The sequence below is a fragment of the Cajanus cajan genome, chromosome 5 (genome assembly GCF_000230855.2).
Source record: "Cajanus cajan strain Asha chromosome 5, NIPB_CcT2T_4, whole genome shotgun sequence".
Taxonomy (NCBI): Eukaryota; Viridiplantae; Streptophyta; class Magnoliopsida; order Fabales; family Fabaceae; genus Cajanus; species Cajanus cajan.
In genome coordinates, this window is record NC_138521.1 from 16,162,841 (window position 1) to 16,234,929 (window position 72,089).

General features: G+C 33.8%; 4 protein-coding genes across 6 annotated transcripts; 3 read left to right on the forward strand and 1 right to left on the reverse strand.

Moving 5' to 3' along the window:
• Nucleotides 1-6,754: 6,754 nt before the first annotated feature.
• LOC109805868 (E3 ubiquitin-protein ligase WAVH1) lies at nucleotides 6,755-8,929 on the forward strand. The gene is made up of 2 exons (XM_020368128.3): nucleotides 6,755-7,145; nucleotides 7,214-8,929. The coding sequence occupies exons 1-2, from the start codon at nucleotides 6,903-6,905 to the stop codon at nucleotides 8,834-8,836; spliced, it is 1,866 nt and encodes a 621-aa protein (XP_020223717.1). The 5' UTR covers nucleotides 6,755-6,902; the 3' UTR covers nucleotides 8,837-8,929.
• Nucleotides 8,930-17,350: 8,421 nt separating this feature from the next.
• LOC109806597 (LisH/CRA/RING-U-box domains-containing protein) lies at nucleotides 17,351-20,837 on the reverse strand. The gene is made up of 2 exons (XM_020369051.2): nucleotides 20,671-20,837; nucleotides 17,351-18,755 (listed from the first exon to the last, which is right to left on the reverse strand). The coding sequence occupies exon 2, from the start codon at nucleotides 18,688-18,690 to the stop codon at nucleotides 17,530-17,532; it is 1,161 nt and encodes a 386-aa protein (XP_020224640.1). The 5' UTR covers nucleotides 18,691-18,755; nucleotides 20,671-20,837; the 3' UTR covers nucleotides 17,351-17,529.
• A 19,995-nt stretch (nucleotides 20,838-40,832) lies between these two features.
• Nucleotides 40,833-48,960, forward strand: LOC109806435 (Aldolase-type TIM barrel family protein). Of its 3 annotated transcripts, none has more exons than XM_083075003.1 (10): nucleotides 40,833-41,052; nucleotides 41,163-41,268; nucleotides 41,371-41,509; nucleotides 42,341-42,449; nucleotides 42,530-42,666; nucleotides 44,460-44,596; nucleotides 46,067-46,161; nucleotides 47,019-47,146; nucleotides 48,276-48,338; nucleotides 48,520-48,960. In XM_083075003.1, the coding sequence occupies exons 1-10, from the start codon at nucleotides 41,008-41,010 to the stop codon at nucleotides 48,584-48,586; spliced, it is 1,026 nt and encodes a 341-aa protein (XP_082931129.1). In that variant the 5' UTR covers nucleotides 40,833-41,007; the 3' UTR covers nucleotides 48,587-48,960. The 3 variants fall into 3 exon arrangements, with proteins under 3 accessions (XP_082931129.1, XP_082931128.1, XP_020224424.1); XM_083075002.1 differs by having other exon boundaries at nucleotides 40,849-41,052; nucleotides 46,055-46,161; XM_020368835.3 differs by lacking the exon at nucleotides 48,276-48,338 and having other exon boundaries at nucleotides 40,890-41,052; nucleotides 46,055-46,161.
• A 4,617-nt stretch (nucleotides 48,961-53,577) lies between these two features.
• Nucleotides 53,578-59,639, forward strand: LOC109806401 (phosphoenolpyruvate carboxykinase (ATP) 1). Its single transcript, XM_020368792.3, has 13 exons — nucleotides 53,578-53,709; nucleotides 53,912-54,129; nucleotides 55,033-55,211; nucleotides 55,710-55,863; nucleotides 55,966-56,050; nucleotides 56,444-56,544; nucleotides 56,813-57,111; nucleotides 57,228-57,401; nucleotides 57,498-57,563; nucleotides 58,016-58,194; nucleotides 58,292-58,461; nucleotides 58,835-59,003; nucleotides 59,099-59,639. Exons 2-13 carry the CDS (start codon nucleotides 53,918-53,920, stop codon nucleotides 59,249-59,251), a joined length of 1,941 nt encoding a protein of 646 aa, XP_020224381.1. The 5' UTR covers nucleotides 53,578-53,709; nucleotides 53,912-53,917; the 3' UTR covers nucleotides 59,252-59,639.
• Nucleotides 59,640-72,089: the final 12,450 nt, after the last annotated feature.

Sequence of the window (72,089 nt, forward strand, 5' to 3'; positions counted from 1 at the left end):
AATAATTTTTATAATAATAATTAAATATGTAAATTAGGAGATATATTGTTAAAGTATAATATGTTTAAATTTTTTTAATGGAGAAAATATTTATAAGAAGGAAGGGTGGTGTAATAATTAATGAAACTTTAACAAAAAATTTAAAAAATAAGTAAAGTTTTATAAATTAGAATCCGTTGAGGGAGAGGATTGTAATTTTAACATAAGAGGGAGGGTAGTGTAATATTTGTATCACTTAAGAGAGGATAATAATGTAATTTATTCATTATTTTTACTATATATATATATATAAAGCAAATTTTAGTAAGATATTTTATTGATATATATAATAATCTAAGTAACATTAATTAACCGGCTTAATGCTGCTATTCCTAAAATATGAATACTTAATTATATAAGAATTAAACAGAAAATTACATATTTTTGTACCAAAACAATGAATAGTACTCATTTGAACATAACTGGTGTTGTTCCCCTGTTGCAAATATGCTTCCTAGTACAGGTGGTTCACCTTTAAACAAACTAGTATCTGATTTGCTCATCATAGGATTTCCTCGAGCATGTTTTGATGCATTGTATTGTACCTTATTCATAATTAAGTTGTTCAAAATGTGCTACTTTTTTCTACTCAGTATAAAATATTGAGCTTTAAGGTTGTCAATGTGGTATCAGAACTTTCGATGACTATTATTTGTTTAAAGCATTGTTAGTGATGCACGGTGGAGTTGAATTATTCCTAGACTAGTGCAGGTTTGATTATTAACCAAAAGCATTTAGTAATTATAATAAAGATAAACTCTGGTGGTTTGCTGTTTCTTCTAGATTCCATGGACTATAATGTTATTTGAATTTAATTAAGCAGAGCTAAAGAACATATGATGGTGTTGTGCCTGAAGGAAACACAACCTTTACATAAGCATAGCTTTTGATGTTAGTGGGATTATCTTTCAAGATTAAAATAAGATGGCTAATAAAATTTTGAAGGAGCAATAGATTAGAAGATTTGAGGTTAATGAATTCATCTATTATTAAAAATTGAGAGAAAGATACTTTTGATTTTTCCCATTATACTAAAAGATTGGCAATATAATTGTCATGGTGCTTATGTGGGAAAAATAGCATACACATTTACCAAATATGAAATTCTTAAATTGCTCTTAGAACCATAAAAAGTGGATGACTCGGTGGGAATCAATGTTTTGAAATAGTTAATAGGGTAGACTTACTAAAAGAAGATTTGGTTGGTCCTTTCATTTTTTCAGAAGCACCATAATTTAACAACAGCACCAACTGTAGTAAAATGATAGTGCTATGTGAATATTTGAAGGGACCTGTTTTTAACAACAAAGTCCTGCATGCAAGTACATTATTACTAGTAACTTATTGCAAGTGCCACAGTAATAAAAACTGAAAATTGCATGCATCAAAGTGCATACTTCCCCCTTTCCTCACAAACATCTCTTTCATTACCAAAGATTTTTTCCTATATTATCTTTCACTTTCTTTCTTTTCAGTAGAGAAATTCTCAAAATTACTTTTAATTTATATATAAAAAAATTCTAAAAATTTAGAGTAAGCTTTTATCTTTTAAATAAATATACTTTTTTTTTTTTGTAAATTACTAAAATCTCATTTAGTAGACAATCTTATATTGATAACCCGTGTCATAATTGACAAATAACAATATTTTTTAAATATGTAGTTAGGAATTTAACATCTAACTTGTGCAAATAGATAAGTATTTATTAAAAAAAATCAACTCAAACAAATCTTAGTTTCTTATTAATCTTTTAAGTTTTGGCCTAGAGATATCCTAATTCACCAACATAAAAAAAAAAAAAAAAAAAAAGGTAGGTTACCTTGTCATAGAAATATGGTAATATTCACCAAAATAAAAAAAGTAGGTGACTTTATCTTAAAGAATATAATAATGTTTAGAAACTAGTTGAGCAGTTGATCCAGGATAAAGGGTTGCCTCCCGTTTTACCAATTTACCCACTCTATACACTAAAAAGAATCAGTTTCATATATTTGCTGGGGACAAAATATAAATGTGCTTTGCCACAAATCTTCGTTAAATGTTTAGCATGTTTGGTCTCATTGCTTGTCATATAGCAAGATTTAAATTTGTTTGGTTGCATCATCAACTCTTTCCACTCTAGAGTCTTCTAATTTTTATCACAATTGAAGGAAGAATTAAATTTGTTTGGTTGCATCATCAACTCTCTCAACCTCGTTTGTTGAAAAATATTTTCTCAAAACAATATTTTTTGGACAACCAATTGACAACGTTAATCAAAAGGACAAAAGACCCTTGAAATTTTCTTCCCAAGATTTTCATCAAAATATTTAGATGAGATCATAATCAAAGCGAGTGAGATCAAAACTGAAGCCACACGTAGCCCATCCACACACAATGGGTGTTTTCTTCATTTATGTGCCCTAAGTTGCCACATTTCCCATTGCAAAGCCATAAACACCAACCGTGAATTAAGCTAAGGTTACAAATCTACATCTCTCAACTATCTTTCGTGTTGTCAAACAATGATTCCACGCGTTTCTTCCCAAACCACGCCATTAAGGAATGTCATGTTTTGCTGGTTCATCTCACTTTTTTGTTATTAGTTTTTTTATTATTTTTTTTATCTCGGGTATTTCTTATCCATTATGTCATACATTAATCAGTTAGTGATATTGTGATTGTAGCTTACTTGACAAGTTTTGATGATTTTATTTTTGATTATCATTTATTAAAGTATGTGTGTATTTTATAAATTATTATTTATTATTTTATTTTATTGATGTGAAACTTGTTTATATCTTAACAATTTTTTTCTTAAATAAGAAACCTAACTTTTTATATAGCGAAATCTTATTATTATATATCATATTATCATTTAATAAGAGTTATAATTTATTGGTTGTTACCTGATCTAACTTGTAGCTCTGATATCACTCATAAATTATTTTATATTTATATTTTTATAAAGATATAATTTTTATCAAAAAAACATGATCTAATTTATTTATGAGATCTCTATTTATATAAAAAAAATTATCATATAAAATCAAATATTAATATTATCTTATTTTAAAAATAAAAAACAAATTTTAAAATAATCAAAATAAATTAAATTTAAATAATTAAAACTTAAATAAAAAATTCTTATAAAAAATAAATTTACTCTACTAAAAATATTTAAACATATTTTTAATATACTTTTTTCAGTTACAACGAAATTTTCTATTAAATAATTATTTTTATAACAAGTATAAAATGTCTAAACACTTGGTAAAATAAATGTGGGTTGCTGGTCCATGTCAGTTGTGCAGCATTGTGGTACTAGCTGTCATTATCCAAAATTGAAGTCCCTTACTATCCTTAATTGTCTTGCTTTATGCAAATGCATGTCACCAGAACATTCTGTGTGCTTACATCGTTTTGCTGTGGCAGAATTTATTAGGATTGGAACCAATTGTGGTACAGTCTGATGGCGAAAACTGTCCCTTCCTTGCATCTTGTTCTAGAATATACTCCTACCAGAATGAATACGACAGTCGTTTTGAAAAGGATTGCTATAGAAATTCTCTAATAGTGATCAATACTAAAAAGCTACTTCTTTGGACCTGATTTGGACTTTTGCTGCTACCTAAACGGCTCAATTTTTATCTCCAGATTAATGATAATGGAAATGGGTAAAAGAAAAAATCCACACATCCTATACACATTATTGATGAGCAAATTTTTCCTACAATTATGATTTTTATTTCATTTTTATAATTTTTTCTTTAGTGTAAAGTATCTATCAATTTTATGCATAATTAATTCATGCTAGAGAAACTAGCAGGCCACTTTTAGTGAATTATCCTTTTCAAAAAAAAATTTTCATTTACAATACTCAGATTTAAGATCTTAATTAAGATAACTGAGTCATATTTAGATCAATGAATTAGAATTATGATATTCGAATCTCATAATTTTATAATTTTTAATAAAAAATCTTATTAGCAATGATCTAAAATAAGTGTAATTAATAGACTTCATATGTCTTGTTTTACATCAAGAAATATTAACAAGATACTTTCTAACACATTCTTACTAATGTATTTCCTAAATTATAAGACTGTGCCAGCCTCATGTCATATTAAATGATTTTATAATTTTTAATAAATTTTAAAAGAAAATAAGTTGGAAATAGGGTATTGTTGGCCTTTCTCCTTTTGCATCTTATCCATGTAAATACTTAAAATATAATGTATGCTGCCGCGTACAATAATACAATGAAATGCTAAAAAATACGTATGCTAGTGAGAAGCAAGTACTCGACATACAATGAATACAGCTGTGTACAGTACACTGAAGTGCTTCATTATACAAAAGAAACCACTACATCAATGTAGTAGTAAAAGATTGGGATAATAAGCAAAATTTTAGACTTTAACATTATTATTGTGTTCATAATTTTTATAAATAAGAAAAAGTCTTGCGAACCAATATTCTTAGAAAACTGGTTAAAGAAAAAGAATTACCAAAATTTTCATTGAAAATTATAATAAAATTATATGAGTGAATTTGTAAATACAATTTTTAATAAAAAACTTTTCATTCTTAATTCTTGAGAGGCATTGGTTAGTATTTTTCTCAAAAAAAAAAAAATGCTTCATTATACGCAACTATGTATGTGAGATTAATTCATATTTGGTTGGTAGTAATCGTAGCATTTATTGGGCATGGCATGTGTCCCAATTATTGTAGATCCACGATCACCATTCACCAACCTTTAAAAATGCCTCATTCTATATAAAATAGAATAGAATGATTGGCCCTTAGTAGTCAGTACCCTAGATTTGTGGAATAAATCATCCCTGTGGCTCTCTTTCTTGTTCATAGGTTATATAATTATTGGCGGTTTGTGGGAATCTCTCTATTTCTAACCGTATGTCAATCTATAGGCTCCAATAGAAACAAAATAAATGGCTAAGGGAAAAAGATATTTTTCATCAGAATTTTCTTGTTATTATTAGAAATTATTATTCAGATAATGGTTTTTTCGTGTTCACAAATTCTAGGTGTAGCAATTGGTCGCTCCAAGGTTCAAGTCTATATTATTTATTCTTTTGAAAATTCAATATGATTTTTTAAGCATTAATTTAAGTGGGTGAATTCAAAATATAATGGGTCACCAACAGTCTCTGTATCACAAACAGAATAAATATTTGATCAATGAGTTAAGGTCCATGGAAGAAAAAAGAATTCAAATTCTAATAAGTAATTAATTAGTGTTTATTCAAGAAATCTTTAATAATTTTTTTTATAAAGGTAGGGTGCAAAAACATCACTATAAGACCAAGATGTTTTAACAATGTTTGCACTGGTAAGCCTACCAATCATGTGCAACACACTCAATATATAATACAAGGAAAAATAGAATAACAAAAATTATAGGGGGACTAGACCAAAATCCATGAAATACTAACAAAAATGAAAAGCAGGCAACCCACATGCACGCTCCGATCGGACGCAACATTCTCCAACACCACAACACTCAACTTCATGAATAATATTTTCGCTAAATCATGGAAATATATCTCCAAAATATTATACAACATCATATTTAAATCTAGAGATAGGATCAATCACCTATATATGAGAGACTATATGTATCATTCTACCCTAATCTCATTTTTAACCTAAACTTTCTTCTAATTTGGGTGTCAAAGTTTCTTTGTAAGTGTCCCACTGTTGTGAGTATTGAAACAGTCATGACGTTATTCTTGTTATATGAGCGCTTGCAAATTTCGATAATAATACAAATGCCGTTTCTTGAATGAACTTTATTTGTATTGATGTAAGAAAAGACACTTTGTACCTTTATCTATTTTGTTTAAAAAATAAAAAATAAATAAAAATAATTGAAATTAAATATGTGTTAGTGTTTAACTATTAAAGGTTGTGAAATTTTTTTAGTAGTTATTTAAAGGATGTAAGAAGTTTGAAAAATAAAATTTTTAAAAAATGAAAAAAAAAGAAGAATAAAAAATAAATATAAATAAGTATGAAATAGAAAGAGCTTTTTTAAGTTAAGGGATAAAACAATCAATAAAATCTGTATAAAAAAATATATTATTTGTATTAATATATATATATATATATATATATATGAGTTAATCACTTATATATTGTCAGTGTAAAATTTTTTACACTGACAACCAATCATATATCTTAATAGTGTTGTCATTTGTTCATTTAATCAAATAAAAGTAAAATAAAATAATTTAAAAGATATGATTGGTTGTCAGTATAAAAAACTTTATATACAAATGACCTAATTTAATAGTTTTGTGGCATATGTGTAGGTAAATAAGTTTGGAAATAATTTTATATTAGCAATTTTATTATATTTAATTAATATATTATCTAAAAGTATTAATTTTGCATTACATTTATTAAATATAATATTTAATAATATTATTTTAAACATTGAATTTACAAAAGCATTCAATTTAAACTTTAAACAATAAACGATATTTGATTAATAATCAATAAATGTTGTATAATTTATATTTTAATTATTATTTTTAAGAGCAGAAAAGTAAAATAAAATGAATATTTTAATAAACTGAAGTATATCACTAAAAGATATAAAAAAAAATAAAATAGAACAGAAGGTGGGATGATATTTTGAATTTGAAAGGTAACATGAAAGCATTTTGGGGCTCTCGAAAATAGAAATATTTATTTATAAATAGAGTAGAGGAGGAAAGGAAGAAGATATAGGAAGGGAAGGGAAAAGCGTAGCTGATTCTATTTCTAGTCGACTGTCATTTCCTTTTCTGTTGCCTTTCCAAGGTTTGGAACCGGCAAAACAAAACCATCAAAATCCTCAGGTTGGGTTCTGAGGATGGTTTCTGGATGGAGAAAGACGTTTCGCACATCCAACAATATGCCTCAAAACACATCGTTACCAGATAGCGATTATTACGATAACACGGATCCATGTCCCAGAATCACTTCCGATTTCTCACTCTTCTCCACCCCACCATCCATTCCGCACACCCTCCGTTGCCCAACCAATACCAAACGCACCACTCCCTCTCCCTCCTCCACCCTCTCTTTTCTCAAAGCCACCTTACACTTATCCAAAGTAAGCCACACTAGACTCTATCCTTTTAATTTAACACTTGATAATTAACTTTTTTATTTTGTGTGCAGCGCTCCTGTGGAATCTGCACGCACACTGTCAAATTCGGCCAAGGAAAAGCAATCTTCACAGCGGAGTGCTCTCACGTATTTCACTTCCCATGCATAGCAGCTCACGTGAGAAACCACCCAATCCTCACGTGCCCCGTCTGCAACGCCAACTGGAAACAACTGCAAAACGCACACCAAAACCCTGCGCACCACCTCAAAACGACCAAGTCGTTTAACTACAACGACGACGAGCCACTCATGTCGCCCACTTCAGTTTCGCGTTTCAACCCCATACCCGAATCCAACGAGAACGAAGAAGAAGAAGACGACGACGAAGAACAACCAAACGACCAACCAATAAGCTTCCGTGTCTCACCATCGCTCAAAACCAGAAACATCGAAGCCTGCTTCTCGCCGGAAGCTGCAATTGTCGCCTCCAACCGAAGCTCCGAGACCTACGTTGCGCTCTTCAAGGTCAAGGCGCCGCCGCGTTCCGCGCCGCCGAATCGTCCTCCGGTGGACCTCGTCACGGTGCTCGACCTCAGCGGGAACGCCTCCAGCGAAGAGCTTCGTATGCTGAAACGCTCCATGCAAGTCGTGATCTCGTCGCTCGGCTCCGCCGACCGTCTCTCCGTCGTCGCATTCTCCGGCGGCTCTAAGCGGCTGTTTCCGCTCAGGAGAATGACCGGCCGCGGACAAACCGCGGCGCGGCGCGTCGTCGACGCGCTGACGGAGCTCCGTCACGACGGAGCTCCGGCGAGGAACGACGCGCTGAAGAAAGCGGCGAAGGTTCTGGAAGACCGACGGCAGAATAACACCATCGCCAAAATCATCCTCCTCACGAACAACCACGAGGATCAGCGGTTATCCTCCACGCGCTTCCCCGTTCATTCTCTGAGAATCTCCCTCGATGGCGCGTGTGACCACGCGCACCGCGAAAGCGAGTTGGCGAAGCGCGTGGGGAATTTGTTGAGCGTGGTGGCGCAAGACTTCAGGGTAGAACTAAAACTCGCGTCGCGCTCGGCCCCGGCGGAGATCGCCGCCGTGTATTCTTTATCCAAGAGTTTCACCGCCGCTCTCTCGCCAGATTCCGCCGCTTTGGGCGATCTCCACGCGGCAGAGGAGAGAGAATTGCTGTTGGAATTTAAAGTGCCAGGTGGCACAGCGTCGCGTGGGTCCCAATCCCAGTCCCAGTCCCACCATCATTTTATATCCGTACGTTGTTCCCACCGCGACCCCTTCACTCAAGAGCTTGTGAATTCGAAGGAGCGTGAACTAATCGTTCCGCGACCCCACACGGTGCGATCGTGTGACCGGTTGAGGCGGTGCCACGTCAGCGCTCGAGCCGTGGCCGAGTCGAGACGGCTCGTGGCTCGCAACAATGTGTGTGGCGCGGTTCAGTTGCTGTCATCGGCTCGAGCCTTGGTGAGCCGCGAACAGGGTGATGAGTGTTTGCAATGGCTGGAAGCCGAGCTGAGGAGCCAAAAGCTAAGAAGTGGCAGTAATTGGATGGAGGATAAGGGCGAGCCGCTTACGCCCATGTCGGCTTGGAGAGTAGCTGAGAGATTGGCTAAAGTGGCTATCATGAGAAAGTCCATGAATAGAGTGAGCGACTTACATGGCTTCGAAGACGCCAGATTTTAAATGTATTCCCCCCCCTTTTCAATTTATCTCTTATTTTTCTAGTTTGTAAAGGGAGAAAATAAAGTATTAATAAAAATCTTGTTTTCCTATTTATGATTTAATTGCAAAAGTAATAAATGTATTTGAATGAAGAAAATATATGAGAAATTAAACTGATGATAAATGGTAAAAAAATTTGACAGCATATGATATATGGTAAATAGAAGGAGGGATATGGCCACACTAGATGCATGATGCCTTTAAAATAACGACGCATAATAGGGACAAGCAGTACTTGACGGCTAGGCTCTTTCTTGCGTGCAAAATGAAGAGACTGTGATAGTGGAGTGAGATTGGGTGTGCAGAGAATTTAAATAATAAATCAAATCAAATCAACTTATTGGAATTATATATTTGTTTTCAAATGTAACTATTATTATATATTTTATATATTATATTAAGGGTATTTAAGAATTGAATTTTAAAATAATTTAAATTAAACTGATCTATTTTATAAGATAGATTAGTTTAATTTGTTAAAGTATGAATCAATTTTTTTAAATTAGAACGATGCATTGTGTTTATTCATTTTATATGAATCAGTTTTTAAAAAAAAATCGAGACTTTTTTGTAAAAATGAATCAATTTCATAAAGTAGATTGATTTAATTTTTTCAAAATAAATCAAATTTTTTTAATATAGATGGAATGGATTAATTTAAAATTGATTTGGATTTTTTTCACAAAAAATGTTAAAGAAACTAGAGTTAAGCAGGCACTAGTGTTTTTTTTTTGTATGAATGCATGAGCTGTTAGGAAAGCCAGATGGTAGGTCTTGTTTCAGACTTAAGACAAAGGACGATGTGAAGTACTAAGGAATTTTTTTGGCATTTCATGGCATTGGTGTTTGAGCTTTGAAATTGTTTTTAAGAAGGGATTTTTGTTGACACCTCATCAAGAATTTTACACCCGTTTGAAGATCTTATCTTCAAAACTTTGGTGGGTGGTATATTCATGTGTAGCGCACTAGGCAGTGGGGTTTTGTTTCCATGGTGCCAAACAAGAGCTTCAAAAATGCGAAGTGATGGGAAGCAACTAAAATTATGATGAGAGAGACTATCCCACCAATTACAAGTATTTATTCATTTTTCCATCGTCCTTACAAATTAAAAGTACAAGGCAATATGGGTGCATGTTCTCTCCCCCCCTTCTTTTCATTATGCACATTTTTTTATGATAAAGTTTTATTTCAAAGTGTGCGTACTTGTATGATGAGATTCATGTAATTGTACCCTATCTTTTATTGGAACTGCTTATCTGGTTATCGTATTTCATAGTGTCACGTGTCGGCTCTTTATGAAGAAAAGGGTGTGTATGTAATACAAACAAATCTTAAGACGGTGCGTCAAATCATCAATTGCAATGTGCCTTTCACTTTGCTTTCTGTCAGCAACCAAATTATGTGCAGTTTTTGGGATCCCAGCTAATTAACTTATCAGCCAGATCCAAACCAAGCACTCAATGATGAAAATACCAGCAAGTTTTCTAAAAAAATATATACATACATAAGGAAGATAATTTTTTTATTATTTTTTATTTAGTAAATATTCTCACTTGAGATTGGATCGGTGACGAACTCTCTTATGAGATTGGTGAGCCTCCATTAGTTCACAGGTTGTCCGCTCCAAGATGGGAGTAGTACTTGCAAAAGAGACTCTGATGCTAAAGTTAGTACTTGATAGTGTAGATGTCTCGTATATATAGCAGACATACTTTGGTGATATTAGGATTTTTACTGTGTACCGGCACATTGGCATTTTTAGGGTTTTACCTTGTGATTGCGGTGCGGTGACAAGATTGTATTTTTATCTATTTGATGACGTGACCTCTTTGGACCGATGTGGTGTTCCGATGTCCATGTTTCACGGCCGAACTGAGGAACTCGGTAATAATGAATTTACTACTTGGTCAGACTGGTAAACCTTTGACCGAGTAGGCAACTTGGTGAGGGACAAGTCAGCAACTCGGCTGGCCAGTACACTTGCCCCCAAGCACCAAGTGATGTAAGAGCGAAGGGACTTCTGAGTAACTCCCAAATTTACTGTTTAGTCAGATTGGTAGGCCTTTGACTGAGTCTTAATCAGGCTGGTATATCTTTAACCGAGTAAGCAGCTTGGTGAGGGTCAAGTCCGCAACTCCGTAAGCCAATACAGTAAAGAAGTATAAATTTTTCTTTATCGGATAGATGTCATATTTTTCACATTCAAATGTTTAATTTTTATTAGATGGGTTTTGTTCTCAACAAGAATAGTCTTGGTGTTAACGTGTTCGGACAAGATCTCCTTTTCAATTAATCCTATTAATCCTATTGTCTGGTGATATAATATCTTCTCTTCTTCAATTGGGTACCTACAAAAAATAATTTTGATGTTTAAGTTGGTTCATGTTTTTTCTAGTACTTTTTAATGTTTATATTACATACTTTTTTTAGATTGGACTATTTTACCTGTAGATAAAGTATTTTTCGCAATTTATGTACTGTAGATATTGTAATTGAATTTATCTTTTGTACTACTAAATTTTTTAGCCAATATGGTATGTCAATATCATTATTATCAAGCATGTCATATAAATGTTGTACGGGACAATGCCCTTGGCCCATAAGTTTGGACTCGGCACCTTTGACACTCGAGTGTGCTAGACAAAGCTCTCGGCCAATCGATTCGGGGGCCTCGGTACCTGAGGAACGTTTAACGTCACTACATGACACCAACGCATTCGACACCTTTGACACCCGAGTGTGCTAGACAAAGCTCTCGGCCAATCGGTTCGGCGGCCTCGGTACCTGAGGAACGTTTAACGTCACTACATGACACCAACGCACCTTAAATTGAAAAGGGAGTACTAGTAATAAGCACATTAACCAGCTTCAACCATAAATTAACAGTTAATTGCGAATATAAAGTAAGTTACAGACGTATTACCTAATTTGGTAACCCTAATGCGGGCCCATCAGGCACAAGGCCCATTAATGTCGGTATAAATAGTCCACATTTCGAGGTAATGTCACTGTTCATTTTAATTACTATCGATATCTGCGTCTGTTCTGACTTGAGCGTCGGAGTACCTTTTGCAGGTACCCTCCCTCTCACCGGAATATTCGATTGGAGCTCTCGTTCGGCCCTTAGAGTACGAGAAGTTTACTAGTATGCCTTTCAGACAGGTACAAATGTCATTAGGATATTTCACATCTTCGATCAAACTTGTTGGCTATCGGCTAGATTAATACAGGTCTCATTAAAAATAAAATAATATTTTTAGTTGAGTATATATTTAAAAGATTAATTTTTATCAATAACATATAATAAAAATTAACAAGCGATTCATATTAGTGATATTAAGAATCTTCTTAAATTTCACTTCTAGTCACCTTACAATTTTATTTTAAATTTTGTATTAGTGAATCTAAATTCTCACATTCATTAATAAGAGACCTCAACGTTCAACCTCGTATGATTTGGCAAAACTTGACTAAAAGCTATCTTAATGCGCTCCATAATTGGTCCCTTGGATTCTTAATATGAATCATTATATTAAAAAATATGTTACTTTTACGCCTTATCTTGAAGTATGACCAATGTAGAAAAATTGCATCTCAACATCAACATCCTTGTCTCTCTCTCAACCCAAAATCTTATCTTTTGATACTATAATGTAAGCACCTTAATGTCAAGGACCTGCTTAACATCTTCATCATTGCTCTAGTTTCGTAGTATTCGATCATACGCTACTATTATAGTCCTTAAATATCTTATTAGAAATTTGAAAAACGAAACAGAAAAGAGTAAATGAGTAAGACCATAACTTGTTTCGTCAATGATGAGGTGAGACTAGGGATAACAATGAACGCTTGGGCGGTGGTAGATATTTGTTCTCGTTTTACTGGATAAAAAATTTGTTTCATATTCACTTTATATTTATGCGGATATTTATTAAGTGATTATTCCTTAATTTATAAGTATATGTGAATATTTATGAATATTAGATAATATTTGTGAATTTTTAAAAAATTATAAGTGAATTTAAACTTATATTAATATTAATTATATTAAAATATTAAAGATAAATAATTGATATTATTTTTAATTTATATTTAATGTTAATTTTATTAAAATAATATAAAAAAATACAAGATAAGCAAAAGGTTATTTAAGTATATGTAATTGAAGTTCATTTTTATGATATTGTCATAGTTGCTAATATCCCATTAATGAACGTTAGAAAAATATCTGCATCTATCATTTGTGAAAATTTATTTATTATTTGTAACAAATTTATCTATAGAAACTAATGAATTCAGATTTTCTTTTACATCTTAGGTGAAACCCATTTCAAATGCACTAGAATTTCAAGTTATGACTTCAGTCATGTTTGTAGAAAGATGTGAGAGGAAAAAAGAAAAGAAAAAAAAAAGAACAAAAGTGTTTTAGGAAGATATGAAGGCTTAAATCCATGTGAAAGAGAGAAAGGGAATGATAATTAACGTTGAGCCTAAAAATTTATTATCTTTTGGGACCCGTTTTCTTCACTTTTGGGGCTACACTTAGGAATTCCTTAATTTACTCAACTAAAGTGGCGTTTATAAATGGTTGCCTTTACTTGCTACTTTTCAATTGTGCATCTCAAAAGAGGAATTATAATATGAAAATCCCGATAAAGGTACATCATTTGCTTGCATCTAAGCATAAATGTTTCACAAGGAGGATGGTCCAAATAAATGGTTTTGGGAGCATAAATGTATACAAGATGAATGTTTCCACATCGCCCCAACTAACGATAAGTTCGAATGAAATTTTTACCATAATTGGTTAGACATTTGTCATGGTGTAATTGTGCAATGGACTCACCTCATGAAAGGGGTGAATTTACATAGAAACACAACTCTTATATATGCTGATTTTTGAAATATTCTAAATAAATGCGTGTTTGGTTAGAATTTTCGGACACATTAGACCCATGTTAATTTGGAAGTAGCTCTCACTAGTTTCACGTTTTAGTGAAGTTGTTGTGTTAAAAATTGGAATGTACATTCATTATTTACATGGATCCAATCACACAATGTGTGTATGTTTACTTTAACATCATGTTTGTCTCTATCCACATTATGCAAAAGCAAACTACTGTAATTTCTGCATATTCTGAGTTGTTTGACTTGATTTTTCTAGTGGATGTGGTTTATGTAATATACTCTTAATGTATGTCTGTTTGTAACAGATTCAGAAATTTTAATGTGTCAAGTCAATACTTATATAATATAAATTAATATTTTAATACGTGATAAAATTTATTCTTATACAATCAAAATTTTAAAATATTTTTAATATTTAAATTATATAATAATTAAAATTCATAATAAATAAATATATTTAAATATATAAAATAAAATTTGAATTTACAATCAATGGTTTAAGTTTTGATATAAAATTACTTTTATTTATTGATATTTGAAAAAAAAATATTAAAATTTCAATTAAAAAATGGAGATAATATATAGTAGAGTAAAAGGTTAGATAATTAAAAAGTTTATTTATATACATGAAGATAAAATGAATATAGTTTGACATAATTTAGATAGAATTTGTTTAGTTAGTTGCAAAAAATTTATATTCAAAGAAAATAAGAGAAATAACTCACTTTTATATATTAAACATGAATCACTATCTCGCATAATAGTATTTTATTGAAAGTTTTTTCAATGAAATTTTTTTAAAGAATTATTTTAACTACATATCTAATAGGATTTTTATTTATTATAATTATTTATGAATTAAATTTAAGTGAGAGAATGAAAATAATCAAACTAAAATAAATTAGTAGGAAAAATATTTATATTATAGTTTATAAATTAATTTTTTTTACCACATTTCAAATTATAAAGAAAGTTTACAATTATAAATGTGTATAATTATAAATGTGTATAATGTAGATAAATTTAGGCTAAGTTGTACTTTTAGTTTCTCTATTTTCATCAATCTACAATTTTAGTCCTATTATTTTTAAAATAGAGATATTTAGTCTTTCTAATTAAAAAAATATAGAACTTTGGTCCTTCATCAAATTGACATCTACTAATTGAGTTTCAATATTTTTTTATACTTAAGTGATGAGATATTTAGTATCATAACATTTAGAAATAATTTCTTTTAAAAAACATGCGAATAAAATTTTATTAATAAAATAAATGTCAATTACTAGTAAAAATAGGTACATACAAAAATATTTTGTATGTTATTTTTCAATTTGTATCTTTATATGTCATCACCAAATACCACATCACTTAAGTGATAATAGGTAATCAAACAACGCCAAAAATTTAATGATTAGGGAACACCAAATTTACAGTAAAATTGAAATTTTGTATTTTTAAAATTAGAAGACTAAATATCTCTATTGACATCGCCATGGTCCTTATGTGTCTTCATGGTTGATTTGATTCCACTAGAATAAATCCTCACAATACTTGAATCTCATATTTCCCTCAAATCTTATTCCTCTAGTGTAGGTCTTCTCAATTCACAAATCTTAAGTCTCATTTTGTCTTAAGAATCGCATATCCTCAACTTCAATTCTTAATGTCTTAAGTATACAAATATAGATTTGTTCTTACCATAAGTTCGCTGTCATCGTTAGGGTCACCGCATCCGAGGTATTGTCCGCTTTGCCTCGTTAGGCCGTCACAGTTTTGTTCTTTAAAAGGCACCTCGGTAGGTTAAAGAGGGAGGATGTTTATAAATTACCCTTAGTCTCGACTCTTAAGCGATGTGAGACTTTTAAGCATAACGAAACAAGCCCCCTAGTCGATGCTAAGGGGCAAGAGTGGCCTAGGCCCTCTTTTTAGCACCAAATGTTCTTACCATAAGTCTGCTATCATCGTTAGGGTCACCGTATCCAACGTATTGTCCGCTTTGGCTCGTTGGGTCGTCACGGTTTTGTCCTTTAAAAGGCGTCTCGGTAGGTTAAGGAGGGAGGGTGTTTATAAACTACCCTTAGCCTCGATTCTAAGCGATGTGAGACTTTTAAGCATAACGGAACAAGATCAATTTTGCAAATATGTTTCATAAGCATTTCTCATGCTTAGCGCACAAAGCCTCTCACATAGCGAGGAGAGGTTAGAGAGCAAGGATTGATCTTTAGCACTCACGCATCAAACTAATGTCACTCACTGTGGTTTTCTCACTTAACATTCAAATATGTTATACTCTTTATGGGTCATGCACTTAATGAGAATTGAGTTTCATTTAGCCCCAAAATAAGTTAGGTCTATGTAGTTTTTAGGCTAAAAAAGAATGGGACCTTTCTTAATACATAATAAGGGGTCAATCTCTACGCCTTCTACACTTAGCATGATGACTCTCACACTAGCTATCAAACTATAGGTGCTCTCCATGACTATTGTACTTAGCAATCGGTTGGTCTCACTTAGCGCCAAAAGCTCAAAGAACAACCTAACCCCTCTAAGAGTGTCACACTTAGCAAGAATAGGATATTGCTTAACTCCTAAAAAGAATCACTCTCTATGGCTCACATGCATAGTGTGAGAATATTTAACATGAAGACTCTCACACATAGTATCAAATTATAGGGTAACTTTTATAGTTATTGCATTTAACAAGAGGTTGGTGTCATTTATCGAAGAGGTTAGAGAACAATCCTACCCTCTAAGAATCTCACGCTTAGCGAGGAGTCTCTTCACTTAATACATACTTTAGATTTGCAATTGTTTAAGTTTTATGAAAGAAAAAAAAAACATTTAACAATTGTCTAATTGTTTGTATTCAATACAAAACTCCAATTACGTTTTTAACCCAACTAAGTACAGGTATAAAACATATAAACAATCCAATTAAATATCAACAATCTCAAGCACCAAAATATTTTTTTTAGTCTATGGATCGATCATGGCTCAAAATTTGTGTCGTAACAATGACGCTACGTGGTTTACTTGCTACTCTTTTGGAGAGCATGACGATAAAACTATATTAACAATACTACAATCTTAAGTAGACCTGTAAACATGCCCATAAGATCTTAATTATGCTCTTACTAAATACAAATCCAGCTAAAATAACAAGAATGAAAGTCTCTGTTTGATACTCCGTGTTAGAACTTTGCAATGCTCACAATAATGTATGTTATAATCCTTATGCATTTACCCAACTCCTAGGCCCATCCTAGTAAAGTGTTAAAACAGCGAGAAACTTTCGCAGTAACGTGAAAGAAGTTAATCATTTCTTCTTAAATGACTGCAAAATTGAACACACTGATAGTTGGAATAAAAGTGATTATTAGAAGTACTTCTTAGGGGGACAGAAAAGAAAATTCTACCCTTGTTTTCACATGTTTTGAATCTTGACAGTGATAACTTCGCATGTAAAAAGTAAAATGGAAGCGTGTAGGCGTGTAAAAAGTAGGAATCGTTGTAGTTCAAGCCATCGACCCATTGGGAAAGGCAATTCCACTTATGGCGTATCAAAGCTTATTCAAATGATCTCTGGTCATATCCAAATTAAAAAGAATTTCTATTTACAACAAATTTATGAAACAGACAAGACATCACAACTAGGCATGGGCTTTCGCAAACGCCATACACGGTTTACACCTATTGCTACCACATGATTCAAGTTTATACATGAGTTTCATACAAATTCATCAACATCAAAAGTATAGCTGCCTGCATTGTGCTGCATCAATATCATAGGGACAATAAGGACACTTAAACACTTTGGTGCTATTCTTGGACATCTTCAAGATAGATTGCTTACAGAGGACATGACCACAGGTCATCAACATCGGGGGGTTATCCTCAGTTGCTTGTTCCTTTGAGACGGGACAAACAAAAACAGAATGGAACTGGAACTCACGGTCCAACTCAACCGGCACAGGCAACTGGTTCATAGACTGCCATTCATGCTTCCTCCCAGCCATTACATTCATAAATTTGAGAAGAGGTGGCAAAACCTGAACCCCTGCTGCAACGGTCACGCTCAATGGACTATTGTAAGACTGACCCAAAAGATTGCAGAACTGCTTTTTAAGTTCCTCAGCCAGCTTGTCCCAGTTAGATGGGGATAGTAATGCATGGTAGGGACACCGATCAAGCTTTCCAGTCCATAGAAGACATCCCATAAGCTTCTGAATATCAGCCATGTGACTGGAAGCAAAAGGAGAAAGGTGCGTTCGAGCATAATGAAGAGCATCATCTCTACTTCCAATTTGAAGAATTTTCACAAATTGCATGGAGTGAAGTTTCAACACAATATCAGATCCACTTTGAGCAAGTTTGTCGCAATTAGCCGCAGCCCAGATGAGTGCCGGCTCAAGGTTCTGATTCTGAATTGCTTCAAGTATTTGATACATTTCCAGGAATGGAGATTTCATGATGGCAGCAGATTCAGACTCTCCAACCACACTCATAAAATGGTCCCCTATCTCAAAAAGGCCCTGGCGATAAAAATGGTTGGCAATTATTTGGTTTAATGTATGTATATCAATGTCAATATTTCTGTAAGCCTTGGATATATCAGGGTTGAAATATTTCTCAAGAAATTTCCCATACTTGCTGAGTGCTACATTTAGCTCCTTCTGTGTACCTTCCATTTGACTAACCGGAGCAATTTTAAGTAAACTGGCCTTAAGCTCATTCAGAACAGTTTTATAATCAAGTCCATGGTCAGCGTTCTTCACTGACTGCATTGTGTCTAAAACACACTCAATTTCCTGTCTGATCTGATCAATTGCTTCTTGGGTCTTGGAACAAGATAATTTCTGCTTCTTAGTAACACGATCAAAAGCATCTTTAATAGTACTCAGCTCCATAGCGAGTATTAACTGTATCTACAACTTGTAATGCCTTAAAGCTAAGACGTAATGCACCTGGCCACCTGCAAAGGTTCATAGTGTTAATACAATAATCTTTTAAGAACAACCATGCAAACTAATGGTACCACAATTTGTTATTCTTTTATTCTTAAAAAAAAAAAACACAAAAGAAAACTGCATTGAGAGAGAGAGAGAGACAGGGAATAAAATGCAGAAGAAATAAGAATCCTCCAAAAACATAAAGTATACTACAATAAAGGAAAACTGCACATGTTTCCAATAAAAGAAAACAGGGTAGGGAACTCACATCTTTGTTAACTTATTATGATTTTTTTAAAATAATATACAGTCAGATACAAATTATGGAACAATTGTTAAAGATAATGTCATACAAGTACAGGTGTGTTTGCTTTGGTATGAAAAGAATGAATACTTTATTGCACCAGAATCCATAATCATAATACATATCCCCCCCCCCCCTCTCTCTCTTCCATGGCATCCCCCCAATACATCCATACGAACAATGCCTTGAAAACAAAGCCATTAACTAATTGAGAATTTTATTAATGGCATCTATAATTATTATTATAAGATAGAAGGCATAAACCTCAAGAACAATGACTAGCAAAGGACTTGAAGCAGCAAATAAAAGTCATTCATATTTATCATATTTACACCTTACTAACTGAGGTTGATCTTTTCAAATATATGAACAATAAAAAATGCCAAATTGCCATTAAAGAGACTCCACTCACATAGGGAAACAAAAGTTCAGGTGTAGACAACAATAATTCAAGTACAAATTAAATTAGAATTAAGGTCTATTTGAATAAACTTCTTTATAAGAACTAGTAGAAGAAAACAAGAAAAAATGAAATAAGTTTCTGCACAAACTAAAACTAACTTATGCATAAGTTTAAAATAAGATTTTTGGAGAAGCTAATATAAGAGAAATTCTACAAGTTATCTAATGCATAAGTTAATTTTAACTTATGGAAAAACTTATTTTATTTTTCCTTCCTATTTTTTTTTTTCTCCTAGAAATGTTTGTGGAGAAGTTTATTGAAACAGACCCTTGGGATATGATAAGCAAATTCTTTCACTTTGGTTAGATGATAGATACCTAAGCCCTTTTAACAAGACTTTACAAAGAATATGCGCTCAAAGATTAGCCAAACAACCAATTAGAATTTGGGGGCAAGGGAGAGGTTGTAATTTATCAGTTTAGGCAAGCATATGCCTCTATCTAGAAGCAAAAAAAAAATTCCAAAGTCTGCATCACGTTTCACAAAAACATTCTCAGAATTATTCGTGACATCAACCAAAGTGTCTAGAAACCAACAGAGCCTATGGGGCCTTAAAGTTAGTTCCATCAATATCTAACATAAGAATGTATATCCATTATAAATTGAAGAGAACATATTGAAGATCCACAAGAAGCTGAATCAAGAAACAACCACTATGTAAATCAAATCCATAACAAATTAGAGTTAGATTGGTTCCTTTCCCATCACAGGACCATCCTTTTAGAGAGAAAGACAAATACCAAGCTCTCCACATTCCTTCTCAGTTCCCTAATTTGAAATCAAAGTTCAACACAGCATAAATACCAATATTTTCAACTTAAGCTCCCAATTTCAAACATGTAACAGCAACCCAAGAACACTCGAAAAAACAGAAATAAAGAAAAAATCCAAACCACAAGATTCACAGAAAAAAAAAAAAAAAAAAAAAAGATCGTGCTAACAGACACATAATAAGAAAAGATAGCGTTTAAAATAACAAATTCCACAAAGCTAATAAAACCATTTCTTATCAATCGAGTTAATCATGCGACACCAAGCCAACATTGATAAACAGTAGTTAATTATGATGAAGAAATAAAAATAAATAAATAAATCTGGGAAAACAGAAGGGTAAGGTTTTGCATAATCCAATTGCTGGAAAATAGAAAAAAAAAAAAAAAGAGAAGCTTACTGAAAATGGAGGGAACAGATCTGCGGAGTGGATTAGGGCAAAGAGAAAAGAAGGGAGAGAAAGGGATGATTGGTTTGTGTGTGAAGATGGGAAGTGGTACGATGGAAAAGGTTACGTGTCCTTCATCCAGGGACTCACTCTCTAGCCCACTTTACCTACCCAAGCCCAATTTCTTCTTCAACCAAACGTTACCACAACTCCACAACATTCATAAGAGACAATGTATTGTGGATCTCACTAGGCAAGTTTTTTTTCACACCCCCAATTTATTATTTAAAACCTTCATCTTTGACTGAAAAAAAAACATTCATCTTTTAAATATTTTTTTATTTTTTTATTTCAAGAAAATTATTGTGAAGTTTAATACTCTCCACGACATTATAGAATTTTATTTTAGTTGTGTTTCTAGGTTTTAGTACATAACAAAAATTGTTTTTATTTTTTACAAATGAAGTGTTAATTAGGAGAAATGTTATTGATATTCTCTTTGATAGATTGTTTGACTTAAGGAGGGGGATAAATTTTTTCATATTTGATTGACAGAAAGAATAAATGAATTTTAAAATCTAATTTATCTTGGAGAAAATATCATTTTGACCCTTGAAAGTTTATAATGATGGCATTTTTAAAAGAATAAAATATTTCAAAAAATATCCCTCAAAGTGATAATTGTCGATTTCTTTTTAACGAGGTTCGTTAAATGTAACATTCGTGCTTACATGACATGTTAAGAGCCTAATTGGCAGATTCATGACACATATGGTTGCCAACTATGATGACTAATGAGAAGGGGCTAAAATGGAAATATTATACTATATAGAACTAAAACGAAAGCTAAAACTTCAACTTCCTATCTCTATTTTTCAAAGCTTTTGTTTGCATATTTGACAACAACCTCATCCACTATTTGTCACGTTGAAGACGAACTCGTTGGAAAATGTACCGAAGCCAACTTCAACTTCTCCATGAGCAATGACGATACATTACATCCATGGACAATGTTGAAAAGTATTGTAGCAACAAACATTTCATTCACATCTCTTTCGAGTAGTGGGCACATAAATTTAAGTTATCATGAAGCTTCAACACAATGTTCATTTTCTCAATATATCTTCATAGTTCTTTTTTAAAACTCCCATTATCTAAGGTTGTTGTGATGACATGGAACTAAATTCATTAAAGCTAGGGTCATTGTTTACCCGATCAAACATTCCTTTCACTCATTATTATCTTTCTTATGAAATGTAGAAGCACCTTATTTCCATTGTTTGCACAAGCAAGCCCATCAATAGGTTAATCTAAAGGAGTTAAGAGGAAGGGACTAGGTTTGAAGGAAGTCTAAATTCATGTTGAGCTTTGGATCACTTTTAGTAGTCTACTTTCTATTATTTGCATATATTTTTCTTGTAAATATTTTCTTAATTTTGATCTTATATATTTGGGTCAAATAGTATAGGAATTAATTTTCTTATAATTTTCTTTAGTATTTAGTATTTGAAAAATGTGTTTATTGGACTTGTTTAGACCAAGAGAGGGTGGAGAGCATTTCTCCTTAAGTGGGACGCCCAAATTGGCTCCCCACTCTTTCATTGGTTCACACATCACCAACAAGTTACATGTTCCGCACACTAGTCACATTTTTTGCATGTTTGCTTCTACACTCTCTTTTATACTAATATATGAAAATTGAGTTTCTAAAATTCTCTCTTTAAAGTCTTGTCCTCACCTTGGAGAATTTTCTCCGTAAGAACTTTTATCAAGGAATTTCTCCTTATGGCAAGTTCATCCTTTCTTGTTTATCTTTCACTTGAAAGTGGCACACCATTCATTACTTTTCATCTTCCTTATTTGTTTCATTTCTGTGACATTTAAAGTCATGGATAGAGATTGAAGGAGTTAGGAAAAAAACTATGGAGAATTCGACTATCTTCTTCAAAGGTTTTTCCATTAAACCACACACCAATCAAAGAGTCATAAAGAAAATTTTGGTTTACAATAAGTTTGACATCAACATTATACACATAAGGTTAGAGAATAATGTTATTCTTTCCCTACATTACTTGCAACTATTCAATAAGATTTTCTTTTGATTTATTCTCCCTTACTCTCTTAGGTCTATGCATCCTAGGTTCCCTATGCTAGTAGTCATCCTTTTTTTCATTTTTTTTTTCTTTCACTCTTATGAGAGCTTAAAAACCCATCTCTTCCATGAGCTTATTTCTTTCTTCTTATCATTTCTCTTTCAAGCCCAAAAATATCTCTTTTTCTTCCTTTTATATCTTTTTCTCTTTTTTCCTCTTCCCCCGAAAGTTTTAATACCTCTAATTCTACCATTAAACTTGATAATTGAGGATTTGGCATTGAACTATAACTACTATTACTCTTATATAAGTGCTTACTTGATGAAACTATTAAGGAGATGCATAGTGAATCTTCTCAACTAGCTCCATTAAGGCTCCATGGATGAAGATAATATGATGAAACTATCAAGGACATGCATGGTGAATTTTCTCAAGTAACTCCATTGAGGCTCCAATCTTTATCCATGGAACTTCAAGCTTCACAAATGAATAAAAAATGGTGGAAAGGAAGAGAGTATGGTGTGCTACTCCTCTAAGAAGATAAGTAAGAGATGAAAAACTTTCCATGATGAGAAATTCTTTAATAAAAGTTCATAAGGAAAAAATCCTCTAAGAGATTTAAGAGCTTTTGAGTGAGAATTTTGGAAATCAAATTCTTATTCAACTCAAAAGTCACATCTAAAATGAGGGGAAAATAAATTTATAGAGTTTGATAGCTTGTGGTGCAAATTAAACTAATCATGGTTAAGTATAACCAATGTTAGGTTAACTTGTACTCAAGACTATCAACTCTAGTTACATTTTCAATTTTTAATTTCCTTCCTAAAAATATCGCTATCCTAGATTCTAAGAGTCAATGGTAACTGTAACGACCCACCCTAGGCCGTCACATCAATAACCAACCAAAATAAAATATATAAAATAAAGAAAATAGAGCAAAAGCCAGCTACGCTAGAGTGTAATTATACAATAACATATAAATTGTTTCCAAAATATATAATATAATCTGCTATAGCAGAGTCATCATCCTTAGTAAAGTTATACAGTAATCTAAAAGATAATATAATATAGACACCCTAGGTGCTGGTCAAGCTCTAAACCTTGCTACTACTCAAAGCAGCTATCAGAAGACTTCTTGTTATCCCAAGCCTCACACCTGATCTGCTCCCCCACAAAGTGAGATCATCACAGTCCAAACCACATGGAAAACATGCAAGGGTTAGCACATATAAAACCAACCATAGTACATGATAAAATATCATTAAACAGATATTTATCCATAATATATATATATATCCGTACCAAGGAAATAAACCTTATAAATAGTTATTTCCATGCCAAATATAAATCAAATCTAAAATCCAATGCATACAATCCACACCATTTGTATACATATTCCACATCCAGAAACAAAGTCACACCACTGTATAATTATTCCATGATCTCACACCAACATATCCTCACAATGTTGGCCTCAACACCATCCACCAAGTGTTGACACGCACGCTGAAACATATCAGCAATCCAGGAATCACACCTGACCTCTCATGGAATTATACAGCTGGAATTACGTCGTCACGTAACCCTGGTGATCATGGCCACTTCATCCATCGGTATGACTCGGCCTGGCCCCCATACCGGTAGCAAATAGAATACTTAAAGGAGTACTTCAGAATCCACCTAACATCTGAAGTGGTTTATCATATAACCTTTGGAAAAATTCCACATTGGAATCCTCACCATGGGATTCCCAATTTCATATTTTTCCAAAGATTATATCCTGATCTCACCAAGAGATCTAATCCATACCATAACCTTACTCCTTTAAGTCCTATTTACTTTTCCAAACCACATACACAGCATATTCCATAATTAAACATAACCATAACCATGCCAATTTGTCAATATAATAATAATATAAATATCCAAAACAACCATCAATTGATCCAAATTATACTATATGAAATGAAAATCTCCACATAAAATAGCATATTAAAATTATACTATTCCTATCATGGTCATACGCACTAGATTAATTTTATAAGCACTACCCTTACTTAGCATACTAGATTAATTTTATAAATGCCACCCTTACTTAACATACTAGATTAATTTTATAAATGCCACCCTTACTTGTATAAACCTGAACTGAAACTCGGGCAGAATCTCCTCTTCTCCCTCCTCTTTTCTCTCCCTTGGCAGAACCCCCTCTACTGGATTCTTCTTTCTCTCTCTCCTCTTTCCTCTCTCTTTCTCCCTTTCTCTCTCTTCTTTCTCTCTAAAACTTCACTCTTCAAGTTATGAATTTCCTTCAACCCCTAGCCCCTATTTATAGCAAATTTTCGCCACCTAACCAGAACGGCCCGTTCCGAAAACGGAACGCCCGTTCTGAACCCTTCAGAACAACGTAAAATTTTCGACTGGAACGGCCCCGGAACGGCCCGTTTCGAAATCCAGCAGAACGGCCCGTTCTCCTTTCGGAACGGCCCGTTCTGCAAGGAGAACGCCCCGTTCTCCAAGCAGAACGGCCCGTTCTGCAAGGGGAACGCCCCGTTCTCCAAGCAGAACGGCCCGTTCTCCAAAGGAGAACGGCCCGTTCCGGTCCTGTTCTGCACAAACACAGAACACACATTTTTATCTTTTGGAACGGCCCGTTCCGCTTTTGGAACAGCCCGTTCCAAAATCCGAAAATGCCCCAAAAATTTTAATAAAATTACGAAAATGCCACCGATAATTACTAAAATGCCATCCAATAATAAGATTACAAAAATACCCCTATACCTTTGAAAATTTACGAAAATGCCATAATAATAAAATGGGTATTACAATTCTCTCCAACAACAAAAATTTTCGTCCTCGAAAATTCACTTACTCTAAAAGAGATATGGGTATTGATCCTTCATCCTTTCCTCCAACTCCCAAGTAGCTTCATTAGTAATCTCATCCCAAATAACTTTCACCAAATTGATAGATTTACCTCGCAACTGTTTAACTTTCTTATCTGTCACTGAAACTGGCTGTTTCTCAAAAGTTAAATTTTCCTTAACTTGTACTGCCTCTGATTCCAAGACATGACTTGGATCGTGAATATATTTCCTCAGTTGTGAAACATGGAACACATCATGCAGATTAGAAAGGAATGGAGGTAATGCAATCTGATATGCCACTGGTCCAATCCTCTTGAGAATTTGATACGGTCCAATAAACTTAGGATTCAACTTCTTAGCTTTGATAGCTCTCCCCACACCTGTGGTAGGAGTTACTTTCAAAAACACATGTTCTCCTTCTGAAAATTCCAAAGGTTTCCTCCTTTTGTCTGCATAAGACTTTTGCCGACTCTGAGCAGCTCTCATTCTTTCCTGAATTTGTTTCACCTTTTCAGTAGTCTGTAAGATAATCTCTGGCCCCACCATCACTGATTCTCCCTCTTTAAACCAACACAAAGGTGTTCGACATTTCCTCCCATACAGAGCCTCAAACGGTGCCATTCCTATACTTGCATGAAAACTGTTATTATAAGTGAACTCGACCAAAGGCAACATCTCTTCCCAATTCCCTAGATGATCCAAAATACAAGCCCTCAACAAGTCCTCCAAAGATTGGATAGTCCTCTCAGACTGCCCATCAGTTTGTGGGTGATAAGCAGAACTGAGCCTCAACTTAGTCCCTAACGCTTGATGCAAACTTTGCCAAAATCGGGATGTAAAACGAGGATCCCTATCAGAGATGATACTAGAGGGCACACCATGTAATCTAACAATCTCCTTAATATACAATTGAGTTAACCTTTCTAAGGACCACTTTATATTCACCGGAAGAAAATGAGCACACTTAGTTAATCTATCCACGATCACCCAAATAGAATTACAATTCTTAGCAGACCTTGGTAATCCAACAACAAAATCCATGGTTATACTATCCCATTTCCATTCTGGCACTTCCATCATTTGCAACAAACCTCCTGGTTTTTGATGTTCTACTTTAGCTTTTTGACACACCATGCAAGATGCAACATACTCAGCTATCTCCCTCTTCATACCATTCCACCAGAACATTTTCTTCAAATCTTGATACATTTTTGTCATACCTGGATGTACACTCAACTTACTTTTATGACCTTCCTCCAGTATCAACTTCTTCAACTCTTCATCTTGTGGAATACAAATTCTACCCTTATACCTCAAGATTCCATCCATATCTTGTTCAAATCCTTCAGCTTTCCCAGAACTCATCAACTCCTTAACCTTGTTCAAACTCGCATCCTGAACTTGTTTTTGTTTCACCATCTCTAAGAAATCACTAGTAATGGTAGTCATACCACAACTAATAAAATCTGGGGCAACCAAAACATTAAGATTCATATCCCTGAATTTCTCTACTAACTCCATCTCTTTAACCATCATGTAAGACATATGAAGAGATTTTCTACTCAAAGCATCTGCCACCACATTTGCTTTACCTGGATGGTACATTAATTGAAAGTCATAATCTTTCAAAAACTCAATCCACCTCCTTTGCCTCATATTTAACTCTTTCTGATCAAACAAATATTTCAAACTCTTATGATCACTGAACACATCAAACTTTGCTCCATAGAGATAATGTCTCCAAATCTTCAAAGCAAAAACCACCGCAGCCAACTCTAGATCATGCGTAGGATAATTTCGTTCATGAGTCTTTAACTGCCTAGATGCATAGGCCACAACCTGTCTATCTTGCATAAGAACACATCCTAAACCTTGATGAGATGCATCACAATAAACCTCAAAAGATTTATTAGGATCTGGCAGAATCAACACTGGAGACGAAGTCAACTTTTCCTTTAACTCTTGAAAACTCCTTTCACACTCCTCCGTCCATATAAAAGGATGATCCTTCCTGGTCAGCTGTGTCAAAGGCATAACTATTTTAGAAAATCCTTCTATAAATCTTCTATAATAGCCAGCCAATCCCACAAAACCTCTAATTTCAGTAACTGATTTTGGACGCTCCCACCTCAAAATTGCTTCCACCTTAGTAGGATCAACTGCAATTCCTTGTGCAGAAATCACATGACCCAAGAACTTAACTTCAGATAACCAAAACTCACATTTTGACAACTTTGCAAATAATTGTTTCTCCTTCAATACCTGCAAAACTATCCTCAGATGTTCTCTATGTTCTTCCATAGATTTAGAATAAACCAGAATATCATCAATGAACACCACCACAAACTTATCCAGAAAGGGTCTGAAAATCCTGTTCATATAATCCATGAAAATAGCTGGAGCATTCGTCACTCCAAAAGGCATGACAACATACTCATAATGGCCATATCGAGTCCTGAAAGCAGTCTTTGGTATGTCCTCTTCCTTTACCCGAATCTGGTGATACCCAGATCTCAAATCAATCTTGGAGAAAACAGAAGCTCCCCTCAATTGGTCCATCAAATCATCTATCCTTGGCAAAGGATACTTATTCTTGATTGTCAATTTATTTAACTGCCTGTAATCCACACATAACCTCACACCACCATCCTTCTTCTTTACCAATAACACTGGTGCTCCCCACGGAGAGACACTTGGTCTGATCATCTGCTTCTCCAAAAGCTCCTCAACCTGCTTTTTCAATTCAAACAACTCCGCTGGTGCCATTCTATAAGGAGAAATGGACACTGGTCCCGCCCCTGGTATAAGATCAATACTAAACTCTAACTCTCGCTTTGGTGGTAATCCCGGAACATCATCCGGAAAAACCTCTGGAAATTCTCTAACAACATCAATACTATTTAACAACTTTTCATTCTCTATACTAATAAAAGATAGGATCATAAACCCAAGAGCTCCATTTTTCAACAACCCATCCACCTGTCTATTAGAAATAAATCTCTCCTGTTCATCAGTAGGAAAGATTAATTTCTTCTCTGAACAATCTATCAAAATCCTATTGGCAGAAAGCCAATCCATCCCTAAAATCACATCCAAATCGGATAGAGGTAAACAAAACAAATTCACTTTATAACAACGCCCTTCCACCTCCACTGGACATCTCAAACAAACCTCAGAAGTCAAAACAGACCCTGAAGCTGGGGTAGAAACAACTAGATCCACACACAAGGAACTCACAACCAAATTTAACCTTGCCACGCATTCATAAGAAATAAAAGAATGTGAAGCACCAGAATCAAATAAAATAGAAATATCATTACCATCAGCTTTGCCCTTTCCTTTTACCAGCTCAGATGTCGTTTCAGCTTCAGCACCTGTTAAAGCAAAGACACGACCTGCTGCAGTAGGCCGATCCACTTTCTGGTTCTCTCTAGCTGGAATATTTTTGACATTGCAATCTTTAGCCATGTGACCCACCTTGCCACATTTAAAACAAGCATAATTCTTTGTAGGACAATCCCTTATCATATGTGGGCCTCCACATCTATAACATCTAATACTCTGTACAGCTCCAGTAATAGCATTCCCCTTTGGTTTCTTATTAGCATTCCCCTTCTGAAACTGAAATGGTCTCTTTTGAGGAGGTTTCCCCCTACCAAATCCAGATGATCCCTCTGGACCCTTTTCCATTTTATTTCCTCCTTCAAATCTTTCCACTGTTTTTGCCTTTTCAACTAAAACTGGAAACTCCATAATTCCCATAGGGACAATAGTCTTTTTCAGCTCAAATCTTAAACCCTCACTAAACTTCCTGCATCTCCAGGCTTCAGTGATAGCTTGAGAATAATACCTAGCCAAGTGTTCAAACTTGACCACATACTCTTGTACTGACATATTTCCTTGTTGCAGTCTCAAAAATTCAGCTTCTTTAGCATACCTAGCACTATCTGGAAAATATTTCTCCAGAAACACCTTTTTAAAGTTATCCCAATTTACCGCTTCACCTCTAGCCTCCATCATGGCTTGAGCACCCTTCCACCAGAAGCTAGCCTCACCCACTAGCATATAAACAGCATAATTTAGCTTCCTCTCCTCTGGGCATTGCATCACCATGAAAATTTTCTCCATCTCCTCAATCCATTGATCAGCAACTTCAGGTCCATTAACACCTGTAAATTGAGGAGGATTCCCTTTTCTGAATTCTGACAAGCCCCTATACTCATCAGGTACCTCAGTCCTAGCTGCTTCAGCTGCAGCCCGGTTAATCTCCATCTGAGCCAACAAGGTATTCTGTTGTCCAATAGCAGCAGCAATTAACTCCATAGCCTGAGCAATCTGCTGCTCATCTACTCCTGAAGAAGGATTAGAATGATTTCCCCTACCAGCCATCCTAAAAAGGTCAAAGAACTTTATGAGTTTACACGAAACTCATAAGAAATTCCTAATCAAGATCAAGAAACTTATGAAGTTCCTTTCATTTCCACACAACGGAAATGCAACAAGACCATTTCCCACAAACCCTAAAGAGACTTGACCAGCTCTGATACCAAAATTGTAACGACCCACCCTAGGCCGTCACATCAATAACCAACCAAAATAAAATATATAAAATAAAGAAAATAGAGCAAAAGCCAGCTACGCTAGAGTGTAATTATACAATAACATATAAATTGTTTCCAAAATATATAATATAATCTGCTATAGCAGAGTCATCATCCTTAGTAAAGTTATACAGTAATCTAAAAGATAATATAATATAGACACCCTAGGTGCTGGTCAAGCTCTAAACCTTGCTACTACTCAAAGCAGCTATCAGAAGACTTCTTGTTATCCCAAGCCTCACACCTGATCTGCTCCCCCACAAAGTGAGATCATCACAGTCCAAACCACATGGAAAACATGCAAGGGTTAGCACATATAAAACCAACCATAGTACATGATAAAATATCATTAAACAGATATTTATCCATAATATATATATATATCCGTACCAAGGAAATAAACCTTATAAATAGTTATTTCCATGCCAAATATAAATCAAATCTAAAATCCAATGCATACAATCCACACCATTTGTATACATATTCCACATCCAGAAACAAAGTCACACCACTGTATAATTATTCCATGATCTCACACCAACATATCCTCACAATGTTGGCCTCAACACCATCCACCAAGTGTTGACACGCACGCTGAAACATATCAGCAATCCAGGAATCACACCTGACCTCTCATGGAATTATACAGCTGGAATTACGTCGTCACGTAACCCTGGTGATCATGGCCACTTCATCCATCGGTATGACTCGGCCTGGCCCCCATACCGGTAGCAAATAGAATACTTAAAGGAGTACTTCAGAATCCACCTAACATCTGAAGTGGTTTATCATATAACCTTTGGAAAAATTCCACATTGGAATCCTCACCATGGGATTCCCAATTTCATATTTTTCCAAAGATTATATCCTGATCTCACCAAGAGATCTAATCCATACCATAACCTTACTCCTTTAAGTCCTATTTACTTTTCCAAACCACATACACAGCATATTCCATAATTAAACATAACCATAACCATGCCAATTTGTCAATATAATAATAATATAAATATCCAAAACAACCATCAATTGATCCAAATTATACTATATGAAATGAAAATCTCCACATAAAATAGCATATTAAAATTATACTATTCCTATCATGGTCATACGCACTAGATTAATTTTATAAGCACTACCCTTACTTAGCATACTAGATTAATTTTATAAATGCCACCCTTACTTAACATACTAGATTAATTTTATAAATGCCACCCTTACTTGTATAAACCTGAACTGAAACTCGGGCAGAATCTCCTCTTCTCCCTCCTCTTTTCTCTCCCTTGGCAGAACCCCCTCTACTGGATTCTTCTTTCTCTCTCTCCTCTTTCCTCTCTCTTTCTCCCTTTCTCTCTCTTCTTTCTCTCTAAAACTTCACTCTTCAAGTTATGAATTTCCTTCAACCCCTAGCCCCTATTTATAGCAAATTTTCGCCACCTAACCAGAACGGCCCGTTCCGAAAACGGAACGCCCGTTCTGAACCCTTCAGAACAACGTAAAATTTTCGACTGGAACGGCCCCGGAACGGCCCGTTTCGAAATCCAGCAGAACGGCCCGTTCTCCTTTCGGAACGGCCCGTTCTGCAAGGAGAACGCCCCGTTCTCCAAGCAGAACGGCCCGTTCTGCAAGGGGAACGCCCCGTTCTCCAAGCAGAACGGCCCGTTCTCCAAAGGAGAACGGCCCGTTCCGGTCCTGTTCTGCACAAACACAGAACACACATTTTTATCTTTTGGAACGGCCCGTTCCGCTTTTGGAACAGCCCGTTCCAAAATCCGAAAATGCCCCAAAAATTTTAATAAAATTACGAAAATGCCACCGATAATTACTAAAATGCCATCCAATAATAAGATTACAAAAATACCCCTATACCTTTGAAAATTTACGAAAATGCCATAATAATAAAATGGGTATTACAATTCTCTCCAACAACAAAAATTTTCGTCCTCGAAAATTCACTTACTCTAAAAGAGATATGGGTATTGATCCTTCATCCTTTCCTCCAACTCCCAAGTAGCTTCATTAGTAATCTCATCCCAAATAACTTTCACCAAATTGATAGATTTACCTCGCAACTGTTTAACTTTCTTATCTGTCACTGAAACTGGCTGTTTCTCAAAAGTTAAATTTTCCTTAACTTGTACTGCCTCTGATTCCAAGACATGACTTGGATCGTGAATATATTTCCTCAGTTGTGAAACATGGAACACATCATGCAGATTAGAAAGGAATGGAGGTAATGCAATCTGATATGCCACTGGTCCAATCCTCTTGAGAATTTGATACGGTCCAATAAACTTAGGATTCAACTTCTTAGCTTTGATAGCTCTCCCCACACCTGTGGTAGGAGTTACTTTCAAAAACACATGTTCTCCTTCTGAAAATTCCAAAGGTTTCCTCCTTTTGTCTGCATAAGACTTTTGCCGACTCTGAGCAGCTCTCATTCTTTCCTGAATTTGTTTCACCTTTTCAGTAGTCTGTAAGATAATCTCTGGCCCCACCATCACTGATTCTCCCTCTTTAAACCAACACAAAGGTGTTCGACATTTCCTCCCATACAGAGCCTCAAACGGTGCCATTCCTATACTTGCATGAAAACTGTTATTATAAGTGAACTCGACCAAAGGCAACATCTCTTCCCAATTCCCTAGATGATCCAAAATACAAGCCCTCAACAAGTCCTCCAAAGATTGGATAGTCCTCTCAGACTGCCCATCAGTTTGTGGGTGATAAGCAGAACTGAGCCTCAACTTAGTCCCTAACGCTTGATGCAAACTTTGCCAAAATCGGGATGTAAAACGAGGATCCCTATCAGAGATGATACTAGAGGGCACACCATGTAATCTAACAATCTCCTTAATATACAATTGAGTTAACCTTTCTAAGGACCACTTTATATTCACCGGAAGAAAATGAGCACACTTAGTTAATCTATCCACGATCACCCAAATAGAATTACAATTCTTAGCAGACCTTGGTAATCCAACAACAAAATCCATGGTTATACTATCCCATTTCCATTCTGGCACTTCCATCATTTGCAACAAACCTCCTGGTTTTTGATGTTCTACTTTAGCTTTTTGACACACCATGCAAGATGCAACATACTCAGCTATCTCCCTCTTCATACCATTCCACCAGAACATTTTCTTCAAATCTTGATACATTTTTGTCATACCTGGATGTACACTCAACTTACTTTTATGACCTTCCTCCAGTATCAACTTCTTCAACTCTTCATCTTGTGGAATACAAATTCTACCCTTATACCTCAAGATTCCATCCATATCTTGTTCAAATCCTTCAGCTTTCCCAGAACTCATCAACTCCTTAACCTTGTTCAAACTCGCATCCTGAACTTGTTTTTGTTTCACCATCTCTAAGAAATCACTAGTAATGGTAGTCATACCACAACTAATAAAATCTGGGGCAACCAAAACATTAAGATTCATATCCCTGAATTTCTCTACTAACTCCATCTCTTTAACCATCATGTAAGACATATGAAGAGATTTTCTACTCAAAGCATCTGCCACCACATTTGCTTTACCTGGATGGTACATTAATTGAAAGTCATAATCTTTCAAAAACTCAATCCACCTCCTTTGCCTCATATTTAACTCTTTCTGATCAAACAAATATTTCAAACTCTTATGATCACTGAACACATCAAACTTTGCTCCATAGAGATAATGTCTCCAAATCTTCAAAGCAAAAACCACCGCAGCCAACTCTAGATCATGCGTAGGATAATTTCGTTCATGAGTCTTTAACTGCCTAGATGCATAGGCCACAACCTGTCTATCTTGCATAAGAACACATCCTAAACCTTGATGAGATGCATCACAATAAACCTCAAAAGATTTATTAGGATCTGGCAGAATCAACACTGGAGACGAAGTCAACTTTTCCTTTAACTCTTGAAAACTCCTTTCACACTCCTCCGTCCATATAAAAGGATGATCCTTCCTGGTCAGCTGTGTCAAAGGCATAACTATTTTAGAAAATCCTTCTATAAATCTTCTATAATAGCCAGCCAATCCCACAAAACCTCTAATTTCAGTAACTGATTTTGGACGCTCCCACCTCAAAATTGCTTCCACCTTAGTAGGATCAACTGCAATTCCTTGTGCAGAAATCACATGACCCAAGAACTTAACTTCAGATAACCAAAACTCACATTTTGACAACTTTGCAAATAATTGTTTCTCCTTCAATACCTGCAAAACTATCCTCAGATGTTCTCTATGTTCTTCCATAGATTTAGAATAAACCAGAATATCATCAATGAACACCACCACAAACTTATCCAGAAAGGGTCTGAAAATCCTGTTCATATAATCCATGAAAATAGCTGGAGCATTCGTCACTCCAAAAGGCATGACAACATACTCATAATGGCCATATCGAGTCCTGAAAGCAGTCTTTGGTATGTCCTCTTCCTTTACCCGAATCTGGTGATACCCAGATCTCAAATCAATCTTGGAGAAAACAGAAGCTCCCCTCAATTGGTCCATCAAATCATCTATCCTTGGCAAAGGATACTTATTCTTGATTGTCAATTTATTTAACTGCCTGTAATCCACACATAACCTCACACCACCATCCTTCTTCTTTACCAATAACACTGGTGCTCCCCACGGAGAGACACTTGGTCTGATCATCTGCTTCTCCAAAAGCTCCTCAACCTGCTTTTTCAATTCAAACAACTCCGCTGGTGCCATTCTATAAGGAGAAATGGACACTGGTCCCGCCCCTGGTATAAGATCAATACTAAACTCTAACTCTCGCTTTGGTGGTAATCCCGGAACATCATCCGGAAAAACCTCTGGAAATTCTCTAACAACATCAATACTATTTAACAACTTTTCATTCTCTATACTAATAAAAGATAGGATCATAAACCCAAGAGCTCCATTTTTCAACAACCCATCCACCTGTCTATTAGAAATAAATCTCTCCTGTTCATCAGTAGGAAAGATTAATTTCTTCTCTGAACAATCTATCAAAATCCTATTGGCAGAAAGCCAATCCATCCCTAAAATCACATCCAAATCGGATAGAGGTAAACAAAACAAATTCACTTTATAACAACGCCCTTCCACCTCCACTGGACATCTCAAACAAACCTCAGAAGTCAAAACAGACCCTGAAGCTGGGGTAGAAACAACTAGATCCACACACAAGGAACTCACAACCAAATTTAACCTTGCCACGCATTCATAAGAAATAAAAGAATGTGAAGCACCAGAATCAAATAAAATAGAAATATCATTACCATCAGCTTTGCCCTTTCCTTTTACCAGCTCAGATGTCGTTTCAGCTTCAGCACCTGTTAAAGCAAAGACACGACCTGCTGCAGTAGGCCGATCCACTTTCTGGTTCTCTCTAGCTGGAATATTTTTGACATTGCAATCTTTAGCCATGTGACCCACCTTGCCACATTTAAAACAAGCATAATTCTTTGTAGGACAATCCCTTATCATATGTGGGCCTCCACATCTATAACATCTAATACTCTGTACAGCTCCAGTAATAGCATTCCCCTTTGGTTTCTTATTAGCATTCCCCTTCTGAAACTGAAATGGTCTCTTTTGAGGAGGTTTCCCCCTACCAAATCCAGATGATCCCTCTGGACCCTTTTCCATTTTATTTCCTCCTTCAAATCTTTCCACTGTTTTTGCCTTTTCAACTAAAACTGGAAACTCCATAATTCCCATAGGGACAATAGTCTTTTTCAGCTCAAATCTTAAACCCTCACTAAACTTCCTGCATCTCCAGGCTTCAGTGATAGCTTGAGAATAATACCTAGCCAAGTGTTCAAACTTGACCACATACTCTTGTACTGACATATTTCCTTGTTGCAGTCTCAAAAATTCAGCTTCTTTAGCATACCTAGCACTATCTGGAAAATATTTCTCCAGAAACACCTTTTTAAAGTTATCCCAATTTACCGCTTCACCTCTAGCCTCCATCATGGCTTGAGCACCCTTCCACCAGAAGCTAGCCTCACCCACTAGCATATAAACAGCATAATTTAGCTTCCTCTCCTCTGGGCATTGCATCACCATGAAAATTTTCTCCATCTCCTCAATCCATTGATCAGCAACTTCAGGTCCATTAACACCTGTAAATTGAGGAGGATTCCCTTTTCTGAATTCTGACAAGCCCCTATACTCATCAGGTACCTCAGTCCTAGCTGCTTCAGCTGCAGCCCGGTTAATCTCCATCTGAGCCAACAAGGTATTCTGTTGTCCAATAGCAGCAGCAATTAACTCCATAGCCTGAGCAATCTGCTGCTCATCTACTCCTGAAGAAGGATTAGAATGATTTCCCCTACCAGCCATCCTAAAAAGGTCAAAGAACTTTATGAGTTTACACGAAACTCATAAGAAATTCCTAATCAAGATCAAGAAACTTATGAAGTTCCTTTCATTTCCACACAACGGAAATGCAACAAGACCATTTCCCACAAACCCTAAAGAGACTTGACCAGCTCTGATACCAAAATTGTAACGACCCACCCTAGGCCGTCACATCAATAACCAACCAAAATAAAATATATAAAATAAAGAAAATAGAGCAAAAGCCAGCTACGCTAGAGTGTAATTATACAATAACATATAAATTGTTTCCAAAATATATAATATAATCTGCTATAGCAGAGTCATCATCCTTAGTAAAGTTATACAGTAATCTAAAAGATAATATAATATAGACACCCTAGGTGCTGGTCAAGCTCTAAACCTTGCTACTACTCAAAGCAGCTATCAGAAGACTTCTTGTTATCCCAAGCCTCACACCTGATCTGCTCCCCCACAAAGTGAGATCATCACAGTCCAAACCACATGGAAAACATGCAAGGGTTAGCACATATAAAACCAACCATAGTACATGATAAAATATCATTAAACAGATATTTATCCATAATATATATATATATCCGTACCAAGGAAATAAACCTTATAAATAGTTATTTCCATGCCAAATATAAATCAAATCTAAAATCCAATGCATACAATCCACACCATTTGTATACATATTCCACATCCAGAAACAAAGTCACACCACTGTATAATTATTCCATGATCTCACACCAACATATCCTCACAATGTTGGCCTCAACACCATCCACCAAGTGTTGACACGCACGCTGAAACATATCAGCAATCCAGGAATCACACCTGACCTCTCATGGAATTATACAGCTGGAATTACGTCGTCACGTAACCCTGGTGATCATGGCCACTTCATCCATCGGTATGACTCGGCCTGGCCCCCATACCGGTAGCAAATAGAATACTTAAAGGAGTACTTCAGAATCCACCTAACATCTGAAGTGGTTTATCATATAACCTTTGGAAAAATTCCACATTGGAATCCTCACCATGGGATTCCCAATTTCATATTTTTCCAAAGATTATATCCTGATCTCACCAAGAGATCTAATCCATACCATAACCTTACTCCTTTAAGTCCTATTTACTTTTCCAAACCACATACACAGCATATTCCATAATTAAACATAACCATAACCATGCCAATTTGTCAATATAATAATAATATAAATATCCAAAACAACCATCAATTGATCCAAATTATACTATATGAAATGAAAATCTCCACATAAAATAGCATATTAAAATTATACTATTCCTATCATGGTCATACGCACTAGATTAATTTTATAAGCACTACCCTTACTTAGCATACTAGATTAATTTTATAAATGCCACCCTTACTTAACATACTAGATTAATTTTATAAATGCCACCCTTACTTGTATAAACCTGAACTGAAACTCGGGCAGAATCTCCTCTTCTCCCTCCTCTTTTCTCTCCCTTGGCAGAACCCCCTCTACTGGATTCTTCTTTCTCTCTCTCCTCTTTCCTCTCTCTTTCTCCCTTTCTCTCTCTTCTTTCTCTCTAAAACTTCACTCTTCAAGTTATGAATTTCCTTCAACCCCTAGCCCCTATTTATAGCAAATTTTCGCCACCTAACCAGAACGGCCCGTTCCGAAAACGGAACGCCCGTTCTGAACCCTTCAGAACAACGTAAAATTTTCGACTGGAACGGCCCCGGAACGGCCCGTTTCGAAATCCAGCAGAACGGCCCGTTCTCCTTTCGGAACGGCCCGTTCTGCAAGGAGAACGCCCCGTTCTCCAAGCAGAACGGCCCGTTCTGCAAGGGGAACGCCCCGTTCTCCAAGCAGAACGGCCCGTTCTCCAAAGGAGAACGGCCCGTTCCGGTCCTGTTCTGCACAAACACAGAACACACATTTTTATCTTTTGGAACGGCCCGTTCCGCTTTTGGAACAGCCCGTTCCAAAATCCGAAAATGCCCCAAAAATTTTAATAAAATTACGAAAATGCCACCGATAATTACTAAAATGCCATCCAATAATAAGATTACAAAAATACCCCTATACCTTTGAAAATTTACGAAAATGCCATAATAATAAAATGGGTATTACAGTAACATGTCATATGACAAGGTGCAAATGGTGTGACTGGATATCATCATCCTAAATCTAAAAGAGCAAATGAAAGTATATTATATGAAAATGTACTAAAAGTGTAACTAAGTATGATACATGTGACTTAATGGAGTTTAAATAGTATATGAGAACTTTTAGTCCACAAAATGGACATCCACCATGAGGCTTCCATTGTCTCTTTTCACTTTCTCATGGGTCATTCAAGTCCAATAAGTACAAATTTCATTTTCTAGTTACACCTCCTCTAAAATATTAATTACATCCTAAAAAAAATCACAAGAAAATAAATTTTTATACTAATTGATCCAAAAATATAAAGTTAAAAATTAGAAAATATTTATAAAAAAATATATGCAAATAAAAAAATTTACTAAAAATAACTCAAAGATGAATAAGAACTCGAGTATTTTTTTTCTTTAAACCTAATCTACTCTTGTAGATTTCTTTTGAGTTTTAGTCCTTGATACATTACTCATGATTGCAATACCAAGCTTAAGGAAAAAAAATGAAACTAATATAATATTATTAATACGTTTATATTTAAGTAATATAATCAATTATTAATATAAAATTAATTATCTTTTAACATAATCTAACTAAGACAATTGATTATAAATCAAATCAATTTAAATTAAAACAGATACATTATATATATATATATATATATATATATATTTTCAATAACGAGAAAGAAAATCAATTTAATTTAATTTAATTTTTTTTACATATTTATTTCTTATCGGAACAGATTTCTGTACTAGACAATTCACAATGTTTTAACTTACAATATTTATATTAAAAATTTAATTAAAATACATTTTTGTCATTTAAATATAACAATCATTATTATTTTAATATTTATTGTATTATATTGGGTAAATATATCGATATATTAATTTAACCAGTGTTGTATGTATCTAATACATTAATATATTACTATAGTATTATTTTAATCAAAGATTTTGGGCTAGCCATCTTATCTTTTGAGGTGCCTCCAACATAGTGAGGAGATTAGTCACTGTTATCGGCAGTGGATATTTCAGAGACGAAAAAAAAAAAAATCTTAATCAAAGATAATAATTAAGTTTTTTATAATAATTTTTTTATTCAAATTAGTGAAATTGTCTAATAGGGGTGAGCAACGGGTGGGTTTGGTCGGGTTCGGGTGAAAAATGTCTAACCCATTGTAAACTGACTTTGAAAAAATGTGACCCATATCCGACCAACTGAGCTTTCGATTTGAGGCGGTTTGGATTGAAACGGATTCGGATTTAAGCGGGTGGGTATAATCGGGTTTGAATTTTTTTGTAAGCCAATTTATCTTAAGGAAGATGAAGCTTAAAACGATAAAAAATATTTTTAAAATAGTGTATAAAAGTAGAATGAAGGTGACAATAGATGGTGTAAGTAGATTCGTAGTTGAAACATTTACAAACTAAAGAAGCAAAAATAAAAGATAACAAAATTCATAGTTGTTACATGAAAAAGAAATATAAAGTTAGATTACAAAATCATAAGAAATCACAGTCACACAAAATGTACTCAAAATGGAGATAAGAAGATGGAAAAGAAAGACAAAGAAAGAAGCAAAAAGATAACTCTAAAAATGGACTAGTGTGTTGAGAAGTTGAATGAGGAAGGAGAAGACAAAATAAATATCTAAGTTATGAGAAAAAGGAAAAAAATAAGTTACAAATTGATAACTATATTATATTTGAAATAAAGACTTTTAAGTTTGGACCATTGTTGTTTAGTTATACAAAAGTAATAAAAATTTAAACTTATCTCATTTTCGGTTGGGTTCGATTTTTGGCGGGTTTAAAAATTCAAAACCGAACCCGCCCAATATAACCCGTATAAAATCAAAATTTTAACCCGATTTACCCATAAGACCCGCCCGAACCCACCCAAAAACAATATTTTTTATCGGGTTTTTCGGGTTCGGTTCGGGTGTCGGTTTAATGCTCACCCCTATTGTCTAATACAGTTAAATAATTTAAAAAAGCAACCATTTTACTTTAAATACAACGAGGAGTTCCTGTCACATTCACGAAACTAGACGGATTCTGGGAAAGGAAAGTAAGGCATATCCTCCATGGCGCGAGAGCAAACAAAAAAAAAAATGAGAAAAAAAATTGGCCATTGATTCATGTTAGGATAAATCCAACGGTCTTTAACCGTTCACCTACAAAAGAAAAAAGAAAAAGAAAGAGAAAAACTGTCTTCTCATTCATTCGCTATCGGAAGAGGTGGGAAGCAAAGTCAGGGTTTGTCAAACCCAGCGACCCACGAACATGGAGTACCACAACAGACTCGTTCTCGCTCCAATGGTTCGCGTTGTGAGTTTAACTTCCTTCTCTCTAAACACCTCTTTGTGTTCTTCCAAACCAAAACGACGCTGCACTCGAATCATTGTCACCACTTTTCTGTTTGTAACCTTGTTTTCTAGGGCACTCTCCCATTGAGATTACTAGCTGCTCAATATGGTGCCGATATCACTTACGGTGAGGAAATCATTGACCATAAGATGCTCAAGTGCTACCGCCGAATCAACGGTACACAACTTCTCTTTGATTGCTTCCTTCTATCTTTCAATTCAGTTCAACCTATGTTAGATAAATTATGTGGTTTTTCTTGTTTTCTTCATTCTTTGTTAGAGCTTATTGGATCCACTGATTTTGTGGAGAAGGGGACAGAAAGTGTTGTGTTTAGAACCTGCGATGAGGAAAAAGATAGGGTTGTATTTCAAATTGGCACATCGGATGCTGTCAGGGCCCTAGCTGCTGCTCAGTTGGTGTAAGTTAATTGTGTGTTCTCGTGCCCCTCTTTACACTGAAGTTGATATATGCTTTAGCTTTTAGTTTGTTAAATGAAATACTTGTGCATTGTTTGTCAGCTGTATTATTTTGGGCCACTTACACTTTTTTTCTCCGAAGTTTCACAATTTCACAAATTTTGTCTCCAAAGGTTGTTTTTTCCCTCCAAATTTTGTCTCCTAATTTACTAAATATTGGAAATCTTGTCCCCAGTAGAAAAAATGCTATAATTAAGAAAATTTTGTGGTGGCTTTTCTTTTAATTCGTCACAGTTAAGACAATTTTGTGACAATATTTCCTTTAAACTGCCACAGTTTTTATTTGGGGGCAAATTTCTGAAAATAATAAAATCTTTGGAGAAAAAATTCATGAGATTGTGAAATTTTGAAGGCAAATTTTGCAATTAAGCCTACTATTTTTCATGTGGTTGGTTTCTCGTTGGGATCAGTTATGTCATGTAGAAAATAACCCTGCCCAGTGAGATGTGGCTTGGTCGATATTGTTGTTGGCTCTTTATGACTTTTTATTGATCTTAGTATATTTAAGACTGAAAATTTGTTTACATATAGATTAAAAGTGCTGCAATCTTAGTCATAATCATCATTGGCTGGAAGATCTTTTCCTCTTCCAATTATAAGTATATCCCCATGGAGTTGTTATAGATTTCTATGATGAAGTATGTATGTTTTTTTATGTGGACCAAAGTTGCTATGCAGGATCATTCCATGTAGCTTTTCTGACATTGAACAAGCAATTTGTTTAAGTGTTTGTTTTGTTTTTCTTTTCCTATGTTTATATGTTTGGGCTGCAGGTGTAATGATGTTGCTGCAATAGATATTAACATGGGTTGCCCGAAGTCATTTTCTGTGAGCGGTGGGATGGGTTCTGCTCTATTGTCCAAACCTGATCTTATTCATGATGTAAGTCTAGATCATAACCTGTTGCATTTCTGATTGTGCTTTCTGAAATGTGTTTGAATCCTTCCTCTTTTAAAGTCCAGATCTTAACAACATTAAGGAGGAATTTGAACACACCAGTAACATGTAAGATTCGACTTCTAAAATCACCACATGATACAGTGGAATTAGCCAGAAGAATTGAGAAAACTGGTGTTTCTGCTCTTGCAGTCCATGGAAGGTAATCTCCAAATATTGTCACTTTTTCCTGCACCTTTTTTTCTCTGGTGTGAACTAATATGGTTGTTTTGCTTTCATAAGGGAGTCAATCTAATAACAATCAACCTACTGGATGATTATATAGATAATTATTTCCATTAGGATCTATCTTCTATCATCGGTCCATCTTATAAAGATTTGCTCATTTGCACAAGCTTTATGTTGTGCACTGACTGTTACACAATTTTCCTCTTTTATCTGGGTTTGGGATGATATACATTGTTTGATAAAAGGCACAACAAAGGCATCTTTAACTGTTTTCAAATTAATCAAAGCAGGGTACCATGATGATATGTTATTCCAGTTGGGATAGGTAAAATTTTCAAACAATTAGGATATGGATAACAAACTATCAAGACATGTTTTTGTTGGAGGATCTTCAAAGTATCTTACAGGGAGAGAATACTACATCAAAAACCTTATTCTGCTAAGTGAGGTCAGCTACATGGATTACACAATTTCATTAGGCTTAGTTAATCCTCATAGATCTTATTCATCATGTGATTCCTCTTAAAACCTTCCTTCAATGTTCTTCTTGGTCCGTTTTACACGACTAAAAACCATGCAATCTACCCTTCTCATTGGTGCTTATTGTGACCTTCTATACATATCCAAATTACCTTTATTGATTTTCTTTCATATTTTCTTCTATATCAGTGCCAATATCTTCACATATGCAATTGCAATTATTCATATTCTGTTATTTCTTGTGTGGTAACAAATCCATTTTAACATTCGCATTTCTAATACTCCCACCTTTTTCTGTTATTTCTTTAAAGTCCAACATTTTCACTACTATAAATATTTGGACGTGTAACAATACAATAAAATTTCCTTTGAACTTGGTAGGTACTTTGCAATCACCAACAACCCTCAATAACATTTTAGATTTTAATAATTCGGCTTGTGTCTTATGTGTAACATTTGCAAATTTCCCCAACATGGATCACTAACAAATCTTAAAGGGAGAGAATGATCATAACAAATTATGATGATTTTACTTTTTTATTTATAATTTATGCTATCTTGGGGATAATTGTGTCAGCTTATTGTTAGGGATCTTACCTTCGTATGAAACTTTTACTTTTTGGATTTTATCTTAATTTTATACTTACCCTAATTCTTAGTATTATATTTTTGTATTACATTTTATAAATAGGGGTTAGTGCTTTATCGTTTTGTTGACCCTCTTTTTGCTAGTCTTTCCATATTTTTTGCTTTTCATTAATAGACTCAAGAGCCTGTTTTTAGCTAAAACTAGCCCAAGATTCCTGAAACATATATCGAGTACAAAAGATATCACATGTGCAACTCAGGGCTTATTTATCATTTTTTAAAATTTGATGGTTAAGCAAATAAAAGTAATGTACACATTCGTTTACAAGCACACGTACCTCTAAAGCAATACAGAGTTGGATCACAAATATGACTACTCTTTCATCTTTGTTGCATTAAAATATGTTGTTGGGAGTTAGGAGAAGGAAGGGGAAGTTAGTTAAAACAGTTAGGATATTAGTTAGTTAGTTAGAAGGGGTCAGTGATATAAATAAATAAGGGGTGCAGGTGAAGAAGAGATTCATTCTATCTTGTATCCATTGAGAGAACTGAGCTTTAGCTTTGTGAAAGGATAGATCCTTTGGGAAGGGAAAACCCTTGGAGGAGAAGGAGAATTCTTTCTTCAATTTTATTCAATCACTAAAAACAGTCCGAGTTCTTAACAGATGCTCACTTTTTCCCTTTTTGATCTATTTACAGAAAAGTCCCAGATAGGCCCAGAGATCCTGCTAAGTGGAATGAAATCGCTGATGTTGTGTCAGCATTATCTATTCCAGTTATAGCAAATGGCGATGTTTTTGAGTATGATGATTTTGAACGCATTAAATCTGCTACAGGTAGCTGAAAAGAATTCTCCTAGTCTTCAACTGATTTTTCTGTTATGTTTTGTTAGAATTGTAGATTGTAGATAGTGTGCAGTGAAACAAACTTTAGACCTGAGTTTCCTTGTCTGTACTTATTTATGTTGGAAGCTAATCCTTTTCTTTGTTAATTAGTTTTCTACAAGCTGCAATAAACAGCTGAAAAGATGCAATTCTTTCTCTTGGAAATTTAGGAGATGAACTAAAACTAACTAATTTATTTCTGTCAGTGATCATAGACTGCATACTCCTTGTATCCTAATCCTAAGGCCTTAATATTCCCTTCGATTCTGCACAAATGATTGAGTGTGCTCCTAAGCTATGCCTTCCCAACTGTTGCCTTGGATCAAGTGTCAACATCATACTATTGGTAATAGTTTATTATGAACCTTCGTGTAGGATTGAGTCATTGGCTTTGGCTTTAGACCTTAGACATGAGAGATTCCTTCTTACTACCTATAGTGAAAGTTAGAAGCAAACTCGTCCATGCCAGAGCCCCTCCTAGACTAATACAGATTTTTCATAGATAGTTTCTTCCTTCCACCAATCCAAGTCTGCCTTTTGGCCACAAATAAGAAAAGGATCTGAATTTATAAGATCATAACTAAGAATTACCAACAATTATCCTAATAAAAATCAAAAGTAGAACTTACAAAGATTTTGTTATGCAAAATCATATCTAGACAAAAACTTAAAAAAAAATTCAAAATTTAAATGAAGATAATGTAATCTTAATTATCTAAAATAATCCTAATCAACTAAAAAAAGATGTTTTTTCCTCTGCTGATATTGTTTCCCCCTCAAATTCATCCTTATTATCATTGCATTACCATTTCTTGTAACTTGAACTTACCCCTCTCGGAGAGAGCTTCATGTGACAAAACATTGACTAGAAATTAGGGGAAGAAATTTCATAATGTGGAGATGGATCATTGACCTCATTTGTGGGAAATAAAAATTCCCAATAAGGCAGCCTGTAGAAGCTTCTAAAGAACAAAGGCTACAGAAGTAACCATAAAGGAATTGAACTAATATTTGTAGAACTTTCTGATCATCCTTGTGCCATTGTGTATAAGAAATCCTGAATTCTTAGAGGAGGAATGGAAGTGGGGGGGTTGTCAACTATTTGATGTAGCTTACTAGGGTATATGAGGCTGCTTGGTGGATGTCTCAGGCCCACAAAATAACTTACCATTTACATAGAAATCAGATTCTAAGAGAGTTAGGCTAAGCATTTGAACTGATTGTCATATAAGAGGAAAGTTATTGGTTTTTATCATGTTGGGAATTTATTTTTGATCTTGATGATTGCTTTTGTACCAAATATGCAATAAGCCAATAACATTTGTACTTTTCCCCCTTGTCATGATAGACTAGCTAAGTAGCTATTCATTTTTCATATTTAATATCTAATTGACACTGGTTTGACATAAGGTGCCTCATCAGTGATGGTTGCCAGAGGGGCACTCTGGAATGCTTCAATATTTTCACCTGAAGGCAAAGTTCCTTACGAAGCTGTGAAAAGAGAATATATTAGGAAGGTGAGGGGCTGCTTGGTATATATCCATTTTCCATTTTCATTTTGAGTGAAAATGAAAAATAGTGGTAAAAATGTGCTTGTTTAGATTTTAGAAAATATTTTCTAGGAAGCATTTCTAAAATAAAGGCCAAAATTGAAAGAAAGAAAAGTTGTTTTTTGTATTTACCGACAAAATGAAAATGTTGTGCATAAACCATAATTATAAAACAGTTTCTTTCTTTCCTTTTGAATCTCATCATTCCATCGTCTCTTGACTGTTTAAACATGTTGCTTTATTATGATTCTTTTTTATTGCTAAACATGTAAAATGGGTTTTAAGTGCATAAACATATAAAGGTCTTCTATGTATTTTCTATCACTTATTAATTAATAAATATAGGTCGATAAATTATATATATTAATATATGTGTATATAAAATTAACACATCAATATAAATACATTTTAATTATTAAAAATTGTTTGTAAATATATAATAAAAAACATTTCATGTTTTTCTAATAGTTAAACCAAACATATCTTTAGTTTTTTCATTTTTTGAAAATAGAAAAAAATTTCTCAAAATAAATGTTTTCTAAATCTTATAAATTTGAAAATGAAAGCTATTTTTAGAAAATAGAAAATGTTTTCTTCAACCAAACATGCCATAATTTTTTTAGTTGTTGTTTATTACTATACATTTTACGACCTTTTATTTTTATTTTTTTTACCTTGAGATGAGTGACAATCATATGAAAATGCAGTTTCTAAATCCAGATTCTATTTCCAATACTTGTATTGGTGGAGGTCATTGGGCTTCTGGATATCTGGGACTCATGGAACTAATTACTAATGTTACTGTTTTCTACTTTTGATATCAGTGCATCTTGTGGGATAATGATTTGAAAAGCACCAAACAGACAATAAAGGAAATGATAATGCATTATTCTTGCCTAGAACTGCCTGAAGGGAAGGCTGTGAACAAATCAGAGTCAATGGCTGATCTAGCGTAAGTTTTTTTTTTTTTTTTTTTTTCTCTCTCTCTTATCACTTGCCTTCACTCTTGCAATCAAGATTTGAATTGTGACTTGCCAAGCTAATTTTTGAATCATGAATCATAATTTTTATCGAATTGTAAGATTCAGAGACAATGAAAATTTACTTCAAATACATCATATAGATGACATATAGTGTTCAATGTAAAATTTACAAACTAGACGTATTATCCTCAGAGGACGGGGCCTTATAGATCCTTCCACTGCCATTTTCTCTTCAAAAGCCCCTACTCATCACACAACAGTTACAGTCATGTGGTGCATCAAAATTGAATAGTATAAAAGTTTATACAGTGTAACTTTCACAATACTATTAGGCTTTATTCTGTCTGGCATTATTCTGTTGGGTTTTATCCTGTAGATAGTTGATTAGCTTAAAAAAAAAAAGCATCTTATCAATGAAAACATCTGCTGATTCATGTGTTCATTTTTTATCTTTGAAATTTTCTTCCTTTACTAAGGATGCAGATGAATCCTATTGCTACTACTGGATGTGGTTTTGTATGAAGTTTACCGTTTGGCCTTTTTATCTACCAGTTATTATGTTCTATTTGTTTTAAGGGAAATAATTTGGGATTATATTCATAATGTTTGCTGTGCCATGTTGCACAATTACTAATAATTCTACAATTATATATATTTATTCCCTTGTACTTAAGGATCTACTAAAGTTAACCCATCCCTCACATGTAAGGGAAAGTCCATTCTATAGTGTTGGGAATGGGGACTATAGGTCAGGTTGGATCTGTAAGCAACCCTGTCTGTGTGGTAGTAAGTAAAGTTCTAACAATGCATTTTTCAATGACATATTTGAATAAATCTGAATTGATGTTTGTTTCTCCGTTGTCTCAATTTTCACATGGTGTCTTAAAAAATTGAATTTCTTTACTTCACTGATGAGGAACCTGAGCTCGAGTTTGATATGGCTTGGTCAGCTGGGTCCAATTCTGCTCGATTGTGAATGATGTCTTTATTTATTTATTTATTTATTTATTATTATTTTTTTTAACATAAGTAAATTACTGGTTCGCACAATATCCATTGCATCCGCGCTCCTAAAAAGAAATAATTCTATACTGTCAGCTGGTGGCACTCTCTCCACAGTGGTGATACAAAAATAATGTCAGCCAAGAAAGAAAGAACACTGTAATAAATACTTATTTTTAGTTTTTTTTTTATTTATAAATAAATTACTTTTCTCGTCTTTTTTTTTTTCCCCTTAGATAATAGAAGTTAATCATGTTGAAGCTTGTAACCATCTTCATATCTTGGTTTTAATATATATCCATATCTTGTTGGTTTTTAATATATATTTTTGATGTTTCAGGGAACTCTATGGACAGAAAGAATACTATCAGTTAGTAAAACAAGGTTTATTTGATGCATATAGATGATGCCTTTTAGAGCATAAATTTCAGAGAGAGGACATGGATTCCCTGCTTTAAGATTTGGGAAGCTCCGAGCTTAGTAAGGCACATAGCAAAAACCTTACACAGACATAGATCAACAATTGAATATTATTGAATTCTAACTCAAGTCACATTTTTGTCATCGATGAAGATAACGGAGAGCTATTTCTTACAAGTATGGATTTAGATGGTGTAGACTTTATTCATGACTTGTAATTTTTTATTCATGGAAATGTAATATTTATTGTAGATGATTTTTTCTAGGTAAAATATGAAAAAAAATATGATTGACTAGTTCTATATTCAACTTTAGATCACCTCCATATATATTAAATATGAATTTTTATGTTGTGTTAGTATTTTTAAGGATTCTTGTTTTTTTGTTAGAGGATTTTTAAGTATTTTTTTCTCTCTCTAATTTCTTATCTAATTTGATTTTTATTTATTATAATTATTTATGAATTAAATTTTAATAATTTTAAAATAAATTATCAATAAATAAAAATAAAGTTATATTACAATATAAATTATTTATCATAAATTTAAAATATAATTTATATATCTAAAAATATCTATTTATATAAATTTTAAATATGATTTATATATTTAAACATTTATTTTTATATATACTTTATTATAAATTTTAGTTATATATAATAAATATGTAGTATGTACATTGTATATGTTAAAATACTAGTTTTTTAATAATTAAAAAAAATTTCTTTTTAATGAATGGTTGAAATGGTTAGATTGGTAATTTTTTTGTAAGTTAAAATTTGGATGAATTATATGTTTTTTAAACCGTTAAAGCATTTTAAATTTGTAATTTTAATCTTAGTTAAATTTAAAGGTTGAGCTCTTTCTTTTTTCTTTTAGTTATAATGGGATCAATTAATTTTAACCATACATGAATAAATATGGACATGAAATGTGTTTTCTAACGTTTAAGATTAAATATTTTTAATTTTTTAGGCTTAGGATATGTTCATGAATATAGTAATTTTCGTATTCTCTCCTTTTATTTTCAATGAAGGAGGTGGATTAGTTGATTTTCATGCTTTTTATCTTTTAAACTTTGTAATTGTATTATGATATTATATCGAAGAAAGTGAATCTTTTAGTTGTATTATGATATTATGATTGAGATTCTATCTAATCTTATTTTTCTTTTTGCAATTTTGTGTCTTTACCCATTCATTATGTTGTCATTCGTTGTCTGTCTCATGTCTCACCTTCTTTTATCGTCGCTTATTATATCCTTGTATCACCTTTATCGTTTGTCTCATGTCTCACCTTGCATTGTTCTCACTCATGTCTCCTCACATTGTGACTTGCATCTCCACCTCGCATCGCTTCTTGCATCTCCACCTCACATCATCGCTTGCATCTTTGCCTCGCATCGTTGTTGTTGGAAAACTTGTCAATCATAACTTCATATAATACCACATTGAGCCTGCTAATTGTTAGATTTAAAGGTTCCCAACTATTCTCACATGTTTTATTTTATCCGTTGATAAAAAATGTTTTGTTTTATTTTGGGAAAGTTTTCTAATCCAACTTCAGCAAAGGTAATGGAATAAAACTAGAGAATGTATGAATCAATTGTGTTGTATTATTTGAAGAACAATGGTAGTTTAATTTGCTAGGAACTTTCAAGAAACAAGTGTGTTTGTATGTAATTGTCTCACTTGTTAAGGAATTGTTAGTTAAGGACATTGTAAATCATGATCTGATTTCATTTGAACTCACACTAATAAGGGTACACACTTTCTTAACTAGTAGTTAAAATCAAACCTTTAATGTGATAATACTTGTTCTTTACCTAATGCAACAATATTGTTGTTCTATTTCTCTATTCCCACTTTGATAATTTTTTATCTAGCAAAAGAAATTAGTATCAATTGTGACTTTGATTCGAAATGTGTAACTCATTCATCTACATATTTGAAAGTATTAAATTGTGATATAGCTTTTTGAAAGTGTAATTTTATATTAATCTTGTCGTTAATTTTTTTTATTGAAGTTATAAATTATATTTACTTAACATATTTGTTTATGTGTATAATAAGAAGTACATAGATTAATTTTAGTTATTTAACTTTTCTATTTTCTTTTAACAAAGTTTTCAGCTATTACTTTGTTAGTAATATGTTGTTATTCATAATGTTGAGTTGTTTTCTTTCTTTTGCATATGGAAACTCCACCAAATCCATCAAACAAATCTACTAGTAATCTTGTGACGATGAATAGTTTTGATGTTGCTCCATCTGAAGATGAAACTAAAGTCGTTTTGGTTAATGCTACTGAGGGTCATGATATTAAAATAGTTAAAGATGGAAAAAAAATAGAAGAAAGATTTCTATTGTTTGGAACCATTCCATGATTGGAGGGCAAAGTGTACTCTATTGGTATTTAATCAAGAAAGAACTTAAGGCGACTCATAAGTCTCTTTGCCTTTACACACTCGAAATTGGAGGGTAAGTATACTTTCTCGGTATTTAGCCAAGAAAAAACGTAGGCCCCACTTTCTCGGTATTAACCTCAAGAAAGGACTCAGGCTCGACTGGTATGGCCTGTCATAACTTACCAAAGAAGGTTACACTTTAGTTCGATACTTCATTGACCAGGGATATATATCCTCTTAGTTTTTTGACTAAGTAGGTTGTAACCAGATAATCCACCATATATATGTCTCTCCTTAAAGAGAGTTGATCCAACTTAGTTGAAGATTATATATGTTGCGAATCTAGCCATATTTGATACAAAATCAAATCATTAGTAACCATGATTGATTTTTGAAATACAATCCTCCTTATAATGATGATTTCTAAAGAATCCCCAGATTCTTGAGAAATCATAAAGACATGCGCTTAGATTTAAAATCTCGGCTCTAGGACAAACTTAAGTAAGTTACATTCTTAAGTGCTTTGAATTTGAGGCACTTCTAGGTTATTTCCCTAATAGGTTCTCTCACTAGAACACATTTAAAACATTACTCTAAAAAAATTAAATTTCAAGTGGTGATGAAAAATTTTCCACTCATGGTACAAAAAGTTATCCTCATCTTTGAAAAATATTGAATATGTAAAGCCATAACATTGACAAACAAAAGAAAATTTGAAATTCTTTTTTTTGGTTGTCAACTCATTTTTCTTATTGTGAACTTCATGAACTAATTTTGTCATAAATCATTTAATTAATCTTAAGTTGTTCCAATCATTATTTTTTTTAACAGCTCCAATCACTCTTGTTAAAATATGAACAAATGTGTTTAAACTTTGATTTGGTGAAACGTTAATAATTTCTACTTTGTTATGTATATTGACAACCTTTTGTAGTTACATGACATGCAATAAAATTTGAATTGTTCGTATCCATTAACATAAGTTGCTCTTTTTTTTTTTTAATAGTATCCTAAAGTTTTACCTTAGATATCTGATTTGATTGAAAAATAAATAAAGGTTGGTCAAGAATTGTTTCCGTCAAGAATCAAACTCGAACATTATCCCAATAATTTAATCTTGAACTTAGTACATTAATCGCTTGTGTTCAACTTTTTACTTACATAAATTGCTTTAACTTGATAGATTGATTCCTATTCAATAATTATAATTCAAAACACTAAAAATATGCTTGAAACAATTGTCAAATTTAAATTATTTCAATAATTAATTATATGTATATAAAATAAGGTTATATTTAAGTGTGATGTAAAATTATTTTATGATATTTAATTTTGTTTCGGATATATCACAAAAATCAACTTTTACATAGTAAACCATTTTTTTTTAAATATTAAAAAATAATCATAAAATTTATATTTTCATATGTATAAAAGCAACTTAGTTTCAGTTTTTTTTTTTTTTTACGAATGTGTTATTATTCCGGACATACACTTATTCTGTAAATAGTTTTTTTGTATAAAATAAATTGAAAAATTCAAAGCTAATCATCCCCAAAACACACTATAATGTTTATTTGTTGATGTCATTATTAATACTTTTGCAAGCCATATGTGAAAACATGTAGAATACATTGAGAAATGTAAGTTTAACTATGATTCAAATAAATGATTTTGCATGAAGAACTTTTTTAAGTGAATCAAAATAAATAAATGACTTTGCATATTAATCTCCTCAAAGACTTATAATTTAGTTTACTAATCATTCTTTAGCTTAGTATTAACAAATCTCATTCTTTCTCGTGTTATTGATACTATCAATTTCTACATGAAAATTTTTACACTATATTTTTCTGCAATATATTGTCTTTGATAGGAAGTGATAAGGTCATTACAAAGAAAATATTTATATAAATTATCAATTAAATAACATAAACAAAATCGACAACTGGTGCATTAATACCAACATCGTACTAGTTATTATCATACATTCCCCGTCTTTTACATCCTATTTTCACCCTATTTTTATTCTAATATCTCTTTATTTCTAATCAAACTATCTACCATATTGATTATTCTCTTTTTTTTTCTTCTTCCATTTCTCTTCCTTACCCATACACTATAAAATAGGGTGTACGTTCATCTTTTTCAAAAATAATTTAAACAGGTATATCACATTAATTCAAATAATTGAATATAGAGGTATTGACCTCCTTAATTTTAATCCCTTAGCACATAGCGCCTAGTTTTACTCTAGAACTAAAATAGCTCACAGGAATTTCGGAACTTAAATCTAGAGTTGATTTATTCTATGTAGGTGTTGTGAATATTTGCTCTCAATATTTTTTATTGTCCTTGTATTTTGTGTACACGTGGGACGTGCTAGTTGTCTTGAATTGGTGAATTTTGTAATTAAATTCCAGTTTCATTTTTTTTGGTCACAAAATAACCTCTTCCTTACGTGGCAGCACTTGTGTGCAAACCATGACTATCGATCCTAGCCCGATTCTTAGGATATTTGAATTGTTCCAATTTTGAGAGCTTGACTCTGACGTGATCAAACCATGGTTCCCTCAACTATACATGGTTAAGGTGGGGCCACCATAGCCTTTAAAAGGCAAAGTTTGGAGCAGCATTATTCGATCACCATATCGTTCTTCTCCGTTAAGGTTATTTCTGCTTCTAGCATTGCGCACCAAGCTCAAAAGTATGCATGTCCCCTCCATCTTCAACACATACTTTTGCATTAATATTGGTGTCTTGTTATATATATTTTTGTTGTGTGTGTAGTAATATTGTATTATTCGTTATGATATGATGAGGATGCAATGAAATGAGTGTTTATTAAGCATTTTTGCATGTGACGTGACAAGATTTAACGTTAATTAATTATAAGTACGTGCATGTAGAAGAAGATGCCTGCGAGTGTTGGAACCGGGAATGGGAACATTCAAATTCGTGACGAGGAAGAAATTAGTGGTCCAACGGTGAAGGCTCAAACGATTGATGAGCTTCACTCGTTGCAGAAGAAGAAGTCTGCACCTAGCACTCCCAGGGGGGCTCAGCCTACTGCCTTTAGTACCATGTCTGAGGAAGAACGCAGCAAACAGCAGCTAGAATCCATCAGGTAATTTAAACACTATTCTTAACATTCCCTTTTATTTATTTATTTATTATTTTTATTATTATTAAAAAATACTAATTCTTAACATTAAATTAAAAATATATTTAATAAATCATATGCGATAATATATATATATATATATATATTAATACTTATCTTTCACCGATTAGGATGTGTTTAAATAAACAGTTATTTTTCAAGACACATAAGATGAGAGATAGATTGACGTTCAATTAGATAGAACGGAGAAACAAACACATATTTACAGTGTGTTTGATTTATCATAAAAAAATTCTTAAACGGCCGTTATAACGTGAAAGTAACAAATTGTTATTTCCAAAGATTTTCGTTTACATCATTTTAAATGATAATCCAAACAAGCACTTAAACATTAGAAATTTTTACTTCTTTTATTATAGTGTACAATGGTTTCTAAAGGATAGCTTAGAGTCTCCCATGGACATATTTGGAGTCGCATGTTATATTCAAATAATTATGAAGATATTATTTTCATCACCTTGTTTTTTCACCGGGTACATGCAATTATATATCTACAATAATATATGGGATTAAGAATTTGTCGTTCATAAGATACAACAAATTTAAATAACTTCATTCCTCTGTCGCCTCAAAATTGGACACATGCAATTGGGAACTTACGGATTTTCCTCTCCATGATTGATTCGTTACTCTACCATTAAGAATCCAGTGATGTATTAATCAGGTTATAGCATGTTATTTTCTCTCATAACATTCTTATACCATGTGCTGATTTGATTTGATGTCACATTGTTTTGTTATGACACTAATTTTATAAGGTCGTGGAGGAATTGTAACAAATTGTGAACGTAAAGTAACATATTTTGAATGAGCATATATATTAATTGAATTTGTTGAATGTTTCAGTGCATCTTTGGCGTCTCTAACAAGAGAAAGTGGACCAAAGGTAGTAAAAGGCGATCCTGCAAGCAGGTACGAAGGTTCAAGGGTCGCACACGTGTCACACCCACTTGTGACACCCACCATCGCTGTCAGTGACAGTGCTTTGAAGTTCACACATGTTCTCTATAACCTCTCCCCCGCAGGTTTATTTTACTCTTTCTTTTACTTTTTACTACTATATTTCCATAAATTCAAATAATCATTTTCTAGATAAAAAGAAGCAAAATTAAATAAACTGCCATTTTATTACAATTAAAGGGAAAATAAAATGACCCTTGAAGCTTCTCACAGGACAAGTTTTCTTCGTTACGTTATTACAACGTGTTTATGAATCATCGTGATAACTTAAATGTGCGTTTTTTAAATTCACGAATTGTTCATACAGATTGGTATTACATCATTTTGTACTTGTGGTGTACGAAAATGAATTCAGCATCACCTTCTCATATATCTTATGTTTGAAAAAATAAATTGGTCAAGGACTCAAGGATGGCAATGGCATGTTTCTAATTAAAATAATGAGTTGACTAATCTAAATTAATTTCACTAAGTAAAAAGTTTATGCTCACAAAAATGTATAACAATATATATAATATATGTACAAGAAGATTATTAGTGTAGATATAATTTGGTGCATGCAGAACTTTATGAACAAGCGATTAAGTATGAGAAAGGATCGTTCATCACTGCGACTGGGGCATTGGCTACGCTTTCTGGGGCCAAGACTGGTCGGTGTCCTAGAGACAAGCGTGTGGTGAAGGATGAACTTACTGAGAATGAGCTTTGGTGGGGAAAGTGAGTGAAATTTTACTTAATTTATCAAAAAAAAAATTTAACTTTTAAAATATAATTTTTTCTTTGATTCACATTTGATGCTCAAAATGTTGTACTTTGAAGGGGTTCTCCTAACATCGAGATGGACGAGCACAGTTTCATGGTGAATAGAGAAAGAGCCGTTGATTATTTGAACTCTTTGGATAAGGTCAGTTATCTTTCCATTTTTGTCTTCTCTCTGTCTAACGTGTATGAATTGTGTAAAAGAAAAAAAAAAAACTATTAGTGCAACTCTGAGAAATGTATAAAAACAGGCTAACGATGTATATATATCACGTATTTCATAATGTCAAAGATATCGCCCTGATTTTCTGTGTTTATCTCATCTTTATAAAATGGTGACTAGGAATGGAACCTGTTGTTATTTTGTTAAAGTGGGCAAGTTATATTTTTTAAATCAATTATGACTTTTTGTGTCTCTTGGTATTGTTGATTTATATCCCATTGCTTAAGTATTATACATAAATTTTAAAAATATTTTATCTTATGTATGGATGGCATTCGGTGGAATTCTAAAAAAAATATTCCTTCTAATTTTCAGGTCTTCGTGAATGACCAATTCTTGAACTGGGACCCAGAGAACAAAATCAAAGTCAGGATTGTCTCTGCTAGAGCTTACCATTCCTTGTTTATGCACAACATGTAAGTATAGGCAAAATAATAATTTACCATCACACCGACCCTCTTATTTTAATTTCGCCAACCATAAGCAAATGTTTAAAGAATCAATCAATAAATAAAAATTACAGTACTTAACAATTAGCATATTAATAGCATTAAATGTTATATTTTATTAGTAACCATCTGAATATCTATTGAACATGTACATCCCTTCTTAGTAGATGAAATGCAAAAAGTTTATACACGTTTAGTAGGGTGAACAAATGACCAATTAAATGAATGTATGCAGGTGCATTCGGCCCACTCTTGAAGAGATTGAGAGTTTTGGTACACCAGATTTCACTATTTACAATGCAGGACAGTTTCCTTGCAATCGTTACACTCACTACATGACATCCTCCACTAGCGTTGATATTAGTCTTGCAAGGAAGGAAATGGTCATTCTTGGAACACAGTATGCAGGAGAAATGAAGAAGGGTCTCTTCAGTCTCATGCATTATCTCATGCCTAAGCGCCAAATCCTCTCCCTACACTCTGGCTGCAATATGGGCAAAGAAGGAGATGTTGCTCTCTTTTTTGGCCTCTCAGGTATGCATTCTTTTTTGTCTTTCAACTTTAAAAAGTTTTAGCATATAGTGAGATCAAATTATGAACTTGATTTATGGTTTATGGACCCTTTTTGTTGTTATTACTATTCATATTAGGTACTGGAAAGACCACTCTGTCCACGGATCATAATAGGTTTTTAATTGGAGATGATGAACACTGTTGGAGTGGGAGCGGTGTCTCAAACATTGAAGGTGGTTGCTACGCCAAATGCATTGATCTCTCTAGGGAGAAAGAACCTGACATCTGGAACGCCATCAAATTTGGCACAGGTATTGCCCTATTAATCTTAGCCTACTCTATTAATTAACATCTCTTCATCTTTGACTTCACTCATTTTGATGCATTTTTATTCACTTGGTTCTCAGTCTTGGAGAATGTTGTTTTTGGGGAGCATGATCGAGTAGTGGATTACACTGACAAATCAGTTACAGGTAAGTAATGACTTGGTTTATAGTATTTGCTTACTAGCTGACAAGAGGGTCTTTAGTTATGGTTATCAAAAAATATATATATAAGGACTTAGTTGTGACTAGGTCATACCAGATTAATGTTTGACTTAATATGTGTATGCAAGGTGTCCCTGATTCATAATATGAATCCATTATGTGAGTTCAACTCTTACAAATAACGAAGGCTGATTATTTTAACTACTAATACATAGGGATAAGATAGAATTAAACAAGTCAAACCTCTAATTTTAATACTCGTATTGCAGACTATTTCATATGATTTGAATATTATTCAGACAATAATCAATAACTTGAACCAAATTACAAGAATTTGAGGCATAATAACATCATATATAATACACGTGGCTTATACTGATTTGAAATTAATTACAGCAGATCTTGTTGATAAAATATACTTTTTTTTCATATTGCAGAAAATACTCGTGCAGCTTATCCAATTGAATACATTCCAAATGTTAAGTTACCATGTGTTGGTCCTCACCCTAAGAATGTGATCCTTTTGGCATGTGATGCATTTGGTGTGCTTCCACCTGTGAGTAAGTTAAGCCTGTCGCAGACCATGTACCATTTCATCAGTGGATACACAGCTTTGGTAATGTCCGAGTAACTTATCACGCTATATATCTTGCTAATGTTGCTTCCTCTCTATATATTTCTCTCACGAGTTCTTTTCTTTATGAGAACTAAAGGTGGCTGGCACAGAGGAGGGTATAAAGGAGCCACAGGCAACATTTTCAGCTTGTTTTGGTGCAGCATTTATAATGCTTCACCCCACAAAGTACGCAGCCATGCTTGCTGAAAAGATGCAGAAACATGGTGCTACTGGATGGCTTGTTAACACGGGATGGTCTGGTGGAAGGTATGTTTTTAATAGTTATAAAATTAATAAGGAAAATGCTAACCAGTACTCTTAAGACACTGATTAATAGGTTAAGGAATCAAAATGTACCTGCATATTTTCTCATGAAATCTTATTGTAGCTTTCAATAAATTTCCACATATTTGATTTAACTAGTGTCCTAGTTAACGAAACTCAATTAATAATAGTTAAAAGAAAAACGACTCCTTTTTCTAATACTCTTTTTCAAATACATTCTTTCTTAACAAATGATAGAGAATATGTATTAGAAGCTTAACAAATAATAGAGAGTATGTATTAGAAGTGTGTTAGAATATGTTGCTAACACTTTATAAAACTGAAAACTCACTTTGTTGGTTGTGAAAAACTGCAGTTATGGTTCTGGAAGTCGTATTAAGCTATCTTTTACAAGAAAAATAATTGATGCTATTCACTCTGGAAGCCTCATGAAGGCAAAATACAAGAAGACTGAGATTTTTGGACTTGAGATCCCCACTGAAGTGGAGGGTGTTCCCTCGGAAATTCTAGACCCTGAGAACACGGTTAGTGGTCCACAACTCGTCTTTTTCAACCATTTCAACTATTTTTCTACTTTCAAAATCTTGTAACATTAATTGGAAATTTTGTTTGATTGCAGTGGTCAGACAAAGGTGCCTACAAGGAGACACTGTTGAAGCTGGCTGGATTGTTCAAGAACAATTTTGAGACCTTCACCAACTACAAGATTGGAGAGAACAACAAACTGACAGAGGAGATTCTTGCTGCTGGTCCAATCATAGCTAATGCTTAATTAGGAGATGGGGACCCTCTTTACTTTGCTAATTTCTTTTGGTTTTGCATTCTTGTTGGTTACTTGGATTTGAAGGAAAGACAATATTTTTGAACAACATAGCCATCATGCCTTTAAACATCGAAGAAAGATTTCAAGTCTTTTTTGCTACTTGCCAATGAAGCCGTCTTGTTCTTATTTCTTTGGCAGAGAAGTTACGAGGGAGATGAGAAGACCAAGGCATGCTATAAAACCTGTGGCTGTTTAAAATATGATTCCATTTTTGAAAGCACCAGTTACATTCATACATGTGTTTGTATTGCTTTCCAGAATAGAACCACCTACGAGTATTGTCTTTAGACATTGAACTTATTAATTTAAAGCACTCCTACAGTTTTTCTTGCTTCCACTACTCTAATCCCTTGCATCTTGTTTCGATATCTTTTCCATTCCTTATTGTATGATTCAAGAATATAATTTGTGAGCTGTTTTCTTAAGTTATCCTGAGAGTTTATTGAAATAAATTGAAGGACATATCTTTAGTTATTTTCCTAAGTTCTTACAAACACAAACAAAAATACTTATATCAAAAGATCAATCTAAATAAATTGTAAATAAGTTCTTTCAACGGCACAGTAATACTAAAACTATTAATTGAATTTTAAAAATATTTTAGAAGCTGGAGTGATTATGTTAGGACTTAGGAACCAGGAATTCAAATGACAAAGAAAAGGAGGATTTTATTTTTTGATTGCAAAGGAACAAAGAATAGGAGAGGTAACTCTTCTCCAACCATTTCCCCTTCACAAAGAATTTTTCCTTATACAAAGAGCTAAACAGATAATCATCAACCCTTCTACCATTCTTCCCCTATTTATATCTAATTACGCACTCTAATTAATTAACTCATTAGTTTTCAAACTATCCTAACTAACTCTGCCTTTCCTGTAGTTGTAACAATACAGGCCCTCCTAAAAAAACAACCTTGTTCTCAAGGTTGATATGTAGAAGAAAGTTTTTTCCTCCGGAGCAATGAGTTGTAAGTAGTCTTCCCTCAGATCGCAATGTTGGAAGCATGATGAGTTTGCTATTTTTTGTTTATGCATCACTTGCTAGACTATGGTCATTGCAAAAGATCTCCAACCCTAGACCCAAACACCCTACGAGCAAGGCTCACTTGGCTATGAATAGAGTGAATACACATGTTATGCATCCCAAACGAGTAGAATCTTGGGCAGAAACTTGTTCTTCCATTACCTTCCTATGCGACTCACTCACATCTAATGGAAAGGTTGCTTCTCTTATTGTTTTTGTTTACCCATTATGATTTATGACACAAAACACCACCTTTCCAACCACATTCTTGGGTTGTCTTGCCTCTTCTCACTGTACCGGGAACCGAACACCCTTTCGGTCAATGCACAACTTGAAAGGGTATTTGGTTACAAGTTAGGAACTTATCATCATCAGCATACTGAGGAACCGAATACCCCTTCGGCCAATACACAACCCGAAAGGGTATTCCTCCACAAGGTTGAACAGTCGCCCAATCACCAAGTTTGAAGGCCAAGTACTAGTTCAGCTAATGCATAACCTAAAAGGGTATTCGGCCATAATATAAGCCGAATACCCATCATTATTGAAGTTACATTACGCTAATTTTGGTTAGATAACAGAGTACCACATCAACCCGAATTAAAGGATAAACTCAATTTATTAATCTCTTAATCAAAAAGGCCCATCAGGCCCAACAAGTCACTATAAATACAATATTGATGGGACAGAAAGGTAGGTACGATTATTTAATACTGTAGCATTCATTGCTCCATACCGAATACTGACTTGAGCGTCGGAGTGCCTTTGCAGGTACCCTCCCCCACCCTGAGGACAGTATCCGGTCGGCACCGAAGACTTGCGAGATCAAGAAGGAATTGCAAGAGGAGTGTTCCCGAGCAGGAACACTTCTCAAACATTAGATGAAGTGCCACCTGTCTTGTCTTCCTTTTTCTCTGATTTTTTTGTCACTACAGTTCTTCATCACTAAACTTCCGTTTTCCCTTCTCTTTGCTTGCTTCAAGAATCTTCTTATCAATGATGTGGAGAATGAATCCCATATTAGAATTTGAGTTCTCTTGACTCCAAACATAGAACCAATGCATCTCCATGCCTCCATGGTCCATGCTTAGGAATGAATAAACTTCTTGTAACAGTGTTTTTCAGCTCTAATAATCCACTTGGGTTTGCCCACAAATGTTGGTACCTCTCGTTTCTCGGCCCAATTGTGTGTTTCTTTTAGGGTATTCGATCGGCAACGAAAATATAAAACATAAGAATTATATAAAATTATAAAATAAAAAAAGGCAAGATTAGAGAATATAATAATTTTGTATTTGTTGGATAGTCATATCATTTTGCATGTTTTTCATTTATATATATAGGACAAATATATGAAAAATGACAGTCATACATAGTACCTATAAATATTATCAGTAAAACATATGTTTTTACCATCATTAAGTGTGTAGATTTGTCTAAAATCAGATACTTAGTAGAATGTTACCCACTAGAGTAAGGAAAAATAATTACAGCAGAACTTTACCCACTACTACAAGTAACAATAATTAATAACAACAGTAAAAAGACAAAGAAAAAGTTTTATTGCTTTAACACTCCTTCTTAAAACATTTTTAAGGACTCTCAACTTGCTTCTCAGCTCATTAAACTTAAGGGTTAGAAGTGCCTCATGGAGTATGTCTGTCAATTGCTCCTCGGACTTGCAATACATCAATTAAACATCTCCAATCTTCTCAACTTCCCTTATAGCATGAAATTTTACATTGATTTGCTTGGTTCACCCATGTTGAATTATATTTTTAGCAATTAAAATGGCTGACTTGTTTTCACACCATAACATAGCAAGTTCCATTTGTACATGACTCAAATCTGTCAAGACTTTCTTGGCCCATATAGTTTGATTTGATGCTGTTGCTACAGTTACATATTCAACCTTGACAGAGCATTGAGCAACCACATCTTGCTTCTTAGAGGTCCATGAAAATACTTTACTACCAAGTGAAAAAAAAACATACCCCATTATGCTCTTAGAGTCATCAATAAATCCAACTCAATCACTATCAACAAAACCTTCAACCTTTCCATCACTTTTACTATACCAAATGCCAAAATCAGCAATACCTTTCAAGTATCTCAACACTCTTTTTCTTACACTAAAGTGTGTTAAACTTGGTGAATGCATGAATCTTGAAAGTAAACTATTGCAGAATATCAAATATGGTCTGGTTGTAGTCAAATAAAGAAGACTACCTGATAGACTATGGCCAAGGCCAAGGAATCCAAGAGGTGATATCTTAAAAGAACCAAGAGGAATGGGATGATCTTAAAGACCTTTTTCATATGTTTGTACATATAGTAGTCTCTTTCTATAGGTTTATTTTTGTCTTTGTATTTGTGAGGCACTTTACTTGCTTTTATTAGTGATTGTATATTGATTTTAGGGTAGGTTACTTGGAGAGTTTAACTCCATTTAACCTCTTTTGTTGATACATTCATTTTATATTTTTTCAGTAGGGAAAAAGGGATGAAATTTAGCAATGCTTGAGGGTATGACTAGTAATTAGGCCAGAACTGGGCCTAGGCAAAATTTTGCATATTAGACTCATTTTGCTCCTAATTTTTCATATGTTTGATTTAGCTAGGTCTCATCATCATATGATGAACCTAACTAAACCAAATCAAAGAATTTCAAAATAAATCATGGAGCATTTTGGAGTCTTGGCCGCCTAGCTCTTCACTTGTGTTCTTGGCCGAATTCTAGCTTCTCCTACAAGCTTTGAAGCTTGCCTTCCAAGCTTCTAAACCTTAGTAGGTTTGGCTGACCTTACCATGGTTCTTAAGTGAACCATGGTCAAGGTTAGTTTTTCCTACAAGTTTTAGAAACCATGGATGGTTAGCTACACCTTACCATGGTTCCTAGTGAACCATGGTTAAGGTTAACTTCCACTACAAGCTACCTCTCCCTGTATATTTCTTTTCTCTTCACTTGTAGTCACTTTTGAGCATTTGAGAAATAAAACTTCAGATTTCTCTCCAAAAGTATCTTCTAAAATCGAAGAGAATTCTCTCTCTAAGGTTTCTTACCAAAGTTTCTTCAAACTTTGCCTTGATTCCTCAAGCTTCCTTCACAAGCTAGGAAGTAACCGAACCTATTCCATTGGTTCTCCACCATTGGAGAATCCTCCAAGGTGATTCCGCCACCTCAAGGAGTTCTACCTCAAGAGTTCTTCAGTCCTTTGCATGGAGACTTGGATGAACAACTATCTTCTCGAAGTAGTTCCATCAGTTTTTGGTATCTAGAGCCTAGTGCTCTTGAGGTTTTGTGTTCTAACTTTTTCTAAGTGAATTCGTGTTGTATTCCTTCTCCTATGTCTAAATATGTGTTTGCTGCATGGATCTAAATTTTCTAAATTTTTTTGATAGATCCTATATGTCACATAAGAAGTAAGTTGATTCATGTTCTTGCTTGTTTCCTAATCCGTGAATCAATTGTGTTGTGCTTTAGGTTCTCTTCTACTTGTGCGTTTTTGTGTTTTGATTGAGTCTCTCCATTCAATAACACGTGTCCGTGATTGGACAACATTCATTGAGCATAGATTTTGTTTTTGAATCACTTGTTTTGTCATAGAAGTCATGTGTAGTCCTTGTACTTGTTGAAACTTCCTAGACTAGCTTGTTTGACCTAAATTTTTTTTGTGTTGATTGTGTCCGAAATTTTTGTGTATTTTCTTATTGAATCTGAACCTTACCTATATGTGATTTTTCTTTACATATTTGTGTTCATAATTTGCTATTAGTTCTAGCAAATTTCCTAGAGTTAGGTTTCTATTATGTCTTGTTAAAATTTTTGTCAAAAAAAATTCATAAACACTAATTCCTATTAGGTTTTCCTTGAGTCTTATGTGTGGCTGAAACCTATTGCAATTTTTAAAACATTAAAACAGAGACAAAAAAGAGGTGTATGTGTTCTAAATGCATGAGAAAAACAAAAGAATGAGTGCTTAAAAATTTGACCTAAAAACACTACAAAATTGTGAAGCACTAGTTACAAAATGCATGTGAACACCTCTTGTTTTGTGTGAAACTTGTGCTGCAGTTTTTAGTAGCCTAAAACTGAGACTTATATGTGTTAAAAAGGCATTTGAACTCCTGATCATTAAAAGAAAAAGAAGTGAAAAATTGGTATCTCTAGCTTTCGGTTTTGGTGTGTTCTTACCTATAATATTTTCAGTCCAGCCACATAATTTGTGTCTTATTTTTGTTTCTAATCTTAGCTTTTATTTTGTAATCCAATTCTAGTGCCTTTGATAGGATATCTTTTGTGTGCTAGCTTTCTAAATTTACCTTAATTGTTGCTTGTCATTTTTGTGGAACTCCTTCTAGTTTGTCTCATTTAACTCTACCATTTGGTGTAGCCATTATAAATTGTTCCTTTACAATTTTTGTGCTAATATTCCAGCATCTTAAGGTGTGTTGAGTGCCTCTTGGAAGGTGTTGAAGGCCAAGCTTAAGGATAGCCAATATTGAAGGATTTTTGGTGGAAACCTAGGAGCTTGTTTCTCATTGGATTGGATTCTTAGAAATTCAAACACCTAGGAGTAACCATCATCCAGGTTGCTTCTAAAGAGGAGTGAAACACATTGAGAGGCTGCAAGCTAGGTGGCTGAATTGGAGAAAGAAGGAGCAAAATTTTTGTGAAAATTTTGTGAAGAATTTAGTAACAAATTTAGTGACGGAAATTTTTCTTCAAAAATTTCAATACCAAATCCTTCACTAAAGTTGTCACTAAATTAGTGGATGATTTTTGTTTCTAAAATTCTTGGTGCAGCCACTAAATTTTCTTTAAGTGAATTTACATTTCATTTGGTGTAAATTTGCATTTCATTTGAATGTGAATTTTCATTTCATTTGGTGTATATTTACATTTCATCTTTGTAATTTTTTTAATTTCTAATTTTTGTACAAGGCTTTTATTAAGGAGTGTCTTGGAGTGCCTTTGGTGTATCTCCATCTCTCCTTAAGTGTTCTAATAGTAAAACCGTGTAGTACTTGTGAGAGGGTCCTTGAAGGTCTTTGGTGCCTTTTAAGCTCTCACATAGGTTTAATTGCTTTCAACGCCTAGTTTATGTTTTCTTGTCTTTAAGATTTCATGCAATTTATGTTTTAAGCAATTTATGTTTTCAGAAATTTAAGTTTTCAAGCAATCTATGTTTTTTTGCCATTTATGTTTTCAAGTATTGATTAATTGTACACTTTAGGCACTTGCTTGTTATTTTTCTTTGAAAAATATCTTTGTGAAAATTGTTTTGTGCAAGGCAAACGTACAAGGGGGTTTAGAGATTTTTACTTGAAGAGGCTTGGTTATTAAGTGGCTCTTTAGTATCTCACTTCCTTCCATAGTTCAAATTGTACTCTTAGACTCTAAGTGTCAAGTCTAAGCACTTCAAAAATATTATTTTCTTAAAATCTATTTTTGTGTGAAGAGAAAAATCTTGTTGTTTAAAATGTCTCAACAATCCAACTATAGTGGAAGTGATAGATCCCCTAAAAGCATTTCTTACTTAACAAAAGAGCTAAAATCACTTAAACTATGGAAGAAGCAAGAGGCCTTTCAAAAAGAGAAGGAGAAAATTGAAAGAGAGACCAAACTTGCTATCCTAGATGAGAAGTTGAGAATTCTTAAACAAGAAGAAGAAAAATTGAAAGAAGACATGAGAAAACACAAAAGAAGAAGACAAATGAAAATCAAAAGAAAAGAAGAAATAGAAAAAAAGAAAGAACTTTGTGTAGGGGAGAGTAAAGAGAAAGAAATATCCTCTAAAGGATTTGTGACTAAAGAGAATTGTTTTAGTACTAAAAATCCTATGAAAAAAATTCTCTTTATTCATAAAGATCTTAACTCTTGCCCTCATTCTACCACTAGTCTTGAGGAGGAGATTCATAAATCCATTATTTTTAAAGAAAAAGAGTCTCAACTTCAAGATTTGGTGAAGGAGAAGTGGACTTCACTTAGTTCCACTTCTCATGCTACTTCCTTGGTGGTGCCCAAGGTAGATAGCCTTCCTTTGTGTAGGACTTTTCCTACCTTAGTTGTTTCAATAATGCACCCAATTTATGGAATATATTATTTGTTGGATATAACATCTGAACCTTCAAGGTTCCTTGTGACAAATTCTTTTCATAACTATCCAACAAATAATATAATCCAAAATTGTTTAGGAAATTTCTTAGTAGTATTTTCCTTATTTTCTAGGAAATGCCTAGGTTACCACATAGGGTACTTTAAGCAAGATGTTTTAGTTTTTAGGATTAAGTCTTTAGTGTACTATAGTTTTAGTTTTAGCACATTTTTAGGATTTAGTAATATGCCTAGTCTATGTTTAGGAGAGGATCCTATTCATTATATTAGAAGGTCTAGTATCATATATTTCTTTAGGTTCCATGAAAGGATTCCTTCTAGGATATACCTTTCACATTTATTTGTTGAGAATATCACCTCTCATGAATTTTATTATATATTTGTAGGTGTAGCCAATAATCATGAAGACTCTCGAGATTTGAGGTCAAATCCTTTTCAAGAGGGAGGGGATGATAGACTATGGCCAAGGCCAAGGAATCCAAGAGGTGATATCTTAAAAGAACCAAGAGGAATGAGATGATCTTAAAGACCTTTTTCATATGTTTGTACATATAGTAGTCTCTTTCTATAGGCTTATTTTTGTCTTTGTATTTGTGAGGCACTTTACTTGCTTTTATTAGTGATTGTATATTAATTTTAGGGTAGGTTACTTGGAGAGTTTAACTCCATTTAACCTCTTTTGTTGATACATTCATTTTATATTTTTTCAGTAGGGAAAAAGGGATGACATTTAGCAATGCTTGAGGGTGTGACTAGTAATTGGGCCAGAACTGGGCCTAGGCAAAATTTTGCATATTAGACTCATTTTGCTCCTAATTTTTCATATGTTTGATTTAGCTAGGTCTCATCATCATATGATGAACCTAACTAAACCAAATCAAAGAATTTCAAAATAAATCATGGAGCATTTTGGAGTCTTGGCCGCCTAGCTCTTCACTTGTGTTCTTGGCCGAATTCTAGCTTCTCCTACAAGCTTTGAAGCTTGCCTTCCAAGCTTCTAAACCTTAGTAGGTTTGGCTGACCTTACCATGGTTCTTAAGTGAACCATGGTCAAGGTTAGCTTTTCCTACAAGTTTTAGAAACCATGGATGGTTAGCTACACCTTACCATGGTTCCTAGTGAACCATGGTTAAGGTTAACTTCCACTACAAGCTACCTCTCCCTGTATATTTCTTTTCTCTTCACTTGTAGTCACTTTTGAGCATTTGAGAGATAAAACTTCAGATTTCTCTCCAAAAGTCTCTCCTAAAACCGAAGAGAATTCTCTCTCTAAGGTTTCTTACCAAAGTTTCTTCAAACTTTGCCTTGGTTCCTCAAGCTTCCTTCACAAGCTAGGAAGTAACCGAACCTATTCCATTGGTTCTCCACCATTGGAGAATCCTCCAAGGTGATTCCGCCACCTCAAGGAGTTCTACCTCAAGAGTTCTTCGGTCCTTTGCATGGAGACTTGGATGAACAACTATCTTCTCCGAGTAGTTCCATCACTACCAACCAAACTTCTATTTTGAGTCACGTCTGCCTTTACATTGCCATCTGCCTTGGAGAACTTTTCATTATCAACAAGTAAAGTTGAAATAGGATTACAATTCTCTAATTTGAATTTTTTTAACAAGTCATTTGCATACTTTTCTTGTGAGATGAAAATTTCATCATCAATCTGATGCACTTCCATCTCCAAAAAATACCTCATCACTCCAAGATTTGTCATTTCAAAAACTTGCAACATATTGTTTTTAAACTCTTCAATTTCATCAACATCGTCACATGTAATCAACAAATCATCAGCATAAAGTGAAACCACAATTTTCTTTCAATTGCCACAATCTTTCACATAAAGAATAGGCTCATTTTGGCTCCTTCTAAAAGCATTTTGCAGAAAATGAGAATCAATCTTATTGTACCAAGCTCTTGGATTGTTTCAGCCCATACAAGGCTTTATGAAACCTATAAACTTTTTCTTCATGACCTACAACAATAAAACCAACAGGTTGTTCAACATATATTTCTTCTTGCAATACTCCATATAAAAAGGCAGATTTAACATCTAAGTGAAAGATTTTCCATCCATATTGAGTCACTGATGCAACAATTAATCTAATTGTTTCATCCCTAGCAACTGGCGCAAATGTATCACCATAATCAACTCCAACTATTTGATAGTACCCCTTCATAACAAGCCTTGCTTTGTGCTTGTGGATGGAACCATTCGGATTTAATTTTGTTCTATAAACTCAGTTGACGCTAATCATATGTTTGTCCTTGGGCTTTGAAGTTCCTAAGTACCATTTTTGTTAATCATAGCCAACTCCTCCTTCATTGCATCATTCCATTCTTTTTGCATTTAAGTCTCTTCAAAATAAGAGGGCTCACTTACAACAAAACTGCATTTTTCATAAATTTTAGCCAAAGACTTGAATTTTAGCACTAGAGAATCAGATTCAACAATTTGATTTTTATTCTCATTTGTACTTTGCTCCCAATCATTTGATGCATTAGAAGTGGTTGTCAATTGTTCTATTTTTGTGCTTCGTTTAACTTCATTATTTTCTCAATCCCAATATGAATTCTCATTAATTTGAATATCCTTACTGATCATAATCTGCTTTGATATCATATTGTACACCCGGTAACTTTGGAGTTTGCAACATAGCCTAATAAAATCCCTATTTCAACTTTGTCATCTAATTTGAATCTTTTTGCTACTGTAACATGAGTATAGCAAATAGATCCAAAAATCTTCTAGTGTTTAGCAGTGGATTTCACTCCATTCCGAGCTTCAATTGGTGTTTTCTCTTGTACAACTCTTGTTGGCACCCTATTCAAGAGATACACCGCTATATAAATAGCTATAGTCCAGAAACATTTAGGCAATTTCTTATTAAACATTTTTTCATCTTCATTACTATTTTATTTTTTTCTCTCAAAAACTCCATTCTATTTAGGAGAATAACTTACTGTCAATTTATGAACAATGTCCATATCTTTGCAAAATACATTGAACTCATTAGATGTATTCTCCTTCCCATTGTCAAATCTCTAACATTTTAATTTTGCAACCACTTTGAGACTCCACTATGGCTCTAAACTTTTTAAAGACATCAAAAGTTTGAGCTTGGTAAAAAATACACCCATGTCATTCTTGTCAAATCATCAATAAACAAAAGAAAATACTTGTTTTGGCTAAGAGAAGAAACACTCATTGGGCCACACAAATTAGTGTGAATAAGTTCCAACTTTTCCTTTGCTTGTGTGACATTTGTTGATGAAAAAGACTATATGCATTTTTCCCAATTGACAAGCATCACATAAATCATCAATAATACCCATCATAGGCATGTCTTTCACCATATCATGAGTTTGCAAAAGATTCAATGCACTCATATTAAAGTGATCATATCTTTTATGCCATAAAAAAAATCATCATGTTTGGAAAAAGAGTTGATTCATGCACTTGATTCAAACTGATTGGAAAACTATTATCACACATTTCAACCTTAATGACTTCATAATCATTTGAGTCTAATATGATACAACCATTGTTTTTAGATGAAAAAGAATATCCTTTCTTCAATAGTTGAGCAACACTTAGCAAATTTTGATCCAAATCAGGAATAAATAAAACATCATGAATAAATTTAGGACCTTTGCTAGTGTGAACAAAAATTGTACCTCTTCCTTCAACTTGTACAATATCTCCATTTCCCAGTTTAACTTTGGTTTGGATAGCCTTATCCAAAGAAGTAAAGAGACTTGAGTCCCTCACCATGTGGTTTGGGCACCCACTATCAACATACCATACATCTTTTGAACCTGAATTACTTGTTTGGGTAGCCATAAACAAGTGTTCTTCATCTTGGAGTTGCTCATCGGTGAAGTTAACTTGATGTGCATGTTGTGGTTGAGATTAGTTCTGCTTGAATTTGTAGTACCTCTCTCTATGTCCCCACTTATTGCAAATGTTACATTGGATTTGAGGTTTCCCCTTATACCAACAATTTTTTGCATGTAAAATAAGGAGGAAAATGGATGTTTGCTGCAAATTCACTACTTCCATCCATCTTAGTTTTCCCCCATGGTCACCAACTGCTTTATATTTATGCTTTTTTTAATTTTTCTGACCAGCTTGCTTCCCCTTATGTCTTGCATTAAATGCACCTTCAGTTACATCATCCATTCTCATGGAGAATCTTTGCTCATGCGCTTGCAATTTACTAACCATTTCAAAAATGATTAGTTTCTTAAGATCACATGAATCTTCAATGGCAGCAACTTTGGCTTCAAATTTTACAAGTAGATTGATCAACATTTTTTTTACTACCTTGTGGTCATGGACAACCTCACCATATAACCTCATTTGGTTCACCAAGTGAGACAACTTTGAAGTGTACCCCTCTAATTAATTAAACCCTCTAATTATGGGGAATAAAGTGCATTGTCAAATTCAACATTAACAACAATGCACTAAATTTTTTTTTGTTATATTGCTGTTGAACAAAGAAGATTCATTGCTAACAGTTTTGCAAAATCTCATCGGTTTACTTTTAAAATACATCAGACTCAAACAGCAATAACATCCTTAATACATCAGACTCAATTAAAAGGTTTAAAAGAGTTGTACTCAAGTTTCACTGTAAGCCCTTGTAGTGTCTTAACACTGCTCTAACTTGGAATGAGACAACATATCCTCTCCTTAAACTTTTAACCAAAATAAATAAATAGAGAGTAGTACTTACAATTTGTTACACTCTGGATACTTTCATTTAGCTTCATACATCCAGAATGAATATAGGCTTTAACTCTCTTAGTTTCATTAGCTACAATTATATTCTTGACTAATTTAGAATTCATATCTATAGGAGGCCTCCCAATAAATTTTGCACAACACAAGTAATAAGTTATAGTTATAACATCAGTGAATGAATTAGTAAGCAATATTATTATTTTACACTAACACATGTTTACACAAAATTTTGTAGAACTACCAAGTGCTTGTTGAAAGCCAGACAACAACCTACTTCCAGCAATGCCCAACTCAACAATTTTTGTAATCCTATCATAGGGTAGCTGTTGAGATATAAATTTATACAAATATGTTATGTGATACAAAGAGTACAGAACATATATGTGCCTTGTATGTTTGTATGTACGAGTGTGCGTGTATCTAGGGCCTGATGCTTATGTCATAAGAGCATACCAAGAAATTTTCATAATGCATTATTCTATCCATTTCTTAACTATTTAACATTTATCCCATTATGCCATTCATGAGTAGTAATCATCACCTCCAACTGCTAGGAGTAAGGGTCATTTATAGTTATTGCACATCTTTTATTTGTGTGTGTATAATGGCAACGAGTAGGTTTGAACCTAAGACCCCATACAAACTATACAAAAGTCCCACTACTAGACTAACCTTAATGAGTATAGTTATTGCATATCCAGAGCTAATTAACTTGAAATCATTAGTAATGAGCTACTGATCAGTGTTTACATGGTATGTGATATGTCTTGAAATCAAACCTTCATGATCATGATCTTTTGCCTTCCTATTAAAAGTAAAACAAAATCTTCCAAGAACTTCAACTGATGCTTATAATGTTTGTACCCACGCAAAAAAAAAAATTCTTAAATTATTTCATTACACGC

What these genes read in the sequence shown, in the direction of transcription:
- LOC109805868 (XM_020368128.3), top strand. Translation starts at nt 6,903, where the DNA reads ATGGTTTCTGGATGGAGAAAGACGTTTCGCACATCCAACAATATGCCT. An exon ending in CCACCTTACACTTATCCAAA is followed by an intron (nt 7,146 to 7,213) that starts GTAAGCCACACT and finishes TTTTGTGTGCAG; the next exon opens with CGCTCCTGTGGAATCTGCAC.
- LOC109806597 (XM_020369051.2), bottom strand. Translation starts at nt 18,690, where the DNA reads ATGGAGCTGAGTACTATTAAAGATGCTTTTGATCGTGTTACTAAGAAG.
- LOC109806435 (XM_083075002.1), top strand. Translation starts at nt 41,008, where the DNA reads ATGGAGTACCACAACAGACTCGTTCTCGCTCCAATGGTTCGCGTT. An exon ending in AACCTGATCTTATTCATGAT is followed by an intron (nt 42,450 to 42,529) that starts GTAAGTCTAGAT and finishes TTTAAAGTCCAG; the next exon opens with ATCTTAACAACATTAAGGAG. An exon ending in ACGCATTAAATCTGCTACAG is followed by an intron (nt 44,597 to 46,054) that starts GTAGCTGAAAAG and finishes GTTTGACATAAG; the next exon opens with GTGCCTCATCAGTGATGGTT.
- LOC109806401 (XM_020368792.3), top strand. Translation starts at nt 53,918, where the DNA reads ATGCCTGCGAGTGTTGGAACCGGGAATGGGAACATTCAAATTCGTGAC. An exon ending in AATGAGCTTTGGTGGGGAAA is followed by an intron (nt 55,864 to 55,965) that starts GTGAGTGAAATT and finishes TGTACTTTGAAG; the next exon opens with GGGTTCTCCTAACATCGAGA. An exon ending in TCCTTGTTTATGCACAACAT is followed by an intron (nt 56,545 to 56,812) that starts GTAAGTATAGGC and finishes GAATGTATGCAG; the next exon opens with GTGCATTCGGCCCACTCTTG.